The sequence below is a fragment of the Tasmannia lanceolata genome, unplaced genomic scaffold (assembly GCF_043159265.1).
Source record: "Tasmannia lanceolata isolate RefF3 unplaced genomic scaffold, GAP_Taslan_0.1 ptg000008l, whole genome shotgun sequence".
NCBI lineage: Eukaryota > Viridiplantae > Streptophyta > Magnoliopsida > Canellales > Winteraceae > Tasmannia > Tasmannia lanceolata.
The window spans coordinates 39,558,128-39,630,216 of record NW_027518685.1 but is presented as its reverse complement, the minus strand read 5'-3'; the positions used below and the strand labels follow the sequence as shown (position 1 = coordinate 39,630,216).

The 72,089-nt window shown below is 38.1% G+C and overlaps 1 protein-coding gene across 1 annotated transcript; it reads right to left on the bottom strand.

Moving 5' to 3' along the window:
- Positions 1–24,721: 24,721 nt before the first annotated feature.
- LOC143885320 (magnesium transporter MRS2-I-like) lies at positions 24,722–68,005 on the bottom strand. Its single transcript, XM_077389432.1, has 12 exons — positions 67,409–68,005; positions 67,285–67,314; positions 61,243–61,396; positions 60,906–61,027; positions 59,705–59,779; positions 33,288–33,515; positions 33,162–33,206; positions 26,284–26,328; positions 26,136–26,165; positions 25,565–25,681; positions 25,293–25,460; positions 24,722–25,119 (listed from the first exon to the last, which is right to left on the bottom strand). Exons 1-11 carry the CDS (start codon positions 67,622–67,624, stop codon positions 25,374–25,376), a joined length of 1,149 nt encoding a protein of 382 aa, XP_077245547.1. The 5' UTR covers positions 67,625–68,005; the 3' UTR covers positions 24,722–25,119; positions 25,293–25,373.
- Positions 68,006–72,089: the final 4,084 nt, after the last annotated feature.

Below are 72,089 nucleotides of genomic sequence, written 5' to 3'. Positions count from 1 at the left end.
TTTATGAAGAGACACAAAGTGTGTGGAAATATTTACTATATAAGATGAATGGTAGATGGTCATATTCCAATCAATGTTCTAATCAGTGGAATAGAGATCAAGGGTTATTAAAGGACTCATCTTTTATGTTAACTTTGTCCTTGAAGGATTGGAGTGTGAGAGGAATTTTTTTTTTTTTTGAGGAATTATAAAGAGCCCGCAAAACATAATATTCATTTAATATGGAATGGGACTCACTTGTGGTTTAATTGGCCATTCTCAAAGTTGATTCGGATTTTCTTATTAAAGTCTTAAACCTTAACCGACCATTGGGCATCCTTCTTATGATTGTGGCCAGCCAAAAGGAAGCTACTAAGTTTTTGGCATTCTAATATTTGGGGCTACTTAATAGAGCAGTTACCATTCTGCATGGCAAAGGAATTTTAGGCAAAGTCGCTATTTGGAGGATATGGCTGAACGTGGGAAAATCCCATTCCATTTCTGACTTGCTAAGTTAATGATGTTTCCTCCTATACTAGGTTATTAAGTCATGTTGGGTATGCATTAAAAGAAGGCAGATTACGTTCGATCTTGAGATGTTTTAAAAGAAGCAACCATGTCCATCTTGAGGATATTTCCCAGGTCAGCAATCTCATATTTTTGGGAAAGCTATCGTATTGAGCAGCTCATTCCTCATGTTTCTAGATCTCGGCAACACTTTCTATTCTAGAAATGTCGTCAGTTTTGGAATAAAAGTCTTTCCACCTCATATGATAGAGGGGAGGACAATAGAACGAAGAGAGGATTCTAAAAAAAAAAAAAACTCTCGATCTCGCTCTCGGGAGAGGCTCTGTTTTTTTAGGGGACGGGATATTCTCTCCTTTGAAGGATTCTACAGGTTTTGGGGAAAAAAAAGGAGATTTTTTAGAAAAAAAAAAAGAGAGAGGAGTGGCATTCTCGGAGGCTCTGTCTTCTCCCCCTATCTTCATCTCTCTCCAGACACTCTACACACTGAGAAGGAAAACCGTGCTCTCTCCTTCTCATCTCTCTGCAACAGATCTCACATCCTATCTCTCTTGATCCCTCTCCACAGCAGCTCTCACTCGGTCCTCTCTTTCTCAATCTCCCCACTCTCCCACACTCCACAGCCATTTATACTTTTCTTCCCCAACTTCCTAAAAACAGAGCATCGTTTTTCTGTTTTTTCTTTGACAAAAACTAAGAAGAACAGAGTGCTGCTCACTCCCACTCTGTTTTTACTCTCTCCCTCTCGTCTCTCACAAACTCTATATATCTCACTCTCTGTTTCGTTCATCCACTTCCTACCTATTTGTCCCACTCTTTTTCCCTCTCATTCTCTGTTTATCTCCTTTTTCCCCTCTATCTCTCTCTTTGTTTCACTCTATCTCTCAATATCTCTCTATCTTATCTCACTCTCAATTATTCTCTGTTACTCTCTCTCACTTTCATATCTCTGTTCTATTCTCTCTCTCTCTCTCTCTCTCTCTCTCTCTCTCTCTCTCTCTCACACACACACACACACACACACACTCTCTATCTCACTCATTCTATCTTACTCTCACATCCTTCTATCTTCCTCTCTCAAAGTCCCTCCCTCTCTCTCTCTCTCCCCATTCTCAGTAAAGAAAAAAAAAAGAGAAAACAAAGAAAGAAAGAAAGAAAGCGAACATCGGATCGAGCGTTGGCGAGATTTTTCAGATTTTTCGGCTTTTGGATTCGGTGAGGAACTCTATCACAGGTTGGTACACTATTCTCAGATTTTTCCCGGATTATTTGGTATTTTTATGTATTTTTGCATGATTTTTAGCATTTAATTGGATTCAATTCGATATTATGTGTGTGAGCTAAAAATCATGATCTGCATGAGTGTTTCAATTCTGATTCGTCCCGAAATTTAATACACTGATCTATTTAAATAGACTAAAATAACCATCGGATCGGATCGGACATTGAATCAAAGGATTTCGAAAATTTGAGTGAAGAGTGGAATTTTATTTTAAATAATGGCTGAGAAATTACAAAATTCGAAAAAATAGCAATCTCAGGATGATTTATTTTTTGGAATTTTAAATTTTCTTGTGTTCATCACATCAAAACAAGATTAAGGGATGTTTTCCGGAGTCGTAATTTCTCAAAAATCATGTTTTAAAAATAGAAAACTCTTCAAAAATATCTTTTTGACGAAGAAAACTAAAATATATACTAAATAGATTTCAAAATTAATGCAATTTCGTGGTAAAATAATATGGTTCTGATACATCCTACCATGAATTTTTAAGGATTTTTGGATTCTGTTTGATATATTATTTAATGCTTTCTTTGAAAATTATCAGATTTTGTGAGACTTCTTATTGACATCAAATCACAATTAAAATTCTCAAAATTTTTACAATAGTCTTATATTTCATCTTTATTGCTGCTGTAAAATTTTCAATTGATTTGGATCTTGTTTCCTTAGGGATGTAGTGTAAATTCATAATCTGGTCATAAAATTGAAAAATCCGAAATTGGTAGTAAATAGTCTTTAAAATTCACGAAAAGCTCACAGCATGCTATGTTTACTCATATCTTATTTCTGTAGAAATTTAAATGAATGTAGATTTCTATTTCTAGTAGTTTCTGTGTTATTTTTGCAATCTGGTCTCATTATGGTTAAATCAAAATTAAATATGAGCTTAATATAAAAATCTATAGAACTCTACCAGTAAGTTACATACATTCCCATCTTGCTGCTGTAGAAGTTTTAATTTGTTTCGAATTCGTTTGCAATAATTTCACTTGTAAAATCACTCATATGTTTAAAATTAATAAATTCCATTGAAAATTCGAAATTAATTAAAAATCATCATAAAGCTTCTAAAAGAACCTTAAAATTTTGTCACATGTTCACTCCTCAATCCATTGAAACAGAAATTTTAGGATCTTTAGATTTTCCTGGAAAAATGGCCAGTACATCCATAATCGTATCCCAATTGCACTCGATCTTTGACAATTTGAATATTTAAGCTATAGCATGTTGTTGGCTCCGAGGTTACTGTCCACGGAAATCCTGAGATATGCCAGGCAATAAGGTGCTATAACATAAGTATTAAATTGCACAAGGAAAGAGCGCACGATTCCTTTCCTTGGATGCCATTCGAGGCCGAAATTGGTGAACCCTAGAACCTTTGGTATTCCTTAAATGTCCAGAAATCAAAAATCCTTGAAATCTGAAATTAATTAACTTCAAAAACTTGAATCGATTTGTCTCGAGTCTTTCGGAACTATTGGATTATGGTTTGCGATATAAGAACCATTAGAGGCCAACTTAGGAACACTTATATCAGGTCGTGTCCTAGGTTTTAGGGAGTCTTAGGTTTTAGGGAGTCCTAGAGTTAGGAGTCCAGCCTCATCACGGACGTTTGCTATGAATAGCAACCGTGCCATAGGTCTAGTTACACTAGTCACCCAATCTTTTCCTAGGACAAGCCTAGTTACCTAGGATGTAGGTTAACCTGCATTAGTCTAAAGAACAACTTGCACTTAGATAGGATCACATAGCATCTTAGATGAAATCCTAGGATAATAAAATCCTCAACTTGAATTAAATAACTTCTCTTAAAACTGTTGAAACAGTCAATCCAGTCTAGATCGGTGTCTTAGTTGAGTTAGGCATAAGTAGCTTAGCTTAGGTGCACCGAACTACGTTGACTCTGATCCCAGTGAGGCTTGGGTACGTAGGCAGCTTGGATGTCTGATGGCATACCAACCGCGAGTCGGCTCCACAACAAATTGTGGTGTTTTGTATATTAAGTTTCTTGTAAATGCTTAATCAAATCACTAAGGATTTTCCATGAAATTAGAATTTTAGGAGAACTTTCACTTAGATTGAATTCAAACAAATAAAGTAATCAAGGTACACACTTAGGATCTACATTGAAATTAGATCATAGGATGCATGTCACATAGTTCGCACACTAACAAAGAGTTGAATGAGCCATTTAAAATAAATTTAAAAGAGTTAGCTTTTGGAATTGAAGACCGATTATCGAGCAGGAATGGTGCATGTGGTGGATAATTCCCCATACCTTCCATTCTTGTAACCAGGTAACGAGTCTAGATTTCTGGTTAATTATGGGTCTTAGATCCCACATCTAGGTGGCGACTCTGTCAGTCTCTTTTGTGTGGAATTCGGATTGCCTTAGTGATCCCAAGTTCACATAAAAGATGAATTAAAATCAATAATAAAATAGCACACGCCAATCGCGTGGGTACGAGAGACCAAGAAAGAGCGTGGCGACTCGCGCCCCACCCCTCTCGCGGGATCGGGTCACACAAGGGGTTTAAGATGTACCTTGATCAAGAGAAAATGCAAAAGAGAAAGGAGATACATACTACCATTTGATCTTCAATGTGGTGCTTTGCTTGCTTTGGGATCTTCAATGTGGTGCTTGGCTTGCTTTGGGATCTTAAAAGTTGAGCTTCTTTCTTTGACCCCTTCCAATGATGATGCCACCATTTGGTTCAAGCTCCTTTGTAAGTTGTTGATCCACAGGCTTTGGCCTTCATGATCTTCCTTTGTGTGTTCAATGCTTTGAGATGAATTTGATGAGCTTCTCCTTGGTTGATCCTCCAATGTATGGTTTCTCCAAGTATGCTCTAGCTCCTTTGTCCTTTGTTTGGTTCATCTTCAAGCATATGCCATCTGTGTATGTTGGTATTATCATGGATTAACTTATGAATTTCTTTTCCATAGCACAACACTCATGGAAAATAATTAGTCCATAAAAAACTAATCAATTTGTGTTTGTTAATTATCAAAACAAGGTGATTGAATGAACCCATGGGGAACCCTTGGACTAACAATCTCCCCTTTTTTATGATAACAAACCAAATTGATTAGAGAAGTGGGATGATTCACTTATGAGGATTAATAAACAATATAATCATAACAACTCCCCTCAACATATGCATAAGATAAATTTAACAAGTTTTAGCATACATGCATATGGATTGTGGACAATCTAATCAATTTCATACTTCTCCCCCTTTTGGCATAAGCAAAAAGGAAGGATACACAATTAAGCACAATATCAATGCATCAAAGATTTTCAATCAAACTAGATGCTCCCCTAACTTCTTATCATGATTTACCAATTAAAATTAAAGTATGTATGGCATGATAAAAGACAAACAACATAGGAAATGAATACACACAAGACAAATCAAGCTTATGTTGAGAAAACAAAGAGACTTCCTATTTTAGCACAAATTTTTAGGGTATATCTTAGTATATGTATAAATCCAACATAAATCTACCCTATGACCCATAATATAATAATATATTAGCAAGTTAAAGCTTATATTCTACTTATCATGAAAGAAATTAAGCAAGTTTTAGACTTATAAGCCCCAATTATTTAAATTTCTATTAGAATCTTATCATGAGGTCATGTGTAGTTATAAACTTATCATGAAAAGCAAGAATAGATATAATGAAAGTTAAGAACTCCCCCTTTTGAATTGTCATGCATATGGTTAACTTTTAGCACATTTCATGACATGACAGTGAAGTATATCATGGGTACATGAGTGAAAAGGTAAAAGCACACATGATAACCACTCAACTTCATAGAAATTAGGATGAGCAAGTGTAATATACTTCTATTAATGAGGATCAACAATGATATTAAGGTTTTAGCACAAAATTCAAAAAGTTGATCATGAAACCCCCTTTTTTGTTAAAGATATGAAAGTGAAAGCACAAATATGTGGGGAATATTAAAATGGACAATGCACACAAGTCATTATGGTCCATATGATTCTAAATATAACACTCGTAAGCTCTCCCCCTTTGTCTTTGTCATTGGCCTTAGGTGAAACCTATATGGCAAGGCATGACATGACACAATAGACCAAAGGTATGAAAGTGAATACATGGCTAACAAAGAAAATTATCATGATTATATATACTAAATAACTTTAGAAACACAAGATAAGGATGTCTAATCATAGGAAATAAGATAAACAACTCTAAGAAAGATCATATGAAAAAGATTCTAGGGAATACACAAGGTAGACCACTAGAATGGAAACTTATCATTGGAATGATAATTACCACATATTGATACCAAAATGATACCAAATGAAATCAAATATACGATCCAAGGTAAGTATGAAGCCTAATAGGATATGACCTTAAAATTTAGGCTATGGGCATACTTGTCTTAAACTCAAAATACACATACAAGCACAAGATAATGTCAAAACAACCCATATGAAGCAACCATGCTATAAATGAGTGTACTTATCATATAAAGAATGATATACACATTTAGAATCATATGATAGGACATAGAGGACAAGACTAACTTTAAAGCTCTCCCTTTGAAAAAAACTCATGCAATGCATAAATCCAAAGGGTTGTCCTCACATAGACTCCAAGAATTTTTGGATATATTTTCCAAAAGATACCAAGTTAGACTCAACCCTTGGGCTACAATGACACTTACTCTCTAAGTGTCAGTTTATCATGATCAAAATGATAGTCATAGTCTAGCTCATCATGATAAACAAGCATAGCACAAAAGATTTGCAATTTTTGGCTCATGCTCCCCCTAAGTGTAATATCATTTTCTACAATTTTAAAATATCTTCCCTAAGTATATAGCATACAAACAAGCTAGGAAGATCACACAAATACATATACCTATTCATGATTGAGATAGTGGCACAAGGCCGATTGAGATGGTGGCACAAGGCCAATTGATTAAGTATTTTAATTATTGTGAAGGTACCGACTCCCCCTTTGATCAAAGTGGGCTATGGGCACCAATTGAGTAGCTTTTAAGGTTAAGATTTGACATCTCAATTATGTAGATACTACCAACCAGGGGTGATAGCTATAGATTATTTAAATATACCAATTTGGCTCAATTCTATATGACTTAGACATAGAAGAATGGACAATAAAGTACCATGTCCAAGAGAGACATCCATGGCTCATGAGTGAGAGTATACCACTATGGGTAATCATGAGGAAGATATAATTTATATCAAAACATCCATGGATAGTCTACCATGTTTGGACATAAAGAACATGACATATAAGGTGCATGGTCCAAACATTTGCATTTACATCCATAAACCACCAATATAAAGACAAAGCATTAAGCACAAAGTGCATAAGCCCATAGGAAAACCAAAATGTGTGGGAGACACATGTTCCCATCACAAGGCATAGGGTATTAACCACCAATGTGAAATATACCTAAATAAGATGCTAGATTCACAAGATGTTTTCAATTTTACTTAAATACATTAAATCTAGATCATTTTTAATTTTTCCTACAAAATATATTCTATAAGAATCTAAGGATGGATCCAATGACTCTAAAGATAAATATCAAGTAAACACCTTGGACATATGTATTCGAAAGAAGAACTACCATGACTAAATACATGTTATCTAAGTTTCTAATTCCATACTAATCATGCGAGTTCATTATAAGCTTTTAGGAATACAAATACACATGACTCATCAAAGACTTCATATTATATATAGTGATGACACTTTAGGTCATAATAGAAAAGTCTTATGAGTGGGTGAAGGACAACTAGGTGCATAGGGACTTGGAACCATATTTGCTCACCTAGGGCAAGAAAGATGTCTAAGGAAGGATATTCATTGATTTTCCTAGATATGGCATATAGATCCATAGATTTGTTAGAAGTAATATTATAAATACATTAAATACCAAATAATCTAGCACATGACAACTAGGTGCATAGGGACTTGGAACCATATTTGCTCACCTAGGGCAAGAAAGATGTCTAAGGAAGGATATTCATTGATTTTCCTAGATATGGCATATAGATCCATAGATTTGTTAGAAGTAATATTATAAATACATTAAATACCAAATAATCTAGCACATATCAATTGTGTCCAAAACTAGAGTTCAAATATGAAGGATATGACTTGTGAGTTTATCATGAACTCATGGGCAAAGAGGGGTTGAAAATCATGAAGGACCAACTATGGTTTTCACATTAAGTTTTAGAGTGGCATGTCATGTGGATGGCTACTAAGTGCAAAAGGATCTAAGTCTTAGTGTGTGCACTTAGAGTAGTACATATAGATACAAAAAAATCAAACAATATAAGTCTATTGTATCTATAAGTTGTTTCTTTCAAAAAAGTTGTGATCTTTAAAACACATATGAGGCTAGATGCAAGAAAATAATAATGTGACATCTAGCACCCAAATAAACTCAAGGGATATGGCATTTAAGCTCAAGATTAACTAGATACATGGGAATCAAGCATATTATATCTAGAAGTATACATTCCATGGGATTTGACAATTTTAGCTCAAACATAAACTAGACATCAAGTGAGATATCTAGGGAACATTTTTCAATAGATATAACAATTTAGTGCAATGTGTCAAAGTCTAATACAAATCAAGTTTTAAGCATATAGACTTTGAATTTTCAAAAAGATAAACATTTAAGCACAAAATATGGATACATGGCATTCATGCAAGATAGATATTTTTGTATCCAAACAACCATTTTCATATGATATAAATATTGAAGCACATCCCGACATCTACTAAGTCATAAATAGATCAAGTAAGGGATTTTGGAACCCAAACCATCTTGGGTCCACTCAAGTTTGTTCTATGAAGAAAATCATCTTTTCTAATCCACACATACTTGCAAGACTTCACAAACCTAAGTCTACACATAGATTTGTGATGACCTAATCTGCCACAATAATCACATGAATCATAAGAATAGGTAGATGAGGATCTAGATGAACAACTACAAGAATGCATAGATACACAAACATGTTTAGCATTCATTTCTTGTAGGGATTTGTTTTCCAACTCTAGTCTTTCTTTTTTTAATTTTATCTTTTCAATTTCTTCTTTTAGAATATTTAGTTTATGAGATGTGTTTACCTATTATTTCTCTTCTTTTGTTTTTAATTCCTTTATTTTCTTTTCTATTTTTTTGTTGTTTTCAATTAATTTCCTTTCTTCTTTAAGCAAATTTTGATAGTCATTTTCAAGATTTTCAAATTCCTTAGAAATTGAGTTGAAAGAGTTTTTAAGTTTTTGATTCTTTGAGACTTCAAGATTTAAGGCATCATTTAGTTTCTCACATCCATCAAGAAGTTCATCAATTGTAAGAGACTCATCCTTATCATTATCTTCTTCATTATTGTTTTCTAATGCCATAAAATATTTTACATTAAAAATATTTTCAAGTGAGGTCCATATTTCTTTGGTATTTTTACAATTAGCTTTTTTATCAAACATATGAGAAGGTAAGGCACAACATATGGCATTCATAGCTTTTGAGTTCAAGCAATATAATCTTTTATCATATTCACTAATTCTCTTAGATTTGGAGTTTAATACAAAGTCATTTTCAATTACTTTTAATAATTCACTATCTAGACTCTTAAGATAACACATCATACGGATCGACCAAGATCCATAGTCGGTTCCATCAAAACAAGGAAGTCTAGAAGCCATTAGGTTGCCAATATAGATCTTTTCTCTTGAAGAAATTTGAAAGTTCAAAAATCTATAGAAGAGCCTTTAGCTCTGATACCAAGTGAAATTCCAATAGGCAACCCAAGAGGGGGTGAATTGGGTGTCTTTAAAAAAATATTATCCTCTTTAAAAACTTTTGCAAGATTAGTTAGTTTTCAAAAGCTTAAGTAGATATTCTCTCTTAGACCTTTTTAATAAATACTTATTAGGTGACTTTTGAAAACCCTAGTTGATTATTTCATTTTTAATCTTTTTATCAAAATAGTTGGTGGATGATTAAAGATTACAAATATAATATAAATCCCATAACAAGATAAATGAATAAGATGAATGGTTTCTTTTAGGCCTTTTATCAAACACTTGGTAGAAGGTTCATGCAAACTTAATTAACAAGATTAAAATGGCTAATTAGCAAGGTACTAGAGAAGCAAGTTAATTACCAATGCTAACTACTCACTCAATTCTAAGTGTATAAATGCAAGGACAAATAAGAGTGAGGGTGAGAGAGAGATAAATACCACACAAGAGACACGAAGATTTATAGTGGTTCGGTCTTAACCCCGAGACCTACTCCACACTTCTCAAGTTTTGTCTCATTGAGGAATCCACTATCTTCCAAGGAACTTAAATACGGCGTTCATTTCGACAAGTACAATCCGAGCGTCCAAGCTCCAAGGGTCTTAAATACGGTGCCCTTTGTTGCCAAGTTTACAATGAAGAAGAAGATAGAAGAAGCACACTCTTTAGCCTCTTGAAGGCTTGATACAATGTAAAGCTCACAAGAATCTCTCAAAAATAATTACAACTAAAGCCTAATCCAATCTCAAAAGAATTCCTCAAGATCAAAGCACAAGTGAGATGGAGAGAGATTTTACCAAAAAATAATGGCCAAATGATTTTCAAGTGTTTAATTGAGTTAGAGAATGTTCATTTTCTTTTTTGGACCCTTTGAATAGGTATATATGAAGTCACAACTCAATATGACCGTTTCAAGAGCAAAACAGACATTTTCAGGTCAAACAGTCAACTAACCGTTAGACCACCCAACAGCTTCTTCTTTTTTTGAGTCCAGGGGCTTTCTCGGAGTTCCGAGAAAATGTCTCGGAATTCCGATGACAATTCTCGGAATTCCGAAACTGGATTTCCAGCAGGATTTTTCGATTTTGTAAAATTTATATCTCCTTCGTTTCTTATCAGATTTCGACGTTCTTATTCTCTACGGATATAAGAAAAATGAGAGCTATCTGTTAAAAATATTTTAAAAAATATTTGAAAATATTTTAAACAAGTTTTGATAGGATTTAGTTGCTGGTCCAGGTTGTTTCTTCAGAACTCTATTTATTTAATGTTGTGTTGAATGCCATATGGCTCCCAACATGTTGGTACACCACCATGGCCATTCAGTTATTCATTTAAGTCCTTAAAGGGTGTGTTAGTCTCTTTGAAAAATATATATTTAAGGGGTTTTAAGATGTGCCTTGATTAAGAGAAAATGCAAGAGACAAAGGAGATACATACTACCATTCTATGTACTTTCTTGAACTTCTCTTGAGCCGATCTTCATTTGATCTTCAATGTGGTGCTTGGCTTGCTTTGGGATCTTCAAAGTTGAGTTTCTTTCTTTTACACCTTTCAAGGATGATGCCACCATTTGGTTCAAGCTCATTTACTAGTTGTTGATCCACAGGCTTTGGCCTTCATGATCTTCATTTGTGTGTTCAATGCTTTGAGATGATTGTGATGAGCTTCTCCTTGGTTGATCCTTCAAGGATGGTTTGTCCAAGTATGCTCTAGCTCCTTTGTCCTTTGTTTGGTTCATCTTCAAGCATAGGCCATCTGTGTGTTTTGGTGCTATCATAGATTAACCTGTGAATTTCTTTTCCGTAGCACAACACTCAAGGCAAACAATTAGTCCATAAAAGACTAATCAATTTCTGTTTATTAATCATCAAAACAATGTGATTGAATGAACCCATGGGGAACCCTTGGGCTAACAGGCCCACATGATTTATCAGCACTCGAGCGCAGATAAGATATCTGCGCTCGAGCTCCTAAACCTTTTTCCATATATATATATATATAAGCCCAATGGTTCCCACCTTGGCATTCCCATCTTCTTTTGATGATTCCAATACACAAGTGATTTTATATCACTAATGTGTTTGAATGTCTAAGTAGTAGATCATAAGTGTGTAAAGTCAAGATTGCTTGGATTGAGGCCAAGAAGCTCTCATTGGACCGCATTCGGAAGGCCAAAGACATCGGAGATCCAAGACGCATGAAGACTTAAAGCATCGCAATTGAAGATCGAAGTCATTTTAGAATGTATAAGATCCAATCCTAGTTTAGGTGTTTAGAGGCATAAATAAAGTAATCTCACACACCCTAAAATGTTTAAGTGATTGTCCTTGTGGTGTTCCAACACTTTGGAACCCTCATAACAATCCCAACTTGGTGTAGAGTTGGAAGCCCAAAAACATGAATTGAAAATCTGCTGGAAATAGGCTTCTCAGAGCTCCGAGCTCAGAACTCCGAGATATTCCTCGGAGCTCCGAGAAATGGTCCAGTAACATTTTTCCAACTTCTGTTTGTATTGCCGGAACTCTGAGAAAATCTCTCGGAACTCCGAGACCACTATGTCGGGAACAAAATTGTGACCATTGAGGATTTTGCCAGATTTATGACTATGCCCCTCAAACGGTCATATTTGGTTTTTCTATATATATGGGTATTCTAAACTTCCAAACCATCAATCCTAACACTCTAAAAAACCTATTGGAATATCCTCAGTGAATCAAGCTTGTTTATGCCTCTCATCCTCTAGAATTAGGATTTGGATAATAGGCTCAAATTTGTACATCTTCTACAAACCTTGTAAACCCTTATGAGGGATTTTTTGTTTCTTTCTTTCTTTATTCAAAAGATTGTATTCGGGCGAGTGCTCGGAGAAGCGGAGCCCACTCTCCTTGGTGAGGATTGCCACCAAGGTTAAAGGCAATTGGAATTGTAATCGGCACCGATCTTCGCCGAAGTTAAGAACATCAAATAGTGAAGCCATCAACGGGTTTAGTTGGTGGAGTGGAGTAGGCCTCGCGTTTTGAGGACCGAACCACTTTAAATCTCGGGTGCACTCTCTCTTATCTCTTGCTTTACATTTGCATTGCACTTAGGATTTAACTTGTGTGCTTAATTTCATTTTTGATCTCTTAATCTTCTAAATTGGGTTAGAGTTTTTCAAAAGCTTAAAACTTGTTAGTAACCTAATTTTACCTCCTCATAAGTTGCCGTTAGAGTAAGTATTCGGGCCTACCCTTGGATTTTCACTTGGTATTAGAGCCTTGGCTCTTAAAAGATTTTCTTTTCTTAAAATCTTTGGTAAATTTTTTTTTAAAATTTTAACAAGGGAAAGATCATAAGATCATTGGCAACTTTCTAATTGTGAAATGGCAAACATAAATGGAACCGGACTTCTGGAAGGCCATTCCACAACTAGACCTCCTTTCTTTGATGGGTCAAACTATGGACATTGGAAGACAAGGATGCGCATCTATCTTCTTTCGATAGATGTGGAGCTTTGGCATATTGTTGAAAATGGATACACTTTGCCTTCCAAAACATATGAAAAATGGAATGTTGTAGAGAAAAGGCATGCAAATTTAAATTACAAAGCTATAAACTCTTTGTTTTGCGCCTTATCTACGATTGAGTTTAATAGAGTAGCTCTTTTTTATTCCGCCAAGGTTATTTGGGATACTCTTGCCATTACCCATGAGGGAACATCACAAGTCAAGGATTCCAAAATAAACTTGTTAAAGAGCAAATATGAAATGTTTAGAATGGGTCAAAATGAAAGTATTTTCGAAATGTATACCCAATTTTCTAAAATATCAAATGAATTAGCTAATTTTAGTAAATCTTATCCTACTGATGAGCTTGTGGGTAAGTTGCTTAGGTCACTTCTTCCACATTAGGATCCAAAGGTCACCGCTATACAAGAATCAAAGGATCTCAAGACGCTAACTATGGAGGAGCTTATAGGATCTCTTATCACTCATGAGATGCTCCTCACTAGCCGTCAAGAAGAGAAGAAGCCGAAAGAGAGAGAAAAAGAAAGTCGATATCTAGCTCTAAAGGCCTCCAAAGCGGACTCATTTTCCTCAAATGAGGCGGATAGTGATGAAGAAGAAGCTTTGAGAAAATTCAAAAGCTTGTGGAGAAAGAAGCATAAAAATGATAAAAAGAAGAAGAAAGAAGAAAATGAAGTAGAAGGAGGAATTAGATGCTATAATTGTAAGAAGACGGGACACAAAAGACCGGAGTGTCCTCTTCTCAACTCATCTTCCTCAAAGTACAAGGGAAACAAGAAGGATTGGAAGAATAATAAGGGTCTTGTAGCCGCTTGGGATGCTTCTAGCACCTCGGGAAAAAGCTCAAGTGAAGGGGAAGCTAATAATGATGATCTTTGCTTCATGGCACTCACCCATGAAGATGAGGTAAATTTTAACCCCTCTTGTAATTCATCAAGTAATGATAGTGGAAACATATCTTATGATGAATTGTGCATTACTTTGCATTCTCAAATTTCAAAAAATAAAGTTCTTAAAAAATCTATTTCAAAATTAGAAAATGAACTTGATATTTTGAAAAATGAGTCATCTTCTTCCATATCTAAATCTCAAGCACAAATTAAAAATTTTAAACTTAAGATTAAAACCCTTAAGGGTAGTTTGGATGAGAAAACTTGCCAAATCCAAAATGTGGCAAGCTCTTCCAAATCTTATGAAGATGACACTAATGATTTTCTAAATCAAATAACCCATCTTCATAATGAAAATGAAAGGTTAAGATTATGTCTCTATGGATTCCTAAATGGTGATAAAATTATTGACATAATCTTGAAGAAGGCTAGTCATAGACCTAATCATGTATTTTATGATAGGACTAGTCTATCTAACCCTCATGTTAGATGCCATTATTGTGGAATCAATAGTCACTACCAATTCCAATGTGCATCTAAGATTAGGGATTGTGGTGGAACCAAGAAATCTTGGGTTCCTAAAGCCCCCATATGATTCTCTTCATATATGTTTAGATTATGGGCTTGCACTTAAAATTGAATATCTTTTTATGGTTGGTTAAATATCCCCTCTTGTGTTGAATAAAAACTCTAAATATGAGGAGTTCTATGTTTGTCTTTTTCCTTGAAAAAGGGGGAGCTTAAAATTGAAAATTTTATCCCTTTGATTTTCTTTTACCCCATCTTTTTTATTGATGCCAAAGGGGGAGAAAAATCTAGTGTAAGAAAATATATGTAAGCTTTTATTGGAAAATCTCTTGTGCTTGTCATCATAAAAAAGGGGGAGATTGTAAGCCCAATAGTTCCCACCTTGGCATTCCCATCTTCTTTTGATGATTCCAATACACAAGTGATTTTATATCACTAATGTGTTTGAATGTCTAAGTTGTAGATCATAAGTGTGTAAAGTCAAGATTGCTTGGATTGAGGCCAAGAAGCTCTCATTGGACCGCATTCGGAAGGCCAAAGACATCGGAGATCCAAGACGCATGAAGACTTAAAGCATCACAATTGAAGATCGAAGTCATTTTAGAATGTATAAGATCCAATCCTAGTTTAAGTGTTTAGAGGCATAAATAAAGTAATCTCACACACCCTAAAATGTTTAAGTGATTGTCCTTGTGATGTTCCAACACTTTGGAACCCTCATAACAATTTCAACTTGGTGTAGAGTTGGAAGCCCAAAAACATGAATTGAAAATCTGCTGGAAATAGGCTTCTCGGAACTTCGAGAGAATTCACGGAGCTCCTAGAAATGGTCCAGTAACATTTTTCAAACTTCTGTTTGTATTCCCGGAACTCCGAGAGAAATTCTCAGAACTTCGAGAAAATCTCTCCGAACACCGAGACCACTATGTCGGGAACAAAATTGTGACCGTTGGGGATTTTGCCAGATTTACGACTATGCCCCTAAAACGGTCATATTTGGTTTTTCTATTTATATGGGTATTCTAAACTTCCAAACCATCAATCCTGACACTCTAAAAAACCTATTGGAATATCCTAAGAGTGAATCAAGCTTGTTTATGCCTCTCATCCTCTAGAATTAGGATTTGGATCATAGGCTCAAATTTGTACATCTTCTACAAACCTTGTAAACCCTTGTGAGGGATTTTTTGTTTCTTTCTTTCTTTATTCAAAAGATTGTATTCGGGCGAGTGTTCGGAGAAGCGGAGCCCACTCGCCGTGGTGAGGATTGCCACCAAGGTTAAAGGCAATTGGAATTGTAATCGGCACCGATCTTCGCTGAAGTTAAGAAGATCAAATAGTGAAGCCATCAACGGGTTTGGTTGGTGGAGTGGAGTAGGCCTCGCGTTTTGAGGACCGAACCACTTTAAATCTCGGGTGCACTCTCTCTTATCTCTTGCTTTACCTTTGTATTGCACTTAGGATTTAACTTGTGTGCTTAATTTCATTTTTGATCTCTTAATCTTCTAAATTGGGTTAGAGTTTTTCAAAAGCTTAAAACTTGTTAGTAACCTAATTTTACCTCCTCATAAGTTGCCGTTAAAGTAAGTACTTGGGCCTACCCTTGGATTTTCATATATATATATATATATATATATATATATATATATATAGAGAGAGAGAGAGAGAGAGAGAGGAAAGTGTTGGTGAGCTTAAGCGCCCAATCACAATGGGGCCTACTTTGTTAGGATGATCCAAAGCATTCATTTGAAAGGCCCTTACATAGATGGGGTGTGTACCAAAAATCAGGTCCATAGGATAATCCTAACCCATCCATTTGTAGAGGTCAAAATGGACAGACATTATTTGTCCACAAATCTGCCCATTTTTATCCTCCACAAATGGAGAGGTTAGGATGATCTTATGGAGCTGATTTTTGGTACACACCCTATCTATGATAGGGCCTTGCAAATGAATGGTTTGATCACCACAGAAAATGTGGGACCCATGTGATTGGGGCGCTTAAGCTCACCATAAGTTTGGTGAGCTTAAGCTCACCAACACTTTCCTCATATGTATATATAAAGTGATAATGTGAGGGGGAGAACGCAACGTTTGCTTCTCCCATTCATGCATTCTCTATCTTTGTTCTCTCTTCTCCACTTATCTCATATTCTCTTCCTCTATTCAATCCACCGTGTAGAAATCTAACATGGTATCAGAGCTAAACGTGGAAGTCATTCTTGTTGAAAGTACCTTTATTATCTTCCTCTTATTTTTTTCTTTTCTCCTTTTCTTTCAAACCCTCGCCAAACCCTTTGGGGTTTTTCACTAAAACCCTAACTTTTCTCGGAGAACGCAACGTTTGCTTCTCCCATTCATGCATTCTCTATCTTTGTTCTCTCTTCTCCACTTATCTCATATTCGCTTTCTCCATTCAATCCACCGTGTAGAAATCTAGCATGGTATTAGAGCTAAACGTGGAAGTCATTCTTGTTAAAAGTACCATTATTATCTTCCTCTTCTTCTTCTTTTCTTTTCTCCTTTTCTATCAAACCCTAGCCAAACCCTTTTGGGTTTTTCAATAAAACCCTAACTTTTCTCCTTTTCTTTCCCTCACATCACGCTAACCCTTACCCTCTTCTCAATCGCCAACCCTAACCTTCCTAAATCCTAGCCGCCGACCCCCTCATCAATTGTTTTCCATCCAAAAACCCATCCGCAGACCCTCCAACCCTAGCCGTCACCCCAATTTACATCCCTTTGGATTTTCACCCAATTCTTTTCCAGTTTTCCCTCTCAAAACACACTTTTGACTTTTAACCATAACCCTAAAAGTTTCCAAATGTAATTTTTCTCTCCAACCTAACCCTAGAACCCTCTCTCACATTATTTTTCTATCTTTCTTGTGTTGTTATGTTTCCTTGACCTTGTGTTTTCTTCAAATGAGTCCCTAATTCTCCCTTTCTTTATGTTCTAAACCTCTTTCTTATTCTCTTTTATTCCGTTATCGGTTCAGGATGTTGGTTGGTGATCCTACTTTATTTCTCCTATGTTTGTTGGGTTTTCTTAACCCTTTGTTTGTCCCGGAACTGCCTTTTGATGTATACGAAAGTGATTATTGGTGACTTCACTTGTGAGGATTTGTGGTTGTTGTTACTTGTTGGTGATTGCTAGTTGTTCGTTAATCGCGGTGATGGTTGATTGTTGTCGGTGCTGGGTTGGTTGATGATTGTTGCTTGTGGTGTTCGCACTTGGTGATTGTTGGTTGGTTGATATTATTGTTGGTGTTGGTGGTGGTGGAGAAATTGGAGATTGTTGAATGTTGGTTGGTGGTGCTTGTTGTGGTGATTATTGTGGTGGTGGTGGTGTTTATCACTGTTGATGATTCATTGGTTGCCATTTATTCTGTTCTTGATGATTATTGGTTGGTGATGATGGTCTTCCCAGGTTAGTGATTGGCCTTCGTTGTTGTTGGTGGTTGTCAGATGTTTTTTTTATGATGTTCATATTGTTCCTGGATTGATATTGGGTTGGTGTTGAATTTATAAGTATTGTCTTTTTGTGTATTGGAAGTTACTTGCTGCTAGTGGTTTTCGGCATTATTGTGGTGGATATGACTGTTGTTGGTTGGTGTTATGAATCCAAACGATTCGTCTTCGTAGCAAATGGCTAGAGAGTTGGGAACAAGAGGATGCAGTCATCCGATTTTTCTATGGAGTTGTATCGAACCCCAGGTGGATGCTAAGATGATGTATCTTGATTCCTCTAAGGAGGTCTGGGACCATGCAACCACCCTGTACTTTGTCGCTGATAATGTCACACGAATGTGTGATCTCTTCTTTGACTGACTTAGTTTCAATTGTGCAGAGATGTCTATTGCACATTACAGTTCTTATGTTGCCCTTCATCAGCAGCTTGACCTGCTTATGCCGTTCACAGTAGATCCTATCGTTCTTGCGAAGCGTCAGGATGACTTGCATGTTGTTCGCTATCTTGACTCCTTAGGCCCCGATTATCTTCAACTACGCCAGCAGATCGTCAGTTCTGGCTCTCTTCCGTCTCTTGCTGACACGTTTTCTCATGTACAGCGCATGAGGGCTACTCCGGTTAGTGACCAGCGTGTTGAAGGGTCTGCACTTCTTACTTCTACTAGTGGAGATCGCGGCCGTGCTTTTGGGTGATTTGGATGTGGTCGTGATGGTGGTGGTCGTGGTCGTGGTCGAGGACATGATGGGGCTGGCCGTGGGCGAGGTTGTAATTCAGGGGAGGTCATGGTCTTCGGTCTCAATATTGTACCCACTATCGTTTGTTGCGGCTTCTGATGATTCCCACCCCGCTCTTGTTCGTCTTGCTACATCAACACCTACAAAAATTATGCTTGTCAATTGTGTTGAATATGAGGAATTTGTCACCTACGTGATAGAGGCAAGTAACCCAGTGCCACTTTACCCAGCCAAGGAGCTCGTCTTGTTTTCATTCTGGATCTGCTTCTGGATCATAGCTCATTGATTTAGGGGCATCTCATCACATGACATGTAATTTTAGTCTCCTTTCCAGTCCGCCCCTTCTGGTGCCCCTCATACTGTTGCATTAGCAGATGGAACTACATCACCTATCTCCAGGGTTGGTGTAGTCTCCATCTCTAATAGCCTTTGTTTATCTTCTGTTCTTTATGTTCCTTCCTTTCCAATTAATTTATTGTCTGTGCGTCAATTGACACGAACTCTAAATTGTTCCGATTCTTTCTTTCCCTCTTATAGCATTTTTCAGGATCTGAAGACTGGGAAGAGGATTGGCTTGGACCATGAGATTGGTGGCTTAAACTATCTGGATTCGGGACCTGTTGGTGTTGTTCATACTTCAATTGAAGCATATCAGTGGCACTGTCGATTGGGCCACCCTCCTGCCGAGAAGCTTAGAAAATCATCTTTTATTACTAGTTTTGCTGAGTCATTTACTTGTGAGTCTTGTGAGTTGGAAAAGCACCATCAAGTGTCTTTTCCTTCGCGTGGTAGTCGTCGCTCATTGCGACCTTTTGAACTTATTCATTCAGGCCTATGGGGTCCTTCAAGAACTGTCTCATTATATAGTTTTCGATATTTTATTATATTCGTGGATGATTTCTCGCGTGCTACATGGTTGTTTCTATTAAAAGATCGTTCTGAAGTTTTTTGTGCACTTCGTACTTTTTACTTTGAAATTGCTAATCAATTTAAATGTTCTATTTCTTGCTTACGTACTGATAATGCCAAAGAATATTTCTCTATCTGTAGTGGTTTTCACCAATTTCTTAATTCTCATGGCATTTTCCATCAAACTTTTTGTGCTTATACATCAAACTTTATGTGCTTATACTTCGCAGCAGAATGTTGTCGCTGAGAGGAAGATACGATATTTATTGGATATGACTCGCACCCTCATGTTATAGATGCGAGTACCTAAATTTTATTGGAGCGATGCAGCCCTCACGGCTTGCTTGTTAGGGAATCATCTTCCTTCTCTTGTTTTGTCTCACCAAATACCGTTTTTTGCACTCTACCTGTAAATACCCAAAATGCCCCCCTTATAAAATTTCGTTCCCCTCTAATTAGATGGGCGTTTTTGTCAGTTGGAAAACTAGGTCCGCAGATGGGGCGGACATCCGGCAAAAATGGCAAATGTCTGTCTGAAAGTAGTTGGGCAAACTGAGAGATTCCAGGATGTCTGGCGCGACAGTTTTTCCCCGGCAGTTCAAACTTCAAAAATTCATAACTTATTCATTTCTTGTCCATTTTTTACGCTCTTGTACTCTACGGATTTGCCGGAAACGTGTTCTTTCTGTTAAAAATACTTTCAAAAAGTTTTGGAGACTCTATAGTGATGAAAAGTTTAAAATACTAAAGGAACCCTAGGACGGTTTACCGATTCTTTTCCAAAAAGACACCAAAAGGTGTCTTATGTCAGTAGGAGGACATATATGTCTGGTAAGAGTGAAATTAATAACGAAACTCATGGAGAATATCCATCATCTTAATTGCAGGTAACTAAGGTGATTAAGAAAAAGGAAAAGTTTTCGTCAATAAGGTACATAATAACATACTACTTTGGGTATTTCTTAAACCCTATGCACTTTGAATTGATATTGACTTTGGAACCCTGTATTGATACCTTGGAACCTCTGAAATAGCCTTAAGTCTAGCATGCCTATTTCTGCTTCGCCTATTTAGTGTGATACTGTTACTATTCTAAACATTTGCAATAATTGTTCTGAACTCTAAAGCTTTGAAATAACTGTTCTGAACTCGAAACCTTTGAAATAACCGTTCTGAACTCTGAACCTTTGAAATAATTGTTCTAAATTCTGAACCTTTGAAACTATTGGTTTGAATTTTGAATCTTTGGAACTATTTGAATATGAATCTCTGAACCTATTTCTGGACACTTCTGTGGAGGCTTGGGTATTTCTAAAACCCTGTCATATGGGCGTAGTACAATTGGCAACTCTGAAACCCACCGTAGGGGTAGTACACTGGAACTTCTGGCCCGTCAGTAGGATAAAATGCTGGCCGTGTCGACTTGTATCTGAACTTTGAGGAACTAGTTTCAACACCGTGGACTGTCGGTGTAGGCAATAACATGTCTTTGGGACCATGCCGATGATTCTGAAGTGTATTTGAATTCTGAACACCTTTTTGGCTTTGACCATAACTTTGATATTGAATTGCTCTAATGCACCTTTAACTCAGAAATTTATTTAATATGTACCTATAATTATTGTTGTGCCTATTGTTCAGTTGAGACCTCAGTATTCAGCTTTGATTCTGCTATCTGACCCATATTGAGCCTTGGCATGCTTAGACCTGTACTTAGAGTAGTGCTTTATAATGTACTGAGCTTTTCAGCTGACTGTGGTTATATAACATTTTTCAGGTCTTGACCCTCGTGAGGTTAACGAGGAACAGGACGCTTAGCACTTGAACCAGAATTTGGCTTGGAGATTAGATTAGTTATTTTCAGTTCATTAGGAAGTGAGATCTTTGAATAAAATGTAAAGACCTTATTATTTTATTTTGTTCTGACTCAAGGGAGAGCTGAGATTTGATTTGACTTTATTGGGTCCACATTAATTGAGACTTTAATATTCTATTTATGAAATGCCAGGTTATTTCTGTTATTGCTATGTAGCCTTGTACATTTGTGGAACTTGACTTGCATGTGTACGGCGTTGTCATGTCCTACACCCAGGGTGGGGGCTTGGGGCGTGACACTACCCATTAGGTGATCCATTTCCCTTACTTGCTCGTGTCTTTGGGTGTACCTGTTTTGTTCACAAATTAGCTCATAAAGTTAATAAATTGGATCCTCGAGCTGAGAAATGTATCGTTTCAGGTTACTCTCGTACTAAAAAAGGTTACAAGTGCTATAGCCCTACACTGCGAAAAATCTTTATCTCTGCAGATGTCACTTCTTTGAGGATACCTCATATTCTTCAAATCCTCCTAAAGCTCTTGTTGAGATGTCCAGTCTGCTCCTTCCGCTATCGCCTACTCCTATGGAGACTGCTCAGGAAAATACTCCATTGACGATTATTACAGGGATTACAACAGAGCCTCCTACCACTGAGCCGAAAGTCTACACACGTGGATCAAGTCAAGTTGTTCTTCCCACTGCCAGGCCATCATCTCCGCTCACTAATCTTCTTCCTCAGTCGGATGATTCTCCATCATGTACTTCTCCTACTTGGTATGAATCTCCTATTGCTTCTTGCACTCTCTCGTCCTACTGCACACCCTATTTCACAGTTTGTTTCCTATGAACATCTTTCACCCTTTTTTCGTTCCTTTGTCTCTAGTGTGTCTACTCTTTCTGTGCCTAAGATAGTTTTAGAGGTTCTTGCTCATCCTGGTTGGCGGGCTGCCATGGAGGCCGAGATGGGTTCCCTCCATTCTACTAAAATATGGCTACTTGTTTCTCTTCCCTCTGGAGCACAAGCTGTTGGGTGTCGTTTGGTCTTTACTATTAAGTACCTTCAAAGCGTGTCTTGCGACCAAAGTCTATACTCAGACCTTTGGGTGGATTATCATGAGACATTCTCACTTGTGGCCAAGATACCTTCGGTTCGAGTTTCGATCTCTATTGCTGTTAATCGTGGCTGACCGTTATATCAGTTGGATGTAAAGAATGCTTTCCTTCATGGCGAACTAGCTGAGGAGGTATATAGGATTTCACTGAGGAGGTATATATGGAGCAATCTCATAGGTATGTTGCTCAGGGGGAGATGTGCTCCTCTGTTTGTCGCCTTAGGAAAGCAATTTATGGGCTGAAAAAAGCCTCTGAGGGCTTGGTTTGGAAGGTTCAGTGAGGCAGTCCTACGCTTTGGCATGAAGCAGTGCGTTGTTGATCTCTGTTTTTAGCTACCAGTCCACTGCTAGGTATATCTTCTTGATCGTTTACGTGGATGATATGGTGATCACAGGGAATGACAAAGAGGGTATACAGAGATTAAAGATTTTTCTACAAAGAGAGTTTTCCACAAAAGACTTGGGTCTTCTTAGATACTTCTTTGGAATTGAGGTAGCTCTCTTTGTCATAGAGAAAGTACACTTTGGATATTCTAGAGTAGATAGGTTCCATGGGGATAAAACCAGCATCTACGCCTATTGATCCTAATGTGAAGCTCCATCCGAATCAAGGAGACCTGTTGGATGATCTAGGTCGATACCGAAGGATGGTTGGAAAATTGATTTATTTGACAGTTACCCGTCTTGATATCTCATTCATTGTGGGGTAGTTAGTCACTTTATGTGTTGTCCTCGCAAATCCCATTGGGAAGTAGTGATTCAAATTGTTAGATACTTGAAGGGCACACAAGTGAAAGGCTTATGCTTTAAGAAAAATGGCCATGAGAGAGTAGAGGGGTTCATTGATGCAGACTGGGCAAGGTCTCCTACAGATAGGAGGACCACAACAAGTTATTGTAGCTTTGTTGGAGGTAATATGATATCTTGGACAAGTAAGAAGCAAGACATTGTGTCTAAGTCAAGTGCTGAAACTAAATACAGGGCTATGTCATATACGAGTGGAGAACTGATTTGGTTGAGGTCTTTTCTCTTAGAAATTGGATTTCCACATTCAAGTCCAGCACGGTTGTATTGTGACAACAAATCTGTCATTCATATCGCTACCAACCCGGTCTTCTATGAACATACCAAACACACTGAAGTGATTTGCCACTTCATTCATCAGAGAATTCAAAGAGGAGAAATATGTACCATGTTTACTCGATCAGTAGACCAACTTGCAGCTGTATTCACCAAATCATTAGGGCCTGCTAAGTTAAGGATCCTTGTAACAAGCTAGGAATGTACGATATATACATTCCAGCTTGAGGGGGAGCGTTAAGTGTATTTACTCCACTTAAGGGTAGATTGGTCATTTGTATTATATTAATAGTTATAAGTGAAATCGTGAGGGGGAGAATGCAACTTTTGTTTCCCATTCAGGCATTCTCTAGCTCTATTCTATCTTCTCATATCTCATATTCTTTTCATTCATTCCACCATGTAGAAATCTAACGATTACATCCACAATAACAATCTTCTTCCTTTTAACAATGACAACAATAACATGTTATTGGGTGAAAATTCAGAGATGAGAAACCCTAGGTCCTCCAAGAGAAATGAGCGAAAATGCTTCCTTCATTTTCCACGCATGTTAGGATACGCGTACAAAATCCCCGTTTCCATACCTATTTAAATTTTCCACCCAAAGCCTTCTTTTTCCGAGTTAACCTTTATCCACCACCTTTCCTTTTGGGAAATGATAAATTCGCCACTTTTCTTTACCCGGGACAGCCAGCTCCAGCGTACGTGGCAATAAGGCCCATTGAATCCTTCCCACGTGAGGTACATTAGCCCCTCTGCAGTCACAGATACACTGGTGATGGCTGTCCCGAGTAGAAAAAAAGGGGTCGGATATATCACTTCCCCTCCTTTTTTGTGTTTCCCACTTTAACATGAAAAGGGCATTGTATCCACTTACGACGTAAGCGGGTATTTTCTCCCTTTCATCAATCGACACTTATTCACATGCCTCCTCTAGAGAAACGGTCTTCACCGTCACCCATTCCACACCTGCACTTTCGCTCCAAAAGCAGATCTAGACACTAGTTCCTCTAGAGATACTAAATTAGACTAGAGATACATAAGTTTGTAAAGCAAGAACAAGTCCCTGGCAATAAATTAGGAAAAACGTATCATGTACTGATACAACTCAAGTATACAAAAGCAAGATTAAAACTCTTCCATACAATTGAATTTTAATCAGTAACGGTGCTCTACGGACCGCTTTGATGAACTTCCTATTCTGAATAATTGAACTACAAATGTTACATATATAGGTGAATCAAGTATTCAATCTGGCTTGAGTTTTGACATTGATCCGGACAGCAAGAATCATTGAATAAGCACAAAAAGAATAAGAAAGAACTACTATAGTAACAATTATCGGTATTTGGCACCTGAGATCGAATAAATTTGGTTTTCGATCATCGAACCACCATTTGCTCAATGCCTTGAAGTAATGACAGCTGCATCTGTTCTCCAATCTGAAATATTCAAAAAGCATGAGAGAAGAGATAAAGCCTCTCCTAGGAGGGAAAAAAGCAAGAAACCATCCAAAACTAAGGATACCATGTTGAGCAGATACTTTTGGACCAATTACAAATGATGGCAAGGAAACAAGAAAAAAGGCATCAAGGGGCTGAACGTCTTGTCTAACCTTGATATAGATTACAGCATCCTTATTTATCTCACGTAGGTGGAATCAATTTTCAAACTCCTAATGTAAGTGTATTAGATATCAAGAGCCCACAAGACCTTTGTGGCGCGCATAAGAAATAATAAACACAAACACGACAGTGCAAACTATTCCTGCGAGGACAACCACCTGTTCAACAATAAACCGGAAAAAGGTGAGAAGATTACAAATGGAAACAAAACGTGCTTTTTAAGTACAGATAGACCAACTCACTAAAGAAGATAAGTACGTACCCATTTAAATGCGTATGCTTTATGATTCCATGTATATGGGATGTTCATGCCAAATATTGCAGCAACCAAGGAATAAATAGAGAGGCAAACAGTACCAGAACTCAGGAAGAGCTCTAACTGTGACAAATAGAAGGAAACGGATTCAAATGTGGGATCAAATGCACCTCATGAACAAAGAGGAAGATAGTGTGATCTAGTATGAGTGCAAAGTCTGCCCATGGTTGAGAAGTAAAATAAATTCTGTAAAATGTGTGAAACAGATATCGACATGAAGAGCCTGGTTTTAAATTTCGGCCGAAATCCGCCGAAATCCGATATTAATATCGGATTTCGGTTGGGACCAAAACCTGAAATTTTCGGATTTCTGTTTGGATTTAGGCCGAAATGACCGAAATTTGAAAAAAAAAATATCGGTTTCAGTAGGGACCGAAACCGAAATTTAGAACCTTGCCTTCAACTATGCATTCCAATTAAGAAATTACAACAATAATATACAAGAATGTCAAGATAAAAATGCTGCAGATAATTGAATGAATAGGTCCATTCATTATCAGGTCCTTAAAAACCGCACCTGAATCAGTTGATTACGGTGATTGTCAAGCTGCAATGAAGAACAAAAGAGATAACATTAGAGAAAAAATTGATACACTTAATCCAAATGATTGTCACCTAATTAAAGTGAAGGGATAAAAGCTAATTCTTCATGTATAAGTAGTCACCTGGATATTAATGTAATCTTCCGTGTCATCAATATACTCGCGCAACTGGGAAAAAATTAAATTTATAGGTCAAAATTTGAGGGCAGCTAGTAACAAAAATATAAAAAATGAGAATAGTTTTACTACTTCCAAGCTCTAAATAAATCTTAAGTAGATAATTTCAGCTCAGAACAATTGTTTCCTGAGCAAGAATGCACATCAATCAAATCAACATTTCATACTGGCAAAGAGCAGTAGCAACAATTTATGAACCACGGTACTAAATATGTACTCTGATATAATCTTGATGTTAAGAAGAGCAGAATAGGAAAGAACTCAACCACCCATGGGGAGAGAGAGACCTTCAATAATTTAGAACAAGAAGTATACAATGAACTATGCACGTGAATGCATAAAATGACTAAAATACCCCTGCATGATATTTTCTAGAATGCCACCTAAAGCTAAAATATTCCTTTGAACATTCTCCGCATGCTATCATATTGGTCTGGGCCGAGTCCATTTGAGAATACATTTAGGAGCTGCTCTTGACTAGATAAATGCAGAATAAGCACTTCACTGTTTTTTTTTTCAAAAAAAAAAGAAAAAAAAAACATTTCACCTTTTTCAAATTCTCTTGAACAAAGTGAGAGACGATCTAGATGTGATTGATTGTAGCGTAAAAAATAATTCTTGACATGTCGATGGCATTGATTGTCACAAAAAGGAGTATATATTCGCATACTTCAAAAGCAGTTCCAGTAGAAGATGCCGTATCCATGTAAGTTTAGTTGTGTGTGATTGACGTCATCGCTCTATATTCACATTCTACACTAAACCGTGCACAATTCACTGCTTTTTACTACTCCATGATACAAGACAACCATTCACAAGCACAAATACTCATTACAGGCCAGCACATATGAGAATCAACAGTCCTCACTGCATTAGTATACCCCTCTGCCAAAATATCTCCCCCTTCGTGTTCGCCATACTGAAGTCCATAATCAATTGTGTTCCCCGAACATTGCTCAAAGAATCCTCTTGGCTGCCTATAAGTATTCTCCTCAGGGGTCATGAAGGTGTTGACAGACCTCATTCACAGCAGAAGTGTTGACAACATTATAGTTCATCATCTTATACCTGTTGAAAAAAATCGAAGGCATTTTTTCTTTGGGTAAAAGTCATCCCTCAGTTCTCTCTATCTCCGCCCCAAGAAAGTAATTGAGTTGACCCAATCTTTCATGTGAAAGTCTAATGGTAGGTGTAATTGCAATTTTCAACTTCTAAATTTCAGAAGTACTACTCACAATAATCATGAGATCTTCAATATAAACCAAAACCATTACCATACTTGAGGTTGTGTCGAACAAATAGTCAGATTTGCTGTGCTAGTTGTAGATTACGATGATCTTGTTTAAGCTTGTAGATTATGTTCTTTAAATGACATACAAAATATTTTCGATCGCCAATCTCAAATCCCACAGGCTGCTTCATGCAGACATCTTCATATAACTACTCATGTAAAAACACATTTTTTTGGACATCCAATGTGTGGGCATGTGCTAAGACCAATCGAACTACAGTTATCTAGACAACTGGACAACATGTTTCATCACAATCCAGCCAGTGTTGATTGGATCCCTTTGCCACTAAGTGCGCTTTATACCTGTCAAATGTGCCCCATCTGGTTTCTGCCTTGGTTTTAAAACCCAGTTGCAACTAACTACATTCTTCTCTAGCAATGACCTCCCATGTATAATTCTCATACAGTGCTGCCATCTCATCTTGCATAGCCTCCAGCTATTCATCACTAGTGGAGGCTTCAATGAGAGATGATTATTGTAAAATAGATCTCAATGGTACTCCTAATGCCTGTCAGTGCTTGGTGTGACGAATATAATGCTTTTCATAAGGCTAGAGTAGTTTAGAGCGGGGACTGAGCAAAAAACATGTTATGTGGTCATGGGAGATGATGAATGGAGACCTATGTTACCTAGATACGGATGTGGTTATAGAGGATTTCGTACCAGGATCTTCCAGATTCCAAAATTTTAGTATATGGATACAACAAAGATCCTTTATGTGAGTGTGGGATATGGGTAAGCATCCTTTCAGAAAATTTTAAAATAGTTTAAACCAAATGGGGTTTGTATCATGAAAAACACAAATATCTCAGGTGCAACAAATCAATACATCCTTTCTTAGAGGCATCTCTCACTAGCTTAGGATTCACATCTCCTTTATGACGAGGTATATAAAAAAATAGTAAGCATCTACAGCGTAGGTCCGATTCGGCAACCATTCTCAGAATGCCTCTTCTATTTTTTTCTATGCAGAGAATGAGATTATAGCCAAAAAATAGTGGAAGGCGGTTTGGCAAAACTGACCTGCTACGCCTGTTTCACCGAATCACTACGAAGGTTTATTTTTGGCAGTTTAGATCTCCACCTGTTTATTTTGGAGCCACAAGGAGTAGCTGTGGGGAATTCTCATTCTCCCAACTCTGCCCATTTTGTCCACTCAAGAAAACCCATGCGGAGAATGATTGCTGATAACGTCCTTAGGATTCTTAGAATTTTCATTTCCTTTACGATGAGAAATTATTTTAATACTGAAGGTTTATGCCCAAAAGGTGGTCTTTCTTTTGTCAATATATGAAAAATCAATCACCTAACCAATAGAGGCAGCAAAAAGAAAGCCAAAAGTGAGGATACAGGTCAGCGGTCAGCGGTCAGCGGTCAGCAGTCAGCACTATCTTATACATATCCCAGACCCTTACCCTTACCCTCACCGTATCCTATTGAGTCGGGTACTCCATCCATTTTGAAGGATCCTGGTCTCATAGATGAAGGTTGTCAGATGTAGAAGTCTACCCTGTAGGCTCACGTGGTGGGCAAGGATGCAATGCAAGAGTTGATGTAGAAGTCTCTCCATTAGTTTTGGTATGTGTTTCGGTGAGGATGAAAACGGAAATATTTTGGTCGTTTCAAATCGGGTTCCGCAGAAATTTAAACCCATGGATGGAGCCTGTTGGGGTCAAAATCAGGCTCCAAGGGTACAATGACATGTGGAAAGGGAGTCCACCGAGACCCACAGCCCAAGGCCACCAGGCGGCTCGACGAAGTTAGAGAAGTCAGCCGAGACGCAGGTCCTCGGCCGGCCAAGACCCAAGCACCGCAGGAACGGGCCACCACTCAACACGGTGGTTCCAAAGACCTCAGCCGGGAGTGGTGCCCTAGCTCGGCCAAGCCCTGAGAACTCTCAACCAAGTGCCACTACATGGAAACGCTCGGACAGGGGTCCTCAGCCGAGGCCACGGAGCCCTCGGCCGGCAAGGGGCGCTCAGAGACTGTACCACATCCCTTCGCCCACCAACCCACTCACACGCCGTGTCCTGGGGCCATACGGTGTACCATCACCTACCAACTCGCTGATTGACCATCTCTAGGGACCATGCTGCATATGCATATCATTGCCCACGAACCCACAAGGTCGTCACCATCAGAGGCTGTACAGCATTCCTTACCTCATCATACTGTTGACCTGCTGCCTTTGGCCAACTACACTGTGCCGGTGCTGGCACACATACCAGCCAAACGCCACGCCGCCATCCCATCCGTGGCCCGCGAAACACGGAATCTCCGCCTATAAAAAAAAACCCTCCCATCCATTCACCAGGTAATTGACATTTTAGTCAGGTACGCGCGACCAACAACCCCTCGGATTCCCAAGCACTATCCTTTGTGTTCAGCTCTCATCTATTGCCTCATCCAACTTGAGTGTCGAAGGGTTTCCCCTGAGTTTCGACTCCCGGCATTCCTAACGATTGTCTGTGAGTACAGCTCAAAGACCGAGATGACTACCACTCTGCCGAGGCTAGATTGAGGTTGGGAGCCATCGGAGAACTGAAGTCGGATTTGAACAGCAACAGTCCCCATCCTACTTTCTAACAAATAATCATAAAGAGATAAAAGAAGGGTTGACACTAACAGCTAACTCAAGGAAAGAGCACCAAGCGAATAACTCCTTTGATCGGGAACATATTGATTTTGTTAACTTACCAACTTCTCTAAAAGCTTAAGCTGTTGGAGAAAGGAGTTATTTATCTTTTATACTTTAACACTCCCCCGCACGTGTGGCCCACTTGGCAAACACGTGGCACATGTGGTCCCACTTTGGGCCGACCATTGCATGTGGATTTTCGCTATCCGAGAGGTTTGAACTCGAGACCTTTGGCTCTGATACCATGTTAACTTACCAACTTCTCCAAAAGCTTAAGCTATTGGAGAAAGGCGTTATTTATCTTTTATACTATAACAGATTTGATCGATCTGCATAAGATTGAAAGATCCAAACTTTCCTCTACGGAGCGGAAACGGACGTGGCCAAAACATATAAGAAAAGATTGGCGTAGTCATTGGAGTGCAAAGGTTGTTTCCACCATCGAAGTCAAAGTGTGGGACTGGGCCTGTAGAAGAGGTTGTCCAACATAAGTTACAATTCACACCGATGACAAGGCCTAAGAAATTTAGGATCAAGAGAACAAAAATATAAGGCACATACATTATAGAAGGGGCGTGATTGAGCCTGCCTTTTTTATGATTTTCAATTGTCGGCTTCGGTTGTCAAGTTCACCAAATTAATATGCAGACATGGAATTCTATACAAAGAAGTTCAGGAAGGCCATCAATTAGTGGAAACAATTAGTGAAATCTCAAAGTAAGTGTCAAATCCAAACCATCATGTTGGAATTCGAGCAAATGATTTAAAGACATCAAGATCAGATTGAACCTTTAACAAGATAATGTGCAATCAGAATCTTGAAGGGAGGGAACTTAGTGAATATCTATCACTCATTTTCTACCAAAGAGACAAGTTCAAGCTCTTACAGTGTGGATCAATCTTACCTGGAAAAGCCGTCAAACTTCGAGAAGAAAAAAAAATTATTATAACTAATGAACCTCATTCAATTTAAGAAACTCTAAGCCTGAGCACCGGAAGGCCTCCTTTGACCGAACAAAATTCAAAAAATCATAACCCAAAAACATAAAGAAAAAGTCCAATTGAAAACTCTTCGAACCTTAAAAAAAATTCTTTCAAACCAATACACTAGGGGCATCTGCTTTGAACTATGCGAGACCTGATCCCTTTAATAGGGTACGTAGGCAGCTTGGTTGATCCAAGTTCGGTCATTAGAAAAAAAAAGAAGTTTAGTCGTTCAAATACGACGAGAGGGACTTTCTGAAATTCTTCCCTTTCCAAAGCTGTCCCACATAAAAAAGAACACCCCCCCCCCCCCAATGAAAGAAGACCCTTGCCCGCTTCATATTCATTTGTGGGTCAAGACCCCTTGCGTGAGAGGGGAGGTTGACCGTTACCCCCGAACCATTTTGTTGTTCTGTGTATTGGAGTTGCAGAGGGAGAAAGGTGAATCTGCTCATGATGCGTGGAAAGTAGGGTGCTCTGCTTTAGTGTGATTGACGAAGGCTAGGCTAGGATTGGTAATAGCCAAAAAGAAATAAAGAGATACGCAAAATCAGAAGCAGAGTAGGAAAGCCTTTTTTCTATGGCATGGGGAAAAGGAAGTGGAAACCATGATTAGAATAAAGGGCGAAAGGTGGAGGAGGGTGTTCTTCTCGTTCTCATCCTGGATTTCACGCATACATATTCAATTATATTCATAGGCTTGGGGGGGGGGGGGGGGCTTATTTGTAAGGGTGCTAGCGGCAGGGTTCGATAAAATTAAGGGTGCGCTATACTTTTCGTTGAGAAGGGTCTATTCCATCCCATACGCCTAACCCAATACCCAAGGGCTACTTCTAACTTTGTATCTGATTGGACAGCATACCGAAGAGTAGTTGTTTTTCTCTATTAGTTGCGGACAGGCCCCTATCCCTGCTTTCTTTGATGCTGATATTGCCTTTTCATCTTAACTTCAACAGCTCAGTGAAGTTAAGTAAGGGCAGCGATATTCACCTCCCATTATTCACCGACGTTAATTTGCTCGATTTTGAACTACGATGCAACAACTCTTAACATAGGGGAGTGCATGAAAAGCACCTCATGAATTGATTGGGGAGTCCTGACTGGAACATTGAATCAGGGATTTGGAGATAATAAGCCTTTGATTAGTAGGGGTGGCACGGACGAGTACTCATTTAATGGAATTGACTTTATGGTCTTTTCGAATGAGATGGGTCATATTTAGCAGACCGATACGTATGCTTCTCCTCTAGATCCAGAGGATGAGCATCTTGGGTCAGGCGGTGGGATGTCTGTTTTTCATATGGGAAAGGGAGTTGATCTATCGATTCTCACCCTGCACATTTGGTGGGCAGGGTGCTCAAGGGCACTTGCAAATAATCATACAGAGATAAAAGAAGGGTTAGGCTCATCCAATTTGTGGAGTTTTCCTCAAATATTTTCCCCATCAAACAATCCTAACTTTCCAATTTTGTGGAGTTTTTTACTAAATGTGGACCATGCCGTTTATTTCTTTAACAGTCCACTTAGAGATCAGAAATGAGGGGGTTATGGTCATCTAATGGGGAGATTTTGTGACATGATGTAATCATAGTAGGACCCAAAAAATGAAGGGTTCGATCATCAAACAGCTACCTCCAGCTCTATTTCTGCATGCTCATATTTTCTCCTAGGAAAAATATTCTATGTATACCACATAATAGATCATATGACATATCTAAGATCCAAAAATGTAACCAATATCATGACGGTATAAATAACCAAAAGAATTGGTAAGCATTACATTTCTAGAATTTCTTTCTACAAAGATAAAAGCAATGAACATGGAATAAAACACATTTTCAAGTGATTTCGTCATAGAACATCAGTAACAGATCACTATCAATGAGGTACATAACTGCAACAACGCATACCGTGGTTAATTTGTTCAATGTTCCATCAATTTGCATGAAATATGCCTGCAAAGTTAGAAAACATCTCAGCTTATACTTTGATAATCATGGAATAAGATTTATGGCAAGTAGGCTTATTATTAGAACCTCGAGTAACATTTCAAGCTCCTCAACATCATTCTCATTTCCGTGAACAGTTGCTGCACTAGCCCTGCTTGCTCTAGAAATCTTTGAGCACATAGTTGGAGAGGTGGGGAACCAATTGGGTACACCAGAGCCACTAACAGGCGAAGATGCCGCAGCCAATTTTCTTGACAAGTAAAGGTCCGCCATATCATCATCATCATCAAGAAGCTGTTCAAGCTCATCCCTTACCTGCAAAGCGCTACACATTTGTACATAAACGTCTAAACATACAAGGAAACACCAATATACCATTAAAAACACAAGGAAACGCCAATATCACCAACCATCAATTTTTTAGGGGAATTCCTAGGGACCATCGCATGAGGCATTTCGCGGAACGGATGTTGCATTCGAGTGCAGAGTGCAGCCACCTTGGATGAATTAAATGAATAAGACAAAATCATAGCCTATGTGGCTGCACTCTCATGCAACAGCTGTTCTGCGAAATGCCTTCTGTGATGGTCCCTAACAAATCCCATTTTATAGATATTGAAAAGGTAAAACAAAAACTGGGGTGGATCATGGACGGAAGCAATACTTGGCTTGTAAATACTAAAATTAAGGTAAGACTATAGTCACATTTCCACCACACAGAGAACAGAGCTATATATTCAACAGAATAATTTACTGAAAATCGTAGTTAAGCATTTGGTTGCCACTAATAATATCTCATATAACTAATTACATAGTCAACACATACAACATGTATATAAATGTATCCTGTTCAAGCACCTTATCTAAGATTTGCAATAAAAAGAAATTAATAATATTAGGTTGAAGATGCAAAGCTTAGCCCCATAAATTTCCAGAAGATAGATCTCCAGAGTAATTATATAAAACTTAAGTTTCAGGTTGAAAACAAGTACTTTTCATTCCTAAAAAATAATTTCTGTTCTTGGTAGGTAAGCTGGATTGAGCTTGCAACCTCATGGCAGAAACATTGTACTACAACTTCAGCATCCATTCAAAAGAACAAAGGCTATGAGAAAACTAATAAAACTTCAATTAGCTACAACTGCTGAGACTTGGATGCTATGATTTGTGGACACGGACACGAGTGTCGCGTGTCGACACTGATACGGAGTGTCGGACATGGCAATCTCCCAAAACCTAGAAACGGGGACACCACTCAGAAACGAAAATGAATTGTTGAAATCATCCAAATAGTTATGCACATGTACCACATAACATCTCATATAACAAATTGATGGGCATATACGTATCATATATAATATTTGTCTCATAAGTCATAACAGATAGCAATGGTGTATTAAAATATTCTCAGAAATATCATACATAACAAGACATTAAAAATTGCACCTCATTATGGAACATGAGTGCCCTGTACATGGAAAGTAGCCCATATGTTATTTGAAAAACAGCCCAGCTCAAGAACCAAGGTATATTAGTTGTTGTGTGAACCAAATAATGAAGAAAAAATTTCAATTTGACTACCCACATGGATGAAAACATATGAAATATTAGACCTTACATGAAAAGGATTGTTGAGTTGTCAAAAAGGGTGGGCTACATAGTAAAATAAAGCACTCTGCAACATATGTAGATAAAGCGGTCTGAAAGTGCAGATAAAGCAATCTAAGATAATGCAGTCTGCAAATGCAGATAAAGAAGTCTAAGATAAAACAGTATGCAAATGGAGATAAATCAATCTGCAAATGCAGATAAAGCAAACTAAGTTGTCTCCAACATATGCAAACAACTAAAGCAGTCGAAAACTTCTACCGGTAAAAACCAGCCTGCAACATGACATAAAAATTAATTATTCACTGATAACAATTAAAAATTCAAAAATACAGCACCAGCCACACTAAAAACAGGTTAAATCTCTTTGTATAACATAAAAATTCTTCGGGCAATACAAAAAACGCAAATGAATAAGAAACATGCTAAGGCGTGTCTAAACAAGTGTTGACACGGGTCAATGCTCAAGAATTCACGTGACTGACAAATCATAGCATGGATGGGAAGTGAGACTGGATGAGAAGTATCAGGTAGAAAAGATTAGATTGTAAATAATTTAAACTCCTATAATGTGGGAAGTTACTATGAATCCGTATATATTTTTATTTCATGCATGTTGGAAGTAGGTATTGTACATGATGAGTTGTTTTGTAAAAGGCTATTATGTATTTGTTGTGATTTTTATTTAATGCGTGTTGGAAGTAGGTATTGTACATCGATGAGTCGTTTTGTAAAAGGCTATTATGTGTTTGTTGTGATTTTTATTTAATGCGTGTTGGAAGTAGGTATTATACATTGATGAGTTGTTTCGGAAAACCATTTCTAGTACCATTAAAAGAAGTATCCCTTCCATCCATCTCACTTCACCCCATGCCATGCCAAAACTAGGAAGCATGCCATCCACACTTGGAATGAGTTCATCTGTGCTCAAAAAGATTTGGATTGTGCTGTGAGGCAAGAAATAGGATCTACATATTGCTTGAGACACACTGGTGGGTTTTATGTGCTCTACCCATAGCATTAAAGCCAGTAAGACGAATCATATGGAACACACTCGAGGCATGTGCAGATAATTGTGAATGCCGAGATCTCCTATACCAGATGACACAAAGCAATAAGTGTCCCAATATTGGGGTTGACAATTGAAGATAGTTGCCAGCCCCCCCCCCCCAAGTTCAACAAGAATAGTGAACTGGAGCTGGAGCTAAAAGGATAAGTGTTCCACAAACAACTCTAGCTCCCGGATTTAATCTCTCCGAATTGAACTATTCCAAGCGGGCTACAAATTATTTTCGTTGACAAGCCCCTGTGAACTAGATGACCTTAATTTTCTGATGGAATAACATTTACACCAAGACACGTGAATTCTTGAGCAGTGACCTGTGTAGACATGTGTTTATACGGACACTTGTGTAGACACGTCTTAGCATGTTTCTTATTCATTTGCAATTTTCCGCATTACCCAGAGAGTTTTTATGTTATACAGAGAGTTATTTTTAGTGTGATTTTTTTTATGACATAAGGTATCCCCGCCCCATTTTAGGGCGGGACTAATCCCTATGGATGCGCACAGTCACCCGTAAATGACGCACAACGTGTCACTACGGGGGGATTCGAACTTTCGTCACTGGGGAGCATACCCATGGCTTTGAGCCGAAGAGCCGCACCCCTCCGGGTTTTATTTTTAGTGTGATTGGTGCAGTATTTTTTATTTTTTATGTGTTACCAGTGATTTTTATGTCATGTTACAAGTTGCTTTCTGCCTGTAGAAGTTGTAGACTGCTTTAGTTGTCTGCATATGTTGGAGACAGCTTAGACTGCTTTATCTACATTTGCATATTGTTTTATCTTAGACTACTTTATCTGAATCTGCAGACTGCTTTATGCTTTATCTGCAATTGCAAACTTCTTTATCTACGTACATGGTTTGAAATTTCGATTTCGGAATAAATTTCGTACATAGCCAAAACCGAAATTTCAGCCGAAATCCCTAAATTAAAGACACTCGAAATGTCATTTTTTTGGGTTGAAATTTCGGCCGAAATTACAGAAATTTAGGCCGAAATTTCGGCTGAAATTTCGTAAAGGAATAAAAAATTAATATTTTTTCCGAATTTCACCGAAATTGACAAAATTTCCGAAATTTGGTACGTTTCGCCAATTTCGGTTTCGGAACGTTTCGGTTTCAGTCTTGACAGAAATCCGAAATTTCAGTCTGAAATTTCGGATTTGGGATGAAATTTAACACCATGTCTACGTATAGCTTTATTTTACTTTGTAGCCCAACCTTTTTGACAAGTCAACAATCCTTTTCATTGAAGCACTAATATTTCATATGCTGTCATCTATGTGGGTAGTCAAATTGAAGTTTTTTCTTCATTCTTTGGTTCACGAAACAACTAATATACCTCGGTTCTTGAGGTGGACCGGTTTTCAACTATCATATGGGCTACTTTCCATGTACAGGGTACTCATGTTCCATGATGATGTGTCATTTTTAATGTCTTGTTATGTACGATATTTCTGAGAATATTTTAATACATAAGTGCTATCTGTTATGACACAAATATTATGTGTGATACGAAGATGCCCATCAATGAGTTATATGAGATGTTATGTGGTACATGTGCATACCTATTTTGATGATTTGAACAATTTATTTCCGTTTCTTAGCCGTGTCCCATGTCCGTGTCGACACGCGACACTCATGTCCGTGCCCACAAATCCTAGCATTTACAATATGGATGGAACAAGCCGTTTTATTAGGGTTGCAACTCGGGTCGGGCGAGTAGGGTTTTCAAGAACCCTACCCTACCCAAGAAACTATCTAGGGTCGGGTCGGGTTTCTTTTTGGAAAACCCACTATGCATAAACCCGGCCCTACCCGAGATGGTTTCTCGGGTCTGGTCGGGTCGGGTTTTTCCATGTTGCCATTGTGAGCTTCATTCAAGACTTCATCAATCAAAGGCTGTTGCTTGAAAAGTAACCTACTTAATCTACATAGGTGGCTTGCTAAGATATTTATCATAAAAACTATGATAACTTCTTCCAATTACTTTATTGTAGTTTGTGATTGTTCCTAGCATCCAATTCGTATTTGGGGTTGTAACGACCACCATTTTTGGCCTTATTTAATTATTTAAATCATATTCATATAGTATTAAATTGCTAAAGACACCCCCTTTGTAGTTTAAAATAGTTATGTTAGAAATTACACCCCTAGATATTTAATTAGTGGGCCCTTAGTAAATTACAACATAAAAATAATTAAAAGGGATGAGCTATGAAGCACGGGTACGAGGTGCGGGTACGACACGACACGGGTACGTGGGTACGTGATTTTCCAAAAAACCCGGGTGTTGGTACGTTCGGGTACGCCGAATATAATAATATATTTTAAATTTTTAATATTTTATTATATATTTATAAAAATTAAAAAAAAAAAATTGGAAAGCAATCAAAAAACAATAACATCACCAAAATGGAAAATTCTAATATTACTCTTAATTTCATAAGTGATTAAGTTCCATAACATGAGGCATCAATACATCATTCATTAGAAAAAAAGTCTCTTGACCAGTGTGTTGACTAGTGCCTGACAAGATGAATAATTTTTAGAGACTAAATTATGAAATTTTTTATACCGGACTTTCGAATTTAATAATGTTTGGACACGATATATTTTATGAATTTTTAAAATTTGAAAATACCCCACCGTTGGGAAGTTAAGAAAGTTAAAATTTTGACCCAACCCTTTTTCTTCAGATTTTGTACTAGAACAGGAGAGTTGACTTTTTTTCCTTTAAGATTTGGGTCTTGAAACTATTTTTAATAAATCCAAATGGGGGGTATTCCGTTATTTACATGTAAATCTTAAGTAAATGGACACTAAAATAGTAAAGACATTTACTAAAATGGTTTAGGTTTACATGTAAAAACTAAGTACATGAGAGGAGAGAGAAGAAGCACAAGAAGGATTTAAACCAGATAAAAGAAGCCGGAGGTGTCGGGTACGGATGGGTGCGCACCCTAAACGCACCCGACATGCACCCAGCAACCAAAATCGGGGTTTTTTAAAAAACAAATTGAAGTACGTACCCAGGACATACCCAGGGCATACCCGAACGTACCCACACCCCATACGTGTCGGGTACGGAGCCCCGAGAGAGTACCCGTGCTTCCTAGGGGATAAGGGTACGATTAAGTATAGTCTAGAAATTTGAGCTTCCGCCCAAAATTTAGGGCATAGAAGTAAATATCAATGAAGGAGATAAAATAGGGCAGAATAATTAGAATTGGAGAAAATTCCATCTCTCCAAAAATTTAGTCGCACGCCACTCCCAAAATTGGGAACGTGCGCATGGATAGGGAGGGGACCCACATGAAATTTTATTTATTTTGGAAAAAAAATCCCTTCAATAGATAAGTGCAAAGTCGAAAGAAAGTTGGGAAAGAGGAGAATTGGGGATATCCTTTTGGTGGGAAAGAAGCCTCATCAAAGAGGGAACTTCCCCAATATATATATATATATATATATATATATATAGAGAGAGAGAGAGAGAGAGAATAGAGTTCCTAAGGTGTCACCTCATATAGCTTATATGAGGTGGCGCTTAAAAACATAGGGGGCCCACTTTATTTGGATGATCCAAAGCATTCATTTGATACACCCTCACATAGATAGGGTGTGCCCAAAAAATCAACTTCATAGGATCATCCTAACCCTTCCATTTGTGGAGGTTGAAATGGATGGGTATAAACCTCCATAAATCTACCCATTTTTAACCTCCATAAATGAAAGGGTTAGGATGATCCTATGGACCTGATTTTTTGTAGGCACCATATCCATCTAAGGGCCTTTCAAATGAGTGGTTTGGATCACCCAAAAAATGTGGGCCCTTTATGTTTTGTGAGCGCCACCTCATATAAGCTATATGAGGTGACACCTTAGGAACTCTATTCTCATATATATATATATATATATATATATATGAGAAAAGTGTTCCTGCGTAGGGGAGCTCCCTGCGCTTAAGTGGCTTAAAAGCCATTGATTGGTCGCTTTTTGTGGATCCCGCAAAGGTGGACCCGCCATACGAACCAATCAGTGGCTTTTTAAGCCACTTAAACGCAGGGAGGCTCCCTGCGCAGGAAAACTTTCCTATATATATATATATATATATATATATATATATATATATATATATATATATATATATATATATATCTGTGTGTGTGAGGAAATGGTTTGTGAGCAGCTGCTCAGATAAGCTCATCTGAGCAGAGCTCACAAACCATAGGGGGGCCCACATTTTAGGGGTGGTCCTAAGCATTCATTTGGAAGGCAGATTTGTGGACAAACAGTAGCTATCCATTTTTCCCTCCACAAATGGACACCCTAAGATGATCTAATGGAGCTGATTTTTGGTACACCCCCCATCCATGATGGGGCCTTCCAAATGAATGCTTAGGATCACCCCAAAATGTGGGCCCCCCTATGGTTTGTCAGCTCTGCTTAGATAAGCTTATCTGAACAGATGCTCTCTCTCTCTCTCTCTCTCTCTCTCTATATATATATATATATATATATATATATATATATATATATATATATAAAATGAATGGTTTGGATCACCAGTGAAAATGTGGGACCCCTGTGATTGGGCAAGCTAGCTCACCATCACTTTGGTGAGCTTAAGCTCACCAACAGTTTCCTCATATATATATATATATATATATATATATATATATATATATATATATATATATATATATATATTAGTGTGCCACCCTCCCACGCAAAAAAAAATTGTTGTGAGAGAGAGAGAGAGAGGGAACCAAGTGGAGAGAAAAAGAGAGGAAGAAAAGGAGAGGGAAAGAAGAGAAAGAAAGAAAGGGAAGGAGAAGAGAAAGACTGTGTTCGCGATCTTCGGCTTCTCGTCTGCTGTTTTCGCAGACACAAGGACCCGAAAAGAATTTATAATTTATCCTAAAAGCAATGGTTAAAATAGATCACACTGAAATTATAATTATTATACCTATTTAGTTCTGTATGAAATTAAAAAGAACCTATTAGGGTTAGTAAATAAACAAAAATTAAACGAAAGGCTTTAAATAATGAGATCTAATGCCCTCATACAACAAATATTGAGTAATAAATGATTTAGGGATTCTATTTAAAACACATCAAGAATGTAAAGAATTTAATATGAATTAGTTCTTAAAATCAGCAATATTAAAAGTAATATTTCAAAGAATTGTTAGGGTTTTGACACCCCAATCCTGTACATAATCCCATTAAATAGAAAAGGAATGTAAATAAATTATGGTTGGATAAAAACAAATAAATTGCTGAAATTCAGCAACTTAAAAACCAGTAAATTCATGAAAAAATTTCTAATATCTTAACCCTAAAGAAGTTCGGTTAGTGCCACCCACAGATCAATTTATAAGCGAATTAGATGAAATTTCCTAAAATCAGCAATAAAGGGCTACAAAAAAAGGGTTAAAAACGCATGTTTTCTGCGTATGAATATTATATTTATAATACTTAGGGTCCTTCATATCGATTGGCAAAACATTAAGAATGAACATACTTTAATATACTTATTTTTATAAAAATCAGCAAATTAAAGGGGACATAAATTTTAGAAAAACTAAGATCTCGAATATAATAAATGTGCATGCAAAAAAATAGTAAAACGGATATGGGAATGATCTAATGGAGAATTATATATGACTAAACCTTTTTAGTAAAACAGATAGGGGAAGGATCTAATGGGGAATTATATATGACTAAATCTTTTTAAAATCAGCAGTAAGTTATTTAAATAAAGAGGTGAGTTACAAAACATAATTACCTTATAAATGACATATTTCGGTGAAACTAATGTATTCTTAACAAAGGAAACCAAAAAGAAAATTACGTAAGTATATGTGAATTCCCAAAACGAGAAGGAATAGTCACCCTGGAATAAACAAATAAAGGAGAAAAATAAATCATTAAAAATAAATGACAATAGCTAACAACGAATATGCCGATGTTAATAACCTTACAGGTCAAGTGCAATTTGGGTAGTTGAAGCATGGTGGCATTGATTTAGATATTTGTAGTTATTTTATTTTATGAAATGATTGACTCATTAGTATCTATGAATTAGATTTATATTTCAGAATTTCATTTATTTCATGATATGCCATAATCAGTTTTAATTAGTAGTAAAAAGGGGAGTTATGAGAATAAAGTTATGAAAGAAAAGAGAATTTTGAAAATAAAGGCAGAAGTAAAAAGTATTATGATGAATGAAAGATTTTTTTTAGTAAAGCCCAAGTAGTGAATATCACATTCATAAGTGTGCCATGCATTTAGGATTGAGAGAAATGGGAGGGAGGACTAAGGAGACCCCTTAGATCCTACCTTGGGTAAAAAGCCACAAGCCACCCAGACCGAGAGTGTACGACATCTGGTTGAGGATGCATGTGCGGGTGGAACCTGTAAGGTGGCCCGAGGGAAATCCTAGAGAGGATCACATCCACTAGGGAATGGAGGGTTCTTGATGGTCAGTGACTGCCGGCCAGGCTTCAAAGCCACCGAAAAGAAAAGAGAAACGAAAATGAGATTTGTAGTATGATCACTGGGGAATTGAGAGTTGCATTTTTGCCTGTCATGGTCATGAATTGCACTTCTATGAAAGTTGTTTTAAATATTGAATTCCAATTATTATTGTTTTAGATTGTCAACTGCTATGCCAATGCTCTATCATAGAGATTGTAATTTAAACTGACAAGTTAAGTTAATTTCATTTACTTTACGAGCCTCCTACATGGCTTGCTCTAACCCATTTTCCCCTACAGGATCTGTAGATGGAGACGAGGGAGCATTTCCAATGAAGATGTATAAAGATTTCACAGGAATGGGGAATGCACGATAGTAGTTAGCGGAATGACTTCGTAGTCATTACCGTAGAACTCTGGATTGATTAGTTGGGATTTATTTTAGTTCAGACTGGCAGAATCTAGAATCCATGATCAATGGACTCTCGTCCATAGAAAAGAAAATGGAAATGAATTCTCCTCTCCTTCCTCAGGGGGGATAGGTAAGGGGAGAGGAAGGAATTGAAGTTCGCGAGTCGCGAGGGCTCCGATACGTCTAACAAGGCCCCCAAATCGGGATGCTTTTTTTTTTTGCAATGAATCACACCGAGTAGCAAACTGCCCACAGAAGCAAGCGTTGAATGCCTCTCTAGAAGCTTTTCAGGCAGAATTTGCTTACTACACAATCCTTCAAGAGCAGAAAAGTACGTTGTTAGAGTGAGTGCGCCCCCTTACTAATAGGGCTCTAAGCTCCAAGAATGAATAAAAGTAGAGATGCAGGAAGGAGAGGCCCAAAGTAAGGCCAAAACCTTTGCAAGTCCAATCTGTCTATCGATCGACTCATCCTTCCCGGGCATTGAACAATTGATTATCAGATCAGTCGATCCGAACCAGTGACGGTAACGTAATATGGATTCAGTCAGCGAAAGTCCGAGTGACGCTGACTTCATTGGATTCAGTCAGCGAAAGTCCCTCCAACTCAATCAATATCAACAACAGTGTGGAGTGCCAAACTAGAAGGTAGATTGCGTGATTGCTCGAACGGGGTATCGTGACGTGGATAGGTCCGTTCAACCATCCATGTGGATTTTGATCCGCTACTCCATCCGCATTTGCCGATGGATGTGGAGCCCCCTGCTCAAGAGGGTAATCTTTCGGAATTTTCAATTCCTTTCGGAGGAACGCAGCGAACGATTTTACGAGGTGAAGGAACAAGCAACGGATTAAACAACTTGCGCGAAAGCTGTTGCTCTAATGCCATGTAACGTCACTCGCTCGCTAGCGCAGCCGGAGAAGAACTGGGATAAAGGATTGGGGCTTCGATTTTTCCCTTCCCAGGAGCGCATCTACAGAATAGAGAGAGCACGCACCACAATCCTACTATACCAGGGCCTTTAGCTTTCACTGGGAAGAAGAGATGACTTCTAGGGAGTGTAGTCAGAGCGTAGGCACTGAGAAAACAGCCCTCATAGGGGGAAATCACGACTTCGGATTGGGAAGTGGTTTCTTTTCTATTGTACCCTCCCTGCTCGCTACATGACTCTTGACACGCAGCTCTCTCTGTGCGGCATGCTGATTCGCGATTACTAGCGATTCCAACTTCATGTTCCCGAGTTGCAGAGAACAATCCGAACCGTGGACAGATCAATAAGAATGTGAGAAGGACGACGACATCCGCCACCGCAGTCAAACAATTAAACGGGGAATCCACAGCTCAGGCATCCTAATGCTATTCTTGTAAAGGCAGACACTACTGAACAAGACTGTTGGATTTTTAAATGGTTTTAAATTTATGATTTGGATAATTGATGTTAATGGAACAAGAATTTTATGGATCGTTCATTAATTAAATAATATTCTTATCGCTTCCATTATTTTTATCGCATTGTTGTTTGTTTTGGTTTTAAAAAAACATTGCCGAATTTTATCTGTTTTATCCCGTAATGACCTCCCATAATGACCTGATGCAAGGAACCGGGTCGTTATAGTTGTTGTAAAAAAGACTCCCCCTTTGTAACAACCCCCAGTTTTTGCCTTATTTATTTATTTAAATCATATACTATTAAATTGCTAAGACACCCTCTTTGTAGTTTAAAATAGTTATATTAGTAATTACGCCCCTAGATATTTAATTAGAGAAAACGGTTCCTAGACACTTGTGTAGAATAAGTTATCTACACACTAGCTTAAAATACAATGGGGGTCCACATTTTTTGGGTGATCCAAGCCATTCATTTTAAAGGCCCTCTCGCGTAGATATGTTGTCCACAAAAAATCAGATCCATAGGATCATCCCAACCCTACGATTTGTGGAGGTAAAATGGACGTCTTTAAACCTTCACAAATTAGTCCAGTTTTTGCCTCCACAGTTCGAATGGTTAGGATGATCCTCTGGATCTGATTTTTTCAAATGAATGGTTTGGATCACCCAAATAATGTGGGCCCCATTGTATTTTAAGCTAGTGTGTACATAATTTATCTACACAAGTGTGTAGGAACCGTTTTCTCATTTAATTAATGAGCCCTTAGTAAATTACAACTTAAAAAATTAAAAGGGATAAGGGTACGATTAAGTATAGTCTAGAAATTTGAGCCTCCGCCCAAAATTTAGGGCATATAAGTAAATATCAATGAAGAAGGTAAAATAGGGGAGAATAATTAGAATTGGAGAAAATTCCATCTCCACAAAAATTTAGCCGCATGCCACTCCCAAAAATGGGAACGTGCGCACGGCTAGGGAGGGGACCCACATAAAATTTTATTTGAGTCGTTTAACTATGTATCATTCGCTCCTTAAAAAGAATTTTGTTGGAGAAAATGAATCAGTAGATGTAAACCAGAAATGATAAGAAGTAAAGAAGATGCTTCATGGCACGTAAACGCTTTCCTTAAGACGATATTCGCCCCCACCAATAGTGTGCAAAGGGGAACCACCAACTCGCCTCCAAGAGACAATGAAGCCCAGTTCCAAACCGAATACTTGGTGGCGTTCTGCACTAAACGGCACCAAGCCTGAAGCACTCTTGAATTTGTCAAGTATTTAAGACCTATGAAGCACGGGTACGGGTACGGGGTGCGGGTACGACACGACATGGGTACGTGGGTACGTGATTTGCAAAAAAATCGGGTGCGGGTACGTTCGGGTACGCCGAATATAATAATATATTTTAATATTTTATTATATATTTATAAAAATTTTAAAAAAAATTGTAGAGCAATCAAATAACAATAACATCACCAAAATGGAAAATTCTAATATTACTCTTCATTTCATAAGTGATTAAGTTCCATATTTCATAACATGAGGCATCAATACATCATTCATTAGAAAAAAAAGTCTGTCACCAGTGTGTTGACCAGTGCCTGACAAGATGAATAAATTTTAGAGACCAAATTATGAGATTTGTTTTGCCGGACTTTTGGGATTTAATAATGTTTGGACAAAATAGATTTTATGAATTTTTAAATTTTAAAAAATACCCCACCGTTTGAAAGTTAAGAAAGTTAAAATTTTGACCAGACCCTTTTTCTTTGAATTTTGTACTAGAACTGGAGAGTTGACTTTTTTTCCTTTTAGATTTGGGTGTTGAAACTATTTTTAATAAATCCAAAACGGGGGTATTCCGTTATTTACATGTAAATCTTAAGTAAATGGACAATAAATAAAATAGTAAAGACATTACTTAATGTAAATACCGAGTACAGGAAAGTAGAGAGAAGAACAGGAGAGGAAAGAGAAGCAGCAGGAAGAAGCAGGACGTGTCGGGTACACGTGGTGCGCACCCGACACGCACCCAACCACCAAAACTAGTTTTTTTTTTTTTTAAATGGCGTACGTACCCCGGACGTACCCGCACCCCATACGTGTCGGGTGCGGGTGCGGGAGCCCCGGGAGAGTACCCGTGCTTCCTAGTTTAAGACTCAAGTGTCTATTTCTACAGAATAATAGTACACTTGATGAATTCCAAAAGAAATCAGTAAAGAAGAATGTTGTAGGGGATTTTACATACGGTAAGAGAGTGAGAAAAGTCTCTGGAATAAGTAACTTATGTGCTACCAATGTGAATTTCAAATTATGTCTATAATGGGTGTTTTCTACTATTTTTTAGTCCCTGATGACTCTTCTATTTGAAATATACCCCTTCAGGGCACCTTTTTATGGCGGGTTAATTTCTGGCCGTTAGATCGCCCCAATCCGGGGGTTACTGTTGGCTTGTGTAAAAACCCCTTCCAACCCCGTAACTGCTAGATCAACCATCTACGGTGCAGATCGCACCCTTTGGGCTCATAACCGTTGGGACAATGAGACACAATCCAATGATCATCATCCACTAGCCGTTACACCACGATCCAACGGACTGGATCGCACCCGCTCGAGCACTGGGCATTATAGCACACGGGACCGAACTCATGGCCCAACCTGACCAAACCATTCGGTCATCTAATATGACCAATCACACTAAGCCCGATCGGACGGGCCAGATTGAATCTGAAAAAATTTAAGTGCTCGAATTGCTCCTTGCGACGATGCGTCGCGCGAAGTGCAAAGTGCGCCTAAAAAGCACAAATAGAGTGCCACTATCGCCCTATAGCCCATTGCCCACGACATGCGCATGCGTGCGCGGTGCAACGTGGTTCCACCCTTAACTAAGACCCAAAGTGCATTTAAACAAAGAAGAAATATGTGTAAAGCTATAAATAAACATCTCTTTCTCTTTTCACATCCGATGTGGGATCTTTTTGCACCCACTTCTAAACTCTCTTGCAAAAAAGAAGTTTTTCCAAAAGAAAAAGTTTTTCTTTTCCAAAACAATATAGGAAAATATTTTCCAAAACACTATTTTTGACCCAAAAACATGATTTTGAAAATCAAAATCCAACAATCCCTCACCATTTTCAAAATAAAAAACTTGTCTCATCATACTTGGAACTCTCATGCATAAATGAAGGTATCTTACGATTTGAACCTTCACCTAGTGAGAACATATCAAACTTGAACAGAATTGCATAGTAGATGTGTCTTTGAACTAACTATTCTATAAGGCCAACCGGGCACGTTTCACACAAAAGAAATTCATCTCCTTGGTGATTCTTATAAGTCGACACGTGTATTGGCCATGTGTGCCATGTGTCTGTATCTCGGTTTCACGAGTGCTCTAGAGACTAGCCACGTCTCATAGGAAGCGGCACCACTACCACACTCATATAAGTAGGCTTAAGAGTGCCCCTGTAATTATAACACCCTAACAACTTTGTTACAAGTCTATTAAGAGTTAATATGCGCAACCTCCTCTGTTACACATTACAGGTACCAAGCACTTTCCCTTTGGGATGGCATTTATATAATATATAGTGCTTCTAATCACTCCATATGATGTACTTGGGTTCATTGAACTCAAGACTTAATGTCTCTTCAAGAGTTTAGTTGAGTTTCCATCATTGGTGATCATATTTAGTGGCTTCAGACCCATCCCCATTGATGTCTTTAAAACCAAATCTCTTGCAAGACTTTTTGTTAATGGATCAGTCTGGCTTGATCTCACATAATCTACAGTTACTACTCCATCAGTAACAGCTTGATAACACTACGCCTAAGTCTAATATGCCTGGACTTACCATTATACACATGATTATATGCTCTTAATAGTGTAGCCTGACTATCACAATGCACATATATCGATGGCATAAGTTTAGACCAAATAGGAATTTATATTAGCAAATTCCTTAGCCATTCCGCCTCATCACAACAAGAGGCCAGTGCAATAAACTCTGCTTCCATGGTGGAAGTAGTTATGCAAGTTTGCTTCTTAGAAGCCTACCAAATATGTAAGAAATTGAAAGGAGTTTAGTGGTAGAGGCACGTTTCGGATTAACACTACCCTTAAGATAGATTATCGCCCCCACCACGAACGGTATGCAATCGGGTTCTCTTGCGACCTATCTCCAGGATACAACACCACTTTCTTTGTCTTCGACGGTGTGCACGCACCGGCTTGGACCTTGCGAACACGAACTATGCCGAACAAATTGCCCAAATGAAACCAAAGCTTGCAAAGGCTTGAAAGCTTGAAACTTGTAAAATCACTAATCAAGAAGAAATGAACAGTAGTTTTAAAGGAGATGAGACTGTATATATCACAAGAGAAAGAGTTCATTGCTTTGTATACACCAAAGAGGTGTATATCGTCAACACCTCAACGTCTCCAAGAGTGAATATCCATCCACTCGTTGATGAATGATCAACATCCTCAGTTAACCAACTGGCATCTGTGTATCATTCTAATACAATTGGATACCCACTATAAGGTAATCCATAGTTTATAGTGCCTTTTAGATATTTTAATATCCAATTTATAGCATTCCAATGTCCTTTACTAGGATTACTAGTAGATATACTTAGTTTTGCTACTGCAAATGCTATGTCGGGTCTAGCACATGTCATAACATCATTAAACTACCTATGACACTTGCATACTCTAATTGATATACAGCCCTACCAATGTTAGGATATTGTCTTATATTTGAATCAAAAGGTCTAGAGACAGGTGTGCTATCAAAATGATCAAATTTCCTCCGTACTTTTTCAATATAATGTGATTGGGTAAGAATAAGGTTACTACCTTCCCTTATTATTCTAATACCAAGAATCACATCTGCAACACCCATATCTTTCATGTCAAAGTTGATGACAAAAACTCTTTAGTTCTTATGATACTATCTATATCACTACTAAAGATTAACATGCCATCTACATATAAACATATAATGACACCTTTTCCACCTTTATACTCACTTATCAGACTCGTGTCTTAAAACTATTTGACAGTAAAAGCTTCTCAAATCTCTCATGCCATTGTTTAGGGGCTTGTTTAAGCCCATATAAACTCGTGTATCTTAAAACTATTTGACAGTAAAACCTTGTCACATCTCTCATGCCATTGTTTAGGGGCTTGTTTAAGCCCATATAAAGACCTAACTAACTTATACACTTTACGCTTTGACCAGGTATAATAAAACCTTCAGATTGATCCATATACACTTCTTCATCAAGTTCACCATTCAAGAATGATATTTTAACATCCATTTGGTGAATGTGAAGCTTGTATATAGATGCAAGAGCAATTATTACTCTAATAATTGAGATTCTAGCAATTGGGAAGTAAGTGTCAAAATAGTCTATTCCGGCTTTTTGTGTAAAGCCTTTGGCAACTAACCTTTCCTTTTTTTTGAAATAGTAATATATTGAATTAAAGGGAACCGAGATGGTCCACAAGCATTACATAAGGGACAAACACAAGAAAGACAAAATTACAATCTACGGAGGGAGGAAAACAAACCACTCCAATCCCGACCTTCTAACCCCTAACTTGGCTAAAGAATCTGCTTCACCATTAGCCAATCTACATGTCTAAAGATAATAGAAGACTCGGACACCCGGTCTAAAATCTCCTCAATAAAGCTTAGGAATCTCCAAGGCGGAGGCAGCGACCCCAATAACCATCTAACAACATTAGAAGAGTCTCCTTCCACAATCACCTTGTCCAAATGATCTTTATCTAAATGTAAAATACCATCATACTCTGCTCTGACTTCTGCCTTGCTTGAATCGCTTCTTCCATTTGGGCCAGAGAAAGCCCACACTACCTCACCAAATTCATCTCTAAATAGGCCTCTAATACCCGATGGACCTGGATTTCCAAAACAAGCACCATCAAAGTTTAACTTGAAAACACCAGGAGGAGGCGGAACCCACTTCTGAATCACTAGAGGTCTTCTTTCCACCTCATTGCATACTATTTGCCAACCCTCCCATAGGTCGAAAGCCGAAGCAAATATAAACATAAGAAGACTTCTCGCCCACATAATATCTAAAGCAATAATTTTAAGAAACACGCAGTAGGAAGATTTGGCTTTCCCTTCAAAAACCCTCGCATTTCTTTCTTTAAATAAGGTCCACCACATAGCCAAGAGACAAATTCTCCATAACACCTTCCCCTTCTTCTTCCAAGGCACAAAATTTGAACATTGACGGAATTGAGATATTGATCTTGGAAACACCCATTGAATTCCAAACGTAACTAAAATCAGTCCCCATATTTCTCTCGCTACCCTGCAATGAATAAATAAGTGGTCTATAGATTCCCCATCCTCCAAGCAAAGAGGGCAATGATCTACTAGCCATGTACCCCTTTTCCTCAAAAAATCAATAGTTTGGATACGCCCACTACTGACTGCCCACCCAAAGAAGCAAACTCTAGGAGGACAACAAAATTTCCATACCTTGGCGGAAAGAGAATCCTCATTAGATGGCACAAGCCGAGAATAGAAAGACTTGACCGAGAAAATACCCGATGTATTCCAAATCCAAAGTCTTCTATCCGCCCCGCACCTCTTAATATAACACCCTTCAATAATCTCCAACAGTTACGAAAAAGAATTCAGCTCTCTATCGAAAAAATTCCTCCTAAATCTCGGTCTCCAAATCACCCTAGGGTCAACTCGATCAAAGCATTCACACACTAGAGCTTCCTTTTCTGTCGTTACTAACAATAAATTCGGAAATAACTTTCCCAAAGGCTCCTTTGTACACAACACATCTAACCAAAAACTGATATGATCTCCTGAATATACTTTAAAATGGATTCCCTTTCTAAACTCGTGCCTCAAGCTTAAAATATCTTGCCAAGTTGTTAATCCCTTCTTCGCATATAAATCATCTGATTCCCAATTTCCTGATGAAAAACCATACTACCAATCACCTTCACCCATAAAGAAGATTCCTCTTCCCCAATACGCCAAGGCCATTTACTTGGAAGAGCATGATTAAAACCTTTGATTCTTCTTATGCCCAAGCCTCCATTCTTGATCGGCAAGCAAACTTTCTCCTATCTCACCAAAGGAATAACTTTCTTGTCATTCGATTCTTGTCAAAATACTTTTCTTGTCATTCGGCAAGCAACTAACCTTTCCTTAAACTTCTTTATGGTTCCCATATACTTTCATCTTCGTCTTGAAGATCCACTTACAACCTATGGGTTGTGATTCAGGAGGTAAATCAACTAATTTCCATGTTTTGTTACCCATGATGAAATCCATTTCATCACTGATGGCTTCTTTCCAAAAGGCTGCATCTTGAAATTTAATGGCTTCTTCATAGGTTTTTGGATCAGGCTCTATGTTTAGATCTATCATAGTTGAAGTAAAGACCACATCTCGTGACCCTTCAACTAGGTAAATAACACAATCAGGACCATAGTTCTTTTCCAAAAGGCTGCATCTTGAGATTTAATGGCTTCATAATAGGTTTTTGGATCAGGCTCTATTTTGAGGTCTATCATAGTTGAAGTAAAGACCACATCTCATGACCCTTCAACTAGGTAAATAACAAAATCATGACCATAGTTCTTTTTTCTTCTGTCTCTTTTACTTCCTCAAATCCCATTAGGTACCTCATTAGTTTCATCTTGAGGCTCTAATGAAGATTCTATAAGTGGGTTTGAATCCATTAATCTAGGAATGGAAGAGAACCTATTTTCAAAGAAGGTGGCATCCCTAGATTCTATAATTGTATTTATGTCTATTAGTTCATTGAGTTTTATAACTAAGAACCTATATGCTTTACTATGGTTTGCATATCCTAGAAATATGCATTCAATTTCCTTTTCACTTATGTTTTAGTTTTGGGTACCTGAAAAATGGCTCTATAATCCCAAACTTTATGATAACTAAAGTTGGGTTTTCTCTTTTTCCAAAGTTCATAGGGGGTTACATGAGTTTTCTTATTAGGTAAGTGACAAGCCGTTAGTAAGGCTTCACCCCAAAATCCTTTATTTAAACCAGAATTGACTAGCATGGAATTAACCATTTCCATTATAGTCCTATTATTTCTTTCCGCAACACCATTTTGTTGTGGTGTATAAGGGGTGGAAAACTCATGTATTATTCCCTCATTTTCACAAAATTCTGGAAATTAGTATTCCCCTCCCCTATCAGATCTAAGACAAATCTTAGATTCATATTGGTTTTCTACTTGTAAATTATAAGTTTTAAACCTATTTAATAGTTCATCTTTATAGCCTAATAGATATACATAGCAGTATTTTGAAAAGTCATCAATGAATGTGAAAAAATACTTTTTACCCTCTTGTAGGAGTGCCATGTAGATCACATACATCACTATATATCAATTAAGTCTCAAATACAGTTGGAATGCTATAAATAGGATAATAAACTATTTAAAAGGCATTATAGGCTATGGATTGTCTTATAATGGATATCCAGTTATATTAGAAGTATACAAAGATGCAAGTTGTTTAACTGAGCATGTTGATCATTCATCAACGAGTGGATTGATATTCACTCGTGGTGGGAGAGATATCTCCTTGGCTTCTAAGAAGCAGACTTGCATAACTCCTTCCACCATGGAGGCAGAGTTTATTACATTGGCCTCTTGTTGTAAAGAGGCGGAATGGCTAAGGAATTTGCTAATAGAAATTCCTATTTGCCTAAACATATGCTATCGATATATGTGCATCGTGATAGTCAGGCCACACTATCAAAGAGCATATAATCATGTGTATAATGGTAAGTAAGAGGCATATTAGACTTAGGCATAGTTTTATCAGGCAGTTACTTACTGATGGAGTAGTAACTATATATTATGTGAGATCAAGCCAGACCTTGGCTGATTCATTCACAAAAGGTCTTGCAAGAGATCTGGTGTTAAAGACATCAACGGGGATGGGTCTAAAGCCAACCTATGATCACCAATGATGGAAACTCAACTCAATGCTTGAAGAGATATCAAGTCTTGAGTTCAATGAGTCCTAACTATGTGAGTGTGGAAGTTGAGCATATTGGCACTTAATAGGCTTGTAACCAAGTTGTTAGGGTGTTATAGTTACAGGGGCACTCTTAAGCCATGCCTATGTGAGTGTGGAGGTGTTGCCGCTTCCTATGAGACCTAGCTCGTCTCTAGAGCACTCGTAAAACAGAGATACAGACACATGACCAACACATTTGTCGGCTTATAAGAATCACTTAAGGAGATGAATTTCTTATGTGTGAAACATGTCCGGTTAGCCTTATAGAATAGCTAGTTCAAAGACACGTCTACTATGCAATTCTGGTCAACTTTGATATGTTCTCACTACGTGAAGGTTCAAATCGTAAGATACCTCTATTTATCCATAATAGTTGCAAGTATGATGAGACAAGTTTTTAATTTTGAAAATGGTGGGGGATTGTTGGATTTTGATTTTCAAAATCATGTTTTTGGGTCAAAAATAGTGTTTTAGAAAATGTTTTCAAATAGTGATTCGAAAAAGAAAAAATTTTCTTTTGGAAAAACTTGTTTTTTGCAAGAGAGTGTAGAAGTGGGTGCAAAAAGATAGTCTCACATCGGATGTGAAAAGGGAAAGAAATGTGTATATATAGCTTTGCACATCTCTTCTTTGTTAAAATGCACTCTGGGTCTTAGCCAAGGGTGGAACCACGGGATGATGCAACGCACCATCCGCGCACGCGCGCGTGCCGTGGGCAATGGGCTATAGGGCGCTAGTAGCGCTTTTTAAGGCGCACTTTGCACTTCGCATGATGCATCGTCGCAAGCAGCACTTCGAGGATCGCACCGTGGATGGTTAATCTAGCAGTTACGGGGTTGAAAAGGGTTTTTACGCAAGCCAGCAGCCACCCCGGGATTGATCTAAACAGTAGAATCACAGATGGGTACGATCTAACAGCCTGAAATTAATCCGCGATAAAAAGGTGCCCTGAAAGGGTGTGTATTTCAAACAAAAGAGTCATCAGAGACTTAAAAACAGTATGAAACACCCATTACCCATAGAATTCGAAATTCACATTGTTAGCCCAAAAGTTATTGATTCTGAAAACTTTTCTCACTCTCTTACACTTTGTAAAATCCACTACAACATTCTTCGTTACTATTTTCTTTTGGAATTCATCAAGTGTACTGTTATTCTGCAGAAATAGACAATTGAGTCTCAAATACTTGACAAATTCAAGCGTGATTCAGCCTTGGTGTCGTTTAGTTTAGTGCAGAACGTCATCAGGCATTCGGTTTGGAACGGGGCTTCATTGTATCCTCTCCCTAACCCACATGTCAATTGTCTCCTGTCCACAAGCTATTCTAATGTGATCCTATTCAGTATGCAATCTCATTGTCGTACATTCGATCTTGCTTAGGGTCCACTACCCAAGTGATTGAGATAAGTCACTTCACATCTCGTGCATGTAGGCAAGATAGATGCTAGTTATATACAGGAGGAGGTGTCAAACCTCAACCCCAACTAGGAACTACTAAGGTCAGCAAAGAACCGGAATCCCATATCTCCTTGCTCCATAGGATCTATGAATCCATGAGCATGGTTTCCTACTTTGCTACCTAAGGACAAATACGTGTCAATGATAAGTAATTTATCACACATATTTAACTTTTAGTACCCATAATTTGTCATGAAAAGAAGCTTTTATTGATTAACATGCGAAATATACTGAGTTTTAAGGCACCAACTCTAACATAGGAAGCTTTGCAAGGTGATTCTAGATGGCAAAAGTTGTGAGGATCTAGTCTCACAAGAGATGGTATCCAAATTGGGGCAGAACACTCACAAAACCTCAGGAGATCGGTTGATTAAAGAAAGGTAATGAATATAAGGTGATTCATGGGTGCTTAGTTTCATTTTCACTCTAAAAGAACTATAGTAATGAAGTTTGGTGTAACATAGTTTATACAAAAGTTTGCCATAAGTTGGGTTGAACTTAGCAGTATGAGTGAAAAACCATCCATGATAAAGAGAAGAACAGCTACACCTACAAGGATGGCAAAAAGGTTGGTCTTGCCCCCGTGTGAGAGGAGTTTCGAAAGTATACCAAGGAGGTGCATTTGTTTTAGTCAACTCAAATTTGACTTTTAGTCAATCAACTGTTTCAAATTTAAAAATATTATGCCATTCTTTAATATCATTTTTATGAACTGCAACGTTGTGGTTTGTGGTTTGGGTCCTAAAAGCCCACGACTCGCACTCGACTCGGCGACGGATGGGCTCGTGGTTGTACTCTTAGGCATGGTTTCAAATTTCGGTTTCGGAATGCGTTTCGGTACTCACTGAAACTTAAATTTTGAAATTTTGGACGAAATCTAATAAAATAATATTTTATCTCATATAGAATTTAGGCTGAAATTACCGAAAATTAATAAAAGAATTTCGACCGAAATTTCGGGAAAATATTAAATAATTAACTAACTTCGAGATTTTTGGGTGAAATCCCTAAAATTTCGAAATTTCGGGATAAACGAAATTTCGGTCGAACTAAATTACAGTTTCGACTATTTATGATTTCAGTTTCAATATCCACCGAAACCCGAAATTTTCGGATTTCGGTCAAAATTTAAAACCATGCTCCTAGGTGGGAGTGGGATTAGGGCGACTAACAACGGGCCCTTTGTTGAATGAGCTAGGTGGGTCTCGATCTGCGTATATATGCTAAGAACGCTAAGCTTCTCAACTTAGAATGCCAATTGAAAGGCATCATCCACATCTTGAGCTAAGTATGAAGAGAAACAGACAATGGAGCTGATAACGTAGTTCGTTAAGGTATCGAATAGTGGCCTGCTCTTTGTCTTCAACTAAACTGTTACGGGCTATCAGGAGGTAAGACTCATCTGTATATTCTAATAGATTTCACCCTTTGTCAAAGGCTCAATAATCTTTGGTAGAGAGTAGCCCTGAATTCAATCATATGGTATTTGCTCTTCATTTAATCCTTTATTTTGGCCCAACTTCTAGTTTTGGCCTTTCCTCTTTGAAGTCTCCTGGACTATATTTGTTTCCACCAAACAAGGGCAGTTCCCTTCAGTTTCATTGTCACAAACTCAACTTTCTTGTCCTCAACTCAACTCAACTCAACAAAGCCTTTGTCCCAAGCTAGTTGGGGTCGACTAAATGAATCCTTCCGAAAAAAATTCATGAAGAAGGTAAAAGGGATATACCCGGCTCTAATCCTGGTTCTAGTTGGGTTCTTCTACATGGATCATTTTCTTCCATTCTATCCTATCCAAGGTTATGTTCTCTGTTATGTTCCTAGCTATCAAGTCTTTCCTCACTGTTTCTACCCATGTTATTTTCGGTCTACCCCTACCTCTTTTTACTCCCTCAACTTGGCACGAGTCACCTCTTCTCACCGGAGCATCCAAAGGCCTACGTTGGATATGTCCAAACCATCTTAAGCGGTGCTCTCTCATCTTCTCCTCGATTGGAGCCACCCCCACCTTTTTACGAATGTCTTCATTTTTAACTCAACTTTCTTGTCCTCTAGGAGGTTTTTCCATTCAAAGAAGTGATCGACACTAATGAGCCACTCAAAGAACTCGTCAAGGTTGAAGTGACCCTTAAAATCTGTTGTGCCCACTTGAATAGTCTCGCGATCTCTCTAATTAAGGCTCTCGTGAGCTTATCCTCAAGTGGGGTCGGGGCACATCGTAGAACCGCCTCGGCTCCTCCTAGGGTTGAATATCATCATTTGAATCCGGATGGCCTTCACAAGAGTTGTCAAGACCTAAAGCTCGACTACCAGCCTCACTTGAAAGGCGTGGATAAGCTGAGTGTGTTCACCCTAGGGGTCATGGCGTGATCGGGAGGTCCTAGCTCTATTTGGTTATTGATCCGAGTCAGTGCGGATCTAAGATCCACTAACATATCGGAATGTTGATCTAATGTTCATGATTTGCTACCAAGCCCATTGGTGCTGGACTCAACCACGCCCCTGATGTGGAGCATTGGTCCTGTTAGTCATGGCCAAAGGGTGTGAAGTGACGTAGAGGGCGACCCAATGAGCTCTAGAAACAAGTGTGACTCCTAAATAGAGATTAAGATTACCCTAGACTATGGAAACTGACACCTAACTAACCTGGAACAGATCATTGTGTTTTTTTTTAAATGGCATAGAATCTACTCTACTTAACTCAACTCAACTAAGCCTTTGTCCCAAACTAGCTGGGGTCGGCTAATGAATCCTTTAGAAAATTTTCATTTAAATGGCAGAGAATATATATTAAAAATAAAAAAAGCGACCGAGATGGTTGATACAAGAGAAAAATCATGGGGAGAAAATATAAAAAACACAAAACCCTCAAGAGGGGACAACATAAAAAATCGCTAGCGATGCCATGTTGACTCCGAGCCGAGCGAGTCTATCCGCTTCACTATTGACCTAGAACAGATCTTACGACCCAAAGGCAGCACTAGAGACTTGATTCCTACCTAAAGTGTCCTAACTGACAACAAAGAGCAAACTAGACTCTAAGGGGAATGTGATCGAGCGCCTAGATGGCATATGATTCTAGAATTGACGCAGGATTAGAGCTTTGGGATTCGATACCAATTTGATGCAGGCCTAGGGTTCGCAAGTCATTTTCGGAGAACTTTAGGAGTGTAGATAGGCTGTAACTTCAATAAAATGGCATCATAAATTCTCATAACAAAATAAACAATAGGTAGTAATCAAATGACAACTAGATTTTTACAAAGATTCAAAACCTTAGAATTATTTAACAAATAGAAATCAAATTACCCAAGCGAATTCCATAAAATAAGTTATAAACCAGGGAAATCAGGTTACTAATCAAGAATATCAGATCCCTAATCGGATCTATTAAACAAATCAGATTTATTATAAAAAAAAAAAAACACTATCTATTGATGGTCAAAAAAAGCTAGGATGGATTGTGGACTAGTGGCAAGGGGAGTCTGAGGTAAGAACTAAGGATAATGAATAGGAGGCAAGTAAAGGAAGATAAAGTGCTAATTAGGTGGGTAGAAGGGCCAAAAGAGGGTGATGTAGGTAGACTAATGAAAGAAATATGATGGATCCATACTAATGATATCGTATTAGGCCTCAAGCATTGTTCTGCTGCAGGTGGTCTCCAAGAGGGGGAAGAAAGATAGTTAGATTAGTGATAAAAGGGGAGATAAGGCAAGATAAAATAAAGAATGCTCAAGATAAAAAGCGAGATCAAGATCAAGATCCAGAAATACAGTGAGAGAGAGAGAGAGAGAGAGAGATCCAGAGAAGATAAAGATCCATAAAAGATCAAGATATGGGAGATGATTTTTTCAACCCCCTGTAGGATTATGCGCCCCCCTTTTAAAGTGAACTGTGGCAGACTTCAACACTTTTTTATGTCAAAGCACATTAAAAGGGGGGTGCATAATCCTACCGGGGGGAGGGGGCGAAAAAATCATCTCCCTAAAAAAGGGTGTGAATGAAGATCAAGGAGGAGAAGATAAAATGGGGGAATGAGAACGGTTTAGAAACCCAATCTAACAAGGGTGAAAAGGAAGCGGCGAAAAAAAAAGATGTAGGGATGTAAGAGGGGCAAAGGAAAATACAATGAAACAAATAAACAGCCAAAGAGGCAAGGGGAGTGCAAAAGATTAATGCAAGAAGGGGAGTGGAAAAGATTAATGCAAGAAGGGAGGAAGGATAGTGAGATGGACCGTGGAAAGGGATGGGTTGAAGAAATAAAGGAAGGTGTAATAGAGGAGAGAAGAGAATAGAAGAGGGAAAAGATCAAGTGGAGGTGAAAGGGGAATGTGTGTGTGTGTGTGTGAGAGAGAGAGAGAGAGAGAGAGAGAGAGAGAGAGATCATCAGGGTGAGAGGGGAAGAGGGGTATGAGAGGTAGACCAAAAAGGGTGGGAGAGAGAGAGAGAGAGAGAGAGAGAGAGAGAGGGAGGGGGGAGGGCGAGAGAGGATGTCGACTACTTCAAAGGATTGGGAAGAGGTGGGTTGCTTCATGGTTTTCTAAAATTAGGTTTGAGGGAGTGCATTAAGATTTATATGTGGAGGTGGCTTGTAACTTAAGTGGTGGGCCATGGTTTTTCCCAATAGGTTATAAGTATTCCATGGGTAGAGGTTATAAAAGATGGGCAAGTAAATATCAAAAATAAAAATAAAAATAAAAAATGGGTAAGTCGGTCAGGGTAAGGCTATAAAATGCGGGTAAAAGATAAGTATGTAAAAGAGTAAGTGGGTCATGCGTTGATGTGGATATCCCCCACATCTAGGCTAATAATATGCTAACAAATCTAATAAAATACGACCTAAAAGAAATATAATACATGTCCAATATTCCAATAAAAAAACAACTTAAGAAGAATGACATCAAAAATGCATATGAAACTACATATAAAAAACTGGAATGACTAAACCACATAAAAAATGCATACAAAACTACGTATCAAAGCAAAATGGAACAGATCTCAGTTGCTAAAAGCCGAAACTATACCTTTTGAACCCGAGCAGTCAACCTCGTCATCGCACTCTTTAACTTACGCACCCGATCCAAGTTACGACTACTGATCTGCATATTATTGTAATCATTGGCAAACAGGTTGTATAGACCGGAAAAGGAATAATTTCAGCACAGAAATAAAAAAGCACTAGCCAACAAATATGTGAACAGATGAACACTAATAAAAGAGCATAAAAAAACCTGTTCTAATTTCATAAACCACATCTAGGCTATATAATACATAACAAATTAATATCACAAAAGAGCAGAAAATAACCTGTTCTAATTCCATAAACCACATCTAGGCTATATAATACATAACAAATTAATCTCCAATACATACATACATATATATACATATACATGTGGAAAGAAAATATAATCTCTAACATTCATGTGTGGGAAAAGAAAGCAATTGAATTTTTATCATCATTGTGTTAATCATAAATAGAGAAACAGCTAACAAAACAGAACGAATAATGTCAATATTATACATGCTCGAATTTTATGAAGCACTGTATAATGCCCACTGCCACTGGAATCAAGTAGCTGTTAGTATTTGGAGTCCATCTTATCGAAGGTATGCTCCATGCCTCTCCCAATGGTTTGTTAATCCACTTTGAAAAATAAAAGATATAAAGATCCAATCCAATTGGACATGATATGATCAGGAAAGGCTAGCTCAATAAAAAATAAGAGTGACTGACAGTGTTTTGGGATCATCAAACTGCAATTCAGCATGTGTAGCTATTAGTCTATTACAACATGCCCATTCCATTACTCATCCATGGGTTTCATTGTAAACTCAAGCACAATCTCACAAGTTTTTGGGAATTCCAGTAGTAAATAAGCTTGTGCAGACCAAAGTTGGGGAAAAGAAATTATCCAAGACAAGCCAGGGAAAAATGCACTCAATAGATGTTGGGGTTGGGTAGGGGGGAGAGTCTGGGTAGTGCATCACAGTTAGCGACAGGTCATTAATGTAATACATTTTGCATTTTATTGACTATAATTTACAATTTAACCTACACATATTATCTCCCAGCAAGGGTAAAAATGAAAGATAATAACCTAAGACGTGTATAAACATGAAAATAAATTATCCGCTAGACAACTAAATCACCAGACAACTTCATTATTCAACTATATAGACATAATAGATTGCAAAGACGGGAAAAGGGAGAAATCAATTTACCTTGGAGGTCAGCTCATCTAAAGCTGGGTAAGCAGCAGTCTCTAATTCCGTGGTACGCGCATCAAGAAAACTGCAAATGGCTTCCAAAGCTACCTCTAGGGCACGGAATTCAAATGGAGACTCTACATTGCATGACTCAGCACAGTCAGGGTGCCAAACAATATTATATCTACATGAAATTATGCAGAATTGCTTCTAACATCTAAAGAAAGAAAAAGACATGATTATGCTAATAAGCAAGGATTTTCCTTCCAAAAAAAAAGTACAAAAGTAATTCAAACGTCAAAAAGAAAATGAGAACTGACACCACAGGCAAATGCCCAAAAGGAATCCTTACCATCTTCTTCGACTCCTTCAGCATCACGTTGCCCGCTCAAGTGCTCCCTCTCATCTCCTTGTGCTTGGCGAATAGTATTTGCAGGCGGCAAACGTCTGCGGAGTTCCTCAACGATAGGAATAACATTATCGTCTAGGGGATCTCGAAGCAATACCTAGTCCACAAAATGTAAATCAATAAGTTGAAAACAGTAGCCGTTTTCTTTTTCCATTTTCTTTGTTTTTTTTTAATGGTGGACTACTTTTTTAAAAGGCAAGCAAATGCTCTTTTTCCATTTTCGGTTTGTTTTTTTTTTTTGGCATTTATTGTTTCTTTTTTTTCTTCTTTTGAAAATCGACAATTTTATTGATACTATGAGAAAAGTACATTGGGGACCAGGGGTCCCAACTTTGCATTACATAGAATCAATTCAAGCTGGCCAGGACTATACTCCTAGGCCAGAAAAAGTATCTGGATCTGGAGCAAGGATACCCTATACTATGACCACAAATACCAAAAACTTCCTCCAAACCTTGACATGTATATTTCAGTCCCCCAAAAACTAAACTTCTAGCAATGTCCCAAAAAGCTACAGGAACCTCCCTAAAATCAGGAAATTTCAGCGGCACCACACCTTACCCAGCTCACCTAAGCCGAGCACTTCTCCAATTCCTCCAAAATGTGCTGAATCTAAAAATCCGGCATTTCGATGAGAAGTTCCTCCAGAACCCGATCCAGGTGACTAGGACTTCTTCTGTCAGCGATCCTTTCTTCCACGAGCCGGATGCCTACCACCTTATTAGCTTCCCAATTCAGTCTCCTCTCGGCCCTTTCTTTAGCCAAAAGAAAGTTGAAAGATGGGTGTTTAAATAACGGTGAGTGGGTATCTTTGACCTCGCCAGACCCACTAAGGCAGTACAAGGTGAAAGGGCAATCCTGAGCTTCTAGCTTAAAATTTTTCCATTGCTTCCGGGGAAGATCTCCCGCCACTTCTTTGGGCGTCGGGTCAATAACGAAAGCCCTCTTTTCATCATTAATTCATCGACTTCATCCTCTTAAGAATATTTTCTAAAATCATAATCTCCGTAAATAACCGTGTACTCCTCACACCTGAGCATGTGGAAGAATCACGAGAGTTGCCTTGATTATCTATTCCTGCTAGATGCCTTGATTATCCAGAGCAAGAGGGTGAATCGCCCAAAATACCGAGAAAATCCAATAGATCCCTTGAGCTTCTAACTTTTCTTCATGGTGTTGTGCTAATGATGCCCTATAGTTCCAGAACAAAGACCTTACAACTTCCCTCTCCTCGATAAAGGAGATGACTATTCGATTAGCGCTTATCCGCTCCCCAAAGTCCAAAAAACTGAGGGGAGACCCATACCTAAAAGCCAAAATATTCTAGAAGCTGGGGAAAAAGCCTATTGGCTTATCCCAAAGCAGGATCTACTCTAGGCACATGGGATAGGGCATTTATCTTAGATGGCATTTATTGTTTCTTTTTCTCATTCATCCCATTCTTCTTTGTAGTAATTGAGTAGATTTAGCTTCACTTATCATTCCGCTCAATCTTAATTTAGTTTTCTCTTTTTCTATTTTGGGTTTGCTACGGACCATCGCAGAAGGCATTTCACGGACCAGCTGTTGCATGAGCACAGCCATCTTAGATGAATTAAATGAACAAGGACAAAAACTGTTGAAAAGTGAGCCCACGTGGCTGCTCTTTCATGCAACGGCCGGTTTGCAAAATGCCTTCTGCAATGGTCCCTAGCAAAACCCTTTTTATTTAATATTTTGTTTTCCACTTTTGACACGCAGAAATAACAATACCAGAAGAATCAGTAATAATTCTCCAAAAACATATTTCCTTTGTTCAACTAGGCAAATTTAAACAATTTACTACTGCCATCAAAGTTTAGTTCTAAAAGAACAGAAGGCTTGCTCAGGACATCCTTTTTTCTTTGCGATGAACATTTCTTATGCATTCATGAAAAGATTCCATGGAAACGGTAGATTATAGATGTTCCTTTTACCTCAATATTGCTGGATTTGTTCAGACCCTTTAGGCTGCTATGGGTTGCCAAACAAAACCCTAACATTTCGTGCCTTAAAAGCTACCCAGATTGAAAAGGGAAGATGATTTTTCAAATACTTCCTTTTTCTATTGCCTGTTACCTACACTACAAGACTAAAAGTCTGTAATACTGGTAAAAAAATTGATAAGATCCACGTCAACATCGAATGGGCCAAAAAGAGAAGTCAGACCTGACAGAACCACAAACAACGAAGAAATAAAGGTGAAGGATTCTCATCCAGGTTGTTAGAAGAGAAGATAGATGAGAATGTGTGAGTTGGAGATGTGCTCCCCCTCACTTTTTTTTTTTTTTGAATGGTTGTGCTCCCCCTCACTTATGCATTTATATAAAGAGGAATACAAAGACCAAAGTGCCCTTAGGCACATATACACTCTAACACTCCCCTCAAGCTGGAATGTAGATGTCATACATTCCTAACTTGTTACAAATATCATTTATTCCTAACTTGTTACAAATATCATTTATCTTGGCTTTACTCAAGGGCTTGGTAAATACATCCACTAGCTGATCTACCGATCTAGTGACGTAGTGCATATGTCCCCTTTTTGGATCCTTTGGCGTATGAAATGACAATCCACCTCTATGTGTTTGGTTCGCCCATGAAACACTGGATTGGTGGCAATGTGAATAGCAGCTCTATTATCACAATAAAGCTGAGCAAGAGATGAGGAAGTGAAGCTGATCTCAGATAGAAGATAGTGCAACCAAATAAGTTCTCTGCCTGTGTGTGACATGGCACGTTATTCTGCCTCTGCACTCAACTTCGCTACCACGTCTTGTTTCTTAATTTTCCATGACACTAAGTTCCCTCCAACAAAGGTAAAATATCCCGTGGTACATCTCCTATCTGCTGGTGACCCTGGCCAATCTCTATCACAAAATCCTTCGAACTTCTCATGCTCATTCTTCTCGAATAGCAAGCCTCTGCCTGGCGTACTTTTCAAGTAGCAAAGAATCTGAATCACAGCATCCCAGTAGGTGGTGCGTGGTGCACTCATAAACTGGCTAACCACCCCCACTGCATATGAAATATCTGGGCGAGTAACTATGAGGTAAATCAGCTTCCCTGCTAGTCGTCTATATGTACCAAGGTCGTTTAGTACTGTGGATGTAGCTTTGAATTGTTAGATGGAAGGTTACTATTCTATTGGCCATCAATGCTCACGGATTGCCTAAACAACATGGCAAGGTAGTGTCACATGTGCCAAATACATGAAGAGCCCTTGTAAGTCATATGTGAAGGAAGGGCGAACCAGGTAAAAAGAAAGTAACGATTCTAATAAGGGTGGTCTACGATCAGGTAGCTCGACCATCTGGTCCCTTTGAAAGCCGCTCTTTACATGAGCCAAGCATGACTCCTATCACTTTCTTATTAGTAAGTCACTTCAGGCTTGGCTCACAAGCGCTAGCACATCGGGCTTCTATCCGTTCGGCCTAATCCCTATAGTCCCATCGAACATAGGGATGTTCCTCACAAACTCCATAGGAGCAATCCAGGGTTTGTCGATAAGATGTAGAAAATACCGGTGGCGAACCGGGGGGTCCGAGTTCAGGCAGGAGGGTCCGTGGTATGGCCCTCCAAGCCCCACATTGATTTCTACACGGAATGTAGGATTTCTTTTTCGCGTTTCGTTTCGAATTTCTCATTGGTTTGGACTTGTGGCTAAGTATTGTAATCTTTTCTTATGTTTGTCTCTCGTGTAATAAATATTTTGTCACCTGTTCAAAAATTACAAATAGGCTTATTCTAAAAAAAATCAGTCAATAAAGTTAGAGACTGAAACCATTATCACAAAATTAAGGAGGTGAGTCTCCATACATGATTTTTCTTATTCAAGAATGAAACTTTGTTAAGAGGTTGTTTGACCTCTGGATGCATGAAAAAAAATAATGGAAATTCTAGAGTTTTTAGACATTGTTTTTTTCACGGAAATTCTTTTTCCATTATTTTTCCAAGATCAAAATGCCCCCTGGGTCGATTGTTGAAAAAGGCAGAAGACAAGCACCTCAAGGCAGGCGTAGGAAAAATGCTTCAAAGGCTTAAGGTTGAATCGTAATGCAAACCAGGCATACACTTCCAAAGTGGAAAAGGCTAAGTGTAAGTCACTCTATGAAGTTGTTACGTGCCTAATTGGCCGTAACACAAACAAGCAAACGGAAAAAAGAAAAAGAGGGGGAGAGAGGTTGATTCGAGGCAATCAGACCTCCTAATGGCTGAAATTGAGAGGAGCCATGACTCTCCAAGACAAAGTCTCCTTTGCTATTGTAAAAATCTTCTCTTCTTTCATTTCATTGGATTACTACTACATAAATACAAGCAAGAGAGAGTGCCATACAAGATTAACTTGCACATATCATTCCACCCCCATACAAACAACCTTGTCCTCAAGGTTGAATTGTTGAGAAAATACTTATAATCCACCAAGGTCCCAAATCATAATGGCCGCCATCATTTGAATCCCTCCTTCAAAATCCATTGCGAACGAAGTTGGAAAGAAATGCAATTTTTGTGGAGGCGCATGGAAACGACAAATTGATCGAAAAACTTGGCATGGTGTTCAACTAAAATATATTCGTCCACATCAATTCTCGCATTTTTCTCCATTTGAAAATCAACATTTTCAAGATTCTGTTTTTCTTCGTCGTTGCGCATTTCCTCTTTCACCGTGCTGATTTTTTTCAAACCTTCCACAAATCTTCGTTGTCCTTCAATCATTTTCAAAACCAATGCTTTAATTTCCTGTAAATCTTCACGTACGGATTCCCAAAACTCCGACGACGCAAGCATGTCGCAGGATCGACGACTCTGATACCACTTGTTACGTGCCTAATCGGCCATAACGGAAATAAACAAAAAGAAAATAGAAATGAGGGGAAAGAGGTTGATTCGAGGCAACAAGACCTCTTGATGCTCAAATTGAGAGGAACCATGACTCTCCTACAAAGTTTCCTTTGCTGTAGAATTCTTTTCTTCTCCTTTCATTCAATTACAACTAAATAAATACAAGTAAAAGAGAATGCAACATCACAAGTCCATCTACCCACTTACAAGACACATCACCAATAACTAACCCCATAACTCTAAAACGCATAGCCACTACATAATAACTAGATAATAACTAACCCCGTATACAAGATTAACTTGCACATATCAGAAGTCAATAAATACCTAGATCAAAACTTGAAAAATCAAATTCTAGTTTTTCTTGTATTCTAATTTCTTTGCTCTGTTAATCCCCAATAAGTTTTCCCTATTCTCCCTTCTCTAGAAGTCAGACGACTGTGAAAAAGTTTTTGTGATTTCCTCAAAACCACTCAACAAAGTCAAAAGCTACAAGTTGCTATCGATTTCAAGTAGCTGTTATTTTTTTTAGCAAACAAGCATATACCCATTTTCTGCCATTTTTTATGGGTGTTTTGAGGCTCACGCCTAATGCTTATGCTTGAAATTACTTATTTCAAAACAAAATTTCCCCATTTCAATATCAAATTCTCCAATTTAAGAGAAAGAAGATCGACTGCAAACAAAAAATTCAATTCCAAAATTAGTCTTCTTAGCTAACTTTAGTCCAGAAAACAAAATTACTCTTAGGGTGTGTTCGGCAACTATTTTTTTACGGGATTTTCCCCTTTTTTAGGGGTGGAGACTGACGAAAGCCAAAAAAATCTCAAAAATCTTGTTCGGCGGCGTGACCCTCTAAGGTCCATTTCCAAAATTTCTGCTACTTTTTCGACTAAAAAATAAAAATAGGATTCCTTGAAGCGATAAATAACCGTTCCTAAAGTTTCTCATCACTCCGTTTCCGCCCGATTCTTTAGGCGAGAATGAGAAATGTTGCCAAACATGCCCTTAATTTTTTCAATGAAGCTATACGAAGCTAGCAATAGTACAATTAAAAGGAAAAAAAGTACAATAACAGAACTCATAATTATAGAATGATTTAAAAAAATGTGTTCGTCGGCTTACCTCTTCTGCAGTGATTATCGCCTTGATATGCTGTTTCCAAAACACAAACACAAATCCCACAAAAATAAAAAAAATAAAAAATAAAAAAAACGAAAACAAGAAATCAGCAAATATTGAAATTCACCTCCAAATTGAGAACAATTGCCCTCTCTCGACCGAGGATCGTTGAAGGATACGATAATAATGGATCGAGGATTCGTAGATCTCTCGCGTGAATCTGAACTCTATGCATAATCGCATACTTATCAACATCCAAGATCGTGCCCTCGCCCGTGTAATCTAATAAAATCCAGCTCCTTGAAACGGCTGTCTTTTTCTTTAGAGCGGCCTGAAGATCCATGGATCCTTCTCGAGCCAAGAAAAAAAAAACCTAGAAAGGATTGAAATCTTCGAAGAGAATCATAGGCTAATAGTCCACAGCTATTTTTCGAGAAGGTTTGGGAAGAGTTCGATTAAGATGATCAAAATAGAGGGAGAAACCCTAACCCTAACCCTAACCCTAAAAGAAAAGGACTGTTTTGCGCCGAGGGTTCGAGAGATTGGAGCGGAGATTCGTGAAGTGAAGTAGAAGTTTTAGTGATTTACGCGAGGGATCGAGAGACGTAAAACCTAACCCTAACGGGAAAAAGCGAATTTCTTGAGACGTTTGAGAAGCGAAAAGGGAAATTACCATAGTTGGATCACCAAGAAGCTTTCTGAGATATGAATATGATTACTTGGCTAATTGCACAGACAGAAAGAGAAGGAGAGATTATTTGTATTTAAAAAAGCTATCAATATTTGCACTAACTCATTTTGTCTTTTATTGTTTAAACTGCTGTCAATTGTCACTGCTGACATGCTGAGATCCCAAAAGCTCTCGGAATCCAATTAACCAATAAAAGACAAGATGGTTTCGTGCAATTATCAAAATATGGTAGTGCCAGTATCAGTTGCGTTAAAATAATGGAAATGATCTTCGGCCTAATTCTTTGTCGAGCCACCCCTCCTCCTAGTGTAAAAAGAGGAGTCATAACTAGACTGCAGGGGGTGGACATGGAAGACAAAAGGGGAGAATATATCACTTACCTAAAACAGGTTAATTAAAGGAAGTTAAGAGTAGCATCGAGAATACACGAAAAAGACGTAGATCTGCAAAACAAGGGTCAAAACGCAACCCTGCAGGACAATAATTCCCTTCTTAAGAAAAGAGTAAAATATTCGTTTTTGATTGAAGAAAAGAGTGTTTTCCAATATCATTGGATTTAAAATATTTTATTTTTCAGGAAAGAGTGATATTCTTTTTTTATTCCAAAAAGAGTAAAATATTTGTTTTTGAATAAAATAATTTTCATTCAAGAAAAGAGTAATCTATCTATTATATTACTAGTGGGACCAACTGTGCTGTGCGATGCACAGTTAGGAAAATAATTGAGATTGAAAAGAAAATGAAAGTCGAATAAAGAACAAAACAAATGGGTGCATGGAGCAATCATAGTAAGAAAAATAATACCTATTAAGCCCGAAATCCGAAATTCCAAATTAATGGAATAGAATACATATAATATAATAATGATAGATAGATGAAGGCCACTGCTATAGGGCATCAACAGGCGTTAAACCTTGCATCCAATAATGATAGAGTACAGCCATGGTGAAGGGTCCATATGGGAAGTTCTATAAGAACAACAGTTTTTTTTATCTTTTGGGCATTCAATTTGAACGATAATGTCGCCAATGCCACACAATTTGTTTTCAGATTGGAAGAAAAGCAAAGCCCTCCCTCTCTATTTCGATTTTGAATTCTTTTGGAATACCACATGTAACCAACAGATTTAGGCTCTGTTCGTTTAAGATTGTGCCAACCGATTGTGAGTCCAAAACCAATTATTGTCTTGAAAGAAAAGAAAAGCAATTGAAAGGAAGGATTTACAAATTGGGGAAAAGGAGAGCATAAAGCTCAACGCAGAGCAACATCATGCAATCGATTCATCATTTAAAAAATAATTGATGACCCACCTCTTCACCACGGAGGGCTTTTGTAAGGATCCTCGCGTGATTCCATGCGGGATGGAGGAAGTGAATGGCAAGGGATTGAATAGGGTGAATGGAAGATTAAGAAATGAAGATAAAGGAGGAAATGTTAAATTATGAAGAGGAAGGTAGATACATTAAATGGAAAGTTAGGGGAAACCAAACGATTGTGTGTGTGTGAGAGAGAGAAATAATTTCCGTTTTCAAGTTGAGATCAATTGCAAAATTAAATCTGAAACTGTTATATAGAGAGATTTTAGAGATAGAAAAGAGAGATTTTAGGAAGAAGTTAAGAAGTTAAGAAGAGATTTTTTTAGGTTAAGAAGTTAAGAAGCATAATGGAAAGTTGGAAACGTCTGTGTCTAATGAAAACTGAAGCTGCCTTAATGAATTTGGAATATATAAGGATAATTACGATGTTTTTAGCAATTACTGACCAATTAAATAATAGCAACCTATCGCTTGAAATGCCGACTGTTCACAATGGATGAGGGATGGGGATCTCATTGGGGAAGGGGAGGTTGCACCCTTTAAAGTGTTGTATGCGTTTCGTAAACATTAAAAAGCGTTTTAAAATGAGAGAGAGAGAGAGAGAGAGAGAGAGAGAGATATTAGGAAAAGATCGGATTTTCTTTTCCTAAAATACTGGGAAAACGTACTCGCATTTAATTGCTATAAATAAATGCTCTTTATATCTTTTAATTTTTTTGGACGAAAATTTTGAAAAATGGGCAATGAATTTGAAGTGCCAAGTCAGAAATAAATTGCCACGTAATTTTGAGGGAGGAAGGAGAGGGCTGCCACGTAAGCGGTGAACAGTAAACCCCTCTTCGTCTTTATTATATATAGATAGATAGTAGGATGGGGTTTCACTATTCACGTCCACGTGGACAGCTCTCCCATCCGGCTATTTATCTACGTGGCTATTCAATCATCAGAAAGAAAAAAAAGGGCAAACAAAAATACGTCACTATAGATAGAGACCTTCCCAAAGTGGGCCCCTGCCGTCTATAGAAAAAAAAAGGGCAAAAAAAAAATACCTCAGATCTCATCAAATTGTTTATTTTTTTGAGTTTTGATACCATAAAGAAAATAAAAGGGGCTCTTAGCCATAAATCCTTAATCTCTAAAATAATTTCCACTTAGCTATAAATCCATAATTTCTAAAATATTTTCCACTTAGCTATAAATACCTAATGCTATGCATGGATGTAAAATAGTGGCCCCACCCCATCAAAATAATATCAAGTGCAAAACAGTGGGCCCACCACATCAAAATTTTGGGTGAAAATGGTGTGGCATGCCCTATGCATGGGTTTAGTGGAGATGATGGCCTCATCCCATAAAAACATGAGGTAAAAAAGTGGGCCTACTCTATTCGTGGGCTTGAGTGGATATCATGGGATGCACCAATCGAAAGATGAGGTGAAATGGCTGGCCCCATCCATGTATATGTTAGAGTGGAGTTTGATAGGGCCCACCCCATCAAAACAGAGTATAAAATGGTTGGCCTGCCATATGCATGGAATTGGTAGGCCCCACCATAATGAAATCATATAGAGGTGGTAGATACCCTGGCCATGCATCAATGTCTCAAATGTTACTGCGAAAATCTCTCTCTCTCTCTCTCTCTCTCTCTCTCTCTCTCTGTTAGAGTGAAGTTGATGGGGCCCACCCCATCAAAACAGAGTATAAAATGGTTGGCTTGTAGGGGTGTAAACGAGCCGAGCCGAGCTTGGCCAGGCTCGGCTCGGCTCGTTAAGCTCAAAGGCTTGGCTCGGGCTCGGCTCGGCTCGGTCAGGCTCGCGAGCCGTCGCGAGCTTTATCGAGCCGGGGTTATAAAGTGGTTATAAAGTTTCGCACGTTCACTAGCAAAATAAGAAAAAAAAAGTAATGATTACAACAAAAAGTAAAATAGCTGAATTATAAAGTTTAAAATGAAAAATTACCAAGAAAGGTACTAAGTTATGACAATTAAGAAAAAAATACCAAAAAAAGGCTAAAAGTTATGACAATTACGGGAAAAAATTCGTTAAGCTTAACGAGCCGGCTCGGCTCGGCTCGTTAAGGATTCGAGCCAAGCTCGAGCGAGCTTCCGAGCCCGAGCCAAAATTGACACCCTTATTGGCCTCCATATGCATGGAATTGGTAGGCCCCACCATAATGAAATCATATAGAGGTGGTAGATTACCCTAGCCATACATCAATGTCTCAAATGTTACTGTAAAAATCTCTCTCTCTCTCTCTCTCTCTCCAAATACATCAGTTCCCATAGAAACAAAATTAGTTGACCAATATATACTAAAGTTTATTGGAAAATTGAATATTAGCAAGTAGAAAGGAAAAGGGTTTTAGGGGTAATCTCTCATTATCTTCAACGACCAATTTACAAGAAATACTAGACTTCCCAAAAAAGGAAGGCAAAAAAATATCGTAATTTCTAGAACAAAAAAAACGTCAAAGCTGGACTCCCCCAAAAAAGGAAGGCAAAAAAAAGGCCAAAAAATACGGCAAAAATACTGGACTTCCCAAAAAAAAGGCCATGGAAAAAAAAAATGTCAAAATTGGACTTCCCAAAAAAGGAAGACAAAAAAATACGCTGGACTTCCCAAAAAATACTCCAAACATTCGAAAAATAAACCTAAAAACTTGCAGATTTTATTCCCAACTCTCTTTTCAACATTCCTAATCTAAACAACTTCCTTCCCATTTCCTCATTGTATAAGGATTTGTTGCAGATTTTATTTCCATATAAGGCTATTCTAAATATTCCTAATCTCAGCAACTTCCTT

Bases quoted from the DNA above. Each gene is read 5' to 3' on its own strand.
- LOC143885320 (XM_077389432.1), bottom strand. From the start codon at position 67,624: ATGGATCTTCAGGCCGCTCTAAAGAAAAAGACAGCCGTTTCAAGGAGC. The intron at 67,315-67,408 runs GTGAATTTCAAT...TTTTGGAAACAG, and splicing joins CAATTGTTCTCAATTTGGAG to CATATCAAGGCGATAATCAC. The intron at 61,397-67,284 runs GTAAGCCGACGA...TTTGTGGACTAG, and splicing joins CGATAATCACTGCAGAAGAG to GTATTGCTTCGAGATCCCCT.